We start from the raw sequence: 72,089 nt of genomic DNA, 5'->3' as shown, positions 1-72,089 counted from the left end.
GCATATATGTGGAGGACAGAGGCAGGAACACAGGGCCATATTTGCATTATTGCTGTTACACACCCTGGAAATTGCTGGTGTCACAGGATCTGTTGTGACATACCCTTATGCAGGAATACAACATCGAAATACAAATGGATATAGCCATGTACTGATAGCACTCAACAGACAGAATGCCACTGATATATCTGGGACAAGACCTGTGTGGTGCACAGACAAAACCTAATAGGCAATCCTCTGGCTATCATATGGATAGGCCCACATTTGAGAGCTATGCAGACAGATTACATTCCATGTTAAACTACCATGTACACAGAAATCCTGTAAGACCAGCAAGATACAATGCACATAACAACACTACTCTAGATGTCTGTAGGTCTGGAACCTTACCTAAATGTGTATTTGGCCTGTGTCTGCAGGTTCTGCTGTAAGAGGTATTGCTACCTGCTGTCTGTAACACTGCTGTCCACACACAGGAAGGATGTCCTCCATACTGGAAAGGTGAATGGACAACACCCACATAAGTCAGCAATTTATAGTACTGGGTTGCCATGACAGTGGTTATCTGAAGTACTACCCAGCAGGCTGCATGCAACTAGCAACTGGTGGACACTGAGTGGTGCAGAGCCCATCACCTGATCATGTGCAATACCTACAAAAGCATGCTGCAATCTATTCAAACCAGCTCAATCACTCTACTGGAGAGACAGAAAGAGAGAGAGAAAATTTAAAAAAAAAACAAACCATAACAAATTAAAAAGAAATAAAAAAGCTCAGGGATTTGTTACAATGAAAAAAAACATAAAAGGTATGTGAAACATATATGTCTTTACTTGCATGTAGTATTTGGTATAGAATAATAGGATTTATAATGTAAAATGATTTATATGTGCCATCAGTAGTTGTTGCTATAATGATGTTCTGCTCAACTGCTCTGGACAATACTGTCTGTCCCTGTGGCCAGTAGGACATACCTGTCAACTGTGAAGATCAGCAGTGAATGACAAAGATGTGACCCATGATATCTATGTTCTGTACATTACTGTGGCCAATGGCTGGTGGAGGCACTAATACTGTCATAATAGACACAAGGGTGTCAGAGCACAACACCTGCAGGACAGTCATGTTAATGTGTAGCATAGCATGCACAACTGCCAAAGCTGTATAATATGCTTATCTACAATCTATCACCATAAATACCCCCTAATGTTAGTATGTATTCACATGTGACACCTGTCTGTGTTGCAGCAAGGCAGAACAGTTCAGCTGTGAAGAAAAGAGAGTTACAAGAGTGCGGACCACATGTTTGTATGCACCCCACATATAGATAAATATATGTGTGATATATATTCACAGCTGTGTATGTCTACAGAACCTCAGACAGTTTTATATATATATATATATATATATATATATATATATATATCTACCTACCTGACTGACAAGACAGAAGAAGACCATCCGGGAATGGAGAGAGAGAAGAGAGAAGAAGACCGAAAGGCCTTGAATGGCGGGTGAGAAAGACCGACCACGACGGATGACAACACCACGCCGAGGATGCCGACATGGGAAGCTGTGTGTGAGGTATCTAGTGGTGACGGACGGGTAGTGTGAGAGCAGGTAAGTGTGGATTGGAGCCGATGGTCTGTGGGGATAGGGGTGGGTTAAGTGAGTTAGGGTTAGGGGCGATATAGGGGTGGTTAAGTGAGTTAGGGTTAGGGGGGGGCGGCGGGCGGGTTAAGTGTTATAGGGTTTAGGGGTAGGGGAGTAGTGTGTCTGGTAAGTGATACCTTAGGGTTAGGGTTAGGGTTTAGTGTGGTGTTGGGATTTTGGGTGTGGTTTTGTTTTGTATGGGGTTCGTGTTTGTGTACCGTCGGTTATTTTCGTTGTGTGTTATGTGTGGTTTCGTGTTTATGGACTGTATATATATATATATATATATATATATAAATAAATAAATATACAAACACATGCACACATATACCTAAAACTGACACATATAAGCCCTGATGCACAACCTTCAACGAAGGTACGCCGATTCACGCATGTCTCCACACAAAAGACACTCTAGCTGAGAATTGAACAGGACAATGTCTTACTGTGAGGTGACAATGCTACTGCAGCACCACCACCGTAGTACACACACACACACACACACACACACACACACACATATATATATATATATATATATATATATATATATATATATATATATATATTTATATGTCAATACATGTCCCCTGCCATGACATGTGTGAGAGAACATCACACATCAATACACAACATATCTATATAGCAGTACATGGCTGCAAAATGGACTGTGGAGTGTGGTGTGTAACCCATGTTGGGAACACATTGCAATTGTTTGAGAAGGTGGGATATCTATGTTGGTGAAGGGTAGTAGCCACATATTGGTATGTAGGTTTGGTTGGATGACAAACAAGACAGCATACAGGGCTGGTATATGACACATGTGGTGGGTTAAAACTGTGAATGGGTAGTTTTGTTTGAATGTGGAGGCCATTGAGCCCCCATATGGGAACAAAGGGACCAAGTTGCCCACCCATGGACAGTCACAACAGCATCTACATGGTCATAAAGGTGCCTGGGCAGTGGGCTGAGCAGGAGGAGCAAGCATGTCTAACCTGTGTATGTGTACTGCATGCCTCCAGGTGATGTAGCACATACCCCATGTCTCTGTGGAGCTCCCTATGCACCAGACCCTGGACCTAACTGTGGTTGACAGAAATATGTCTGTGTGAGCACCTGGGGGGAGTACACACCATCCCCTGAGGTGGTTTGATATGAAAGTAGTGCAGGACCATTAGATAATAAGGTCCCATGGTGGGTTGCGATGTGATGTCACCTGGTAACATGTACACATTAGGTGGGAGAGGTGTTCTTGCTGGCAAATATCCCCTACACATACTATTGGTTCACTGTCATGGAACATATGTGGGTTGTAATAGTCCACACAATCCCAGAACATGTCCAACAGCATGCATAGATATCCTCAATAACACAGAATGGCAGATGTGTAGCAATCACATAGCAAGCATACCACATGCATATGTGGAAACATAGTGGCAGTGAAAATGGCATGCAGGTGAAATACTCCATAACAGGCCAGCAATTCTAATGTCTCCACAGGGAGCATGTCTACAAACACATAGCAGAACGTGTGGTACAATACAGTATATGTCCCAATGGTAGATAAACTGGAGCTATACCACTTGCGTTGTGTGAACATTTAGTTGGAGCTGATATGGTGGTGGGAGACTGATATGTGTATTGTATTATGGTAACCATGCCATATGAGTTGCTCAGACATATTTCCATCTTTATGTCATTCAGGGACAATAGTACATCCAAGAAATCCAGTCTACAGTGCCGCTGAGGATGAAATCATAATCAACAGCCTCATCCTACACTATCAGCTGCTCTTCTCCAGGACAAGCCATGATCAGCATGAGCGCACTGCCATGTGGAATGATGTAGTCTGCAGGGTAAATGATGTTGGCATGCACAGCCATACTTATGAGGAGATCCACCATCATTGTAGTGACCTGCTCCGCCATGTATGTCGCCGTGCTGCTGCCATGCAGGGTGACCATCTCGCAACATGGGGGGACCATAACATCTAACCAGAGTTGAGGAGATGCTCATGAGCCTGGTGGCACCTGCCTGCCCACAAGGGCTACAGAGCTATACAATCATGGAGGTGGGTGATACCCACACACCAGACATGGAGCATATAGGTAAGGTCCCAGGGCATATCAGTGGACCACTGTTGCATATGCAACTGCACAGGTAGATCAGGCATAAGTGAGACGTAGAGTCTGTTGCTATGTAGTACTGATAATCAGTTGTGCATAATCTGTAGTATTGTGGACTTCAACTGTAGTTTTACTGTAATATTACACCCACTCTGTAGCAATGCCACAGCTGTAGCCACTGACATCAACTCTATCTCATCCCAATGTAGGTCCCTCTGGGATTCCAGCAGGGTAGCGGCCTGATGCCGGTGAGTATGGTTTAAGGTCATGCTTGGCAATACACTGTGCATGTCATAGCTAGGGTTTAGGCCATGTAAAGATCTAACACACCTACCCATAATGCATGCTGTACATGTTCACTGACAGAGCACACACCTCACTAATGGGATTACCAGCCTGAAACACATGCAATACGCAGACCATCTCAGACAACTGTAGCTACACTCCAGTGCACATTGCCCAGGCACAGGTGACATCTGCCAAACATACACAGCTATGTCATACACAGAACAGTTGAACATGCTGCACATAAGGAAATCCCAATCCCTCTGCAAACACATGCTCCAGGGTCCTAAACCTCATCAGCACATTAAACAGAACATACTGGAGGGATAGGGTCCTGTCCTGGGGAATTTCCACACTCTGGAACAGACTACCCATTCATGTCAGGCAATGCTACCCACTGGCCCTCTTTACAAAAATGCTTGACAACTGGATGGGAAATGGGGAATTCACCCTGGTCAGTATGTCTGTGCCACAGCCTGACAGGGGCACACAGGAATAACATTATTGGGTGGTGCATGCCTGGGAACCCCTGTGGCTAGGCTTATGTAGGCCCCAGGACCAATAGACTAGTACTCACCTATAAATCTATGTGTACCACAGGCAACATCAGCCAGGGTGCACTACAGATATGCCCTGCATAATGGCAAGAAATTGCCAAAGCCATGTGTTGCAATGTGCTCTGTACCAGCACCATGTTGGGGAAGTACAGAAAGTTGCAGTTATGATACATGTGCTGCACAATCCACACCTCACCCCAACCCAGGGATGACATCCCCATCTGTACCTTGCTGGTGCCACTGTACACCTGCATGTTTGCCTTGCATTGGCAGGGAATATGCCAGTACACATGGTGTTCCTAGTTTGGGATACTGCAATATGACACACGTGTAGCCACAGATGTCGAGCATTTCCAATGTGGCAGGAGATGGTGAGGGTGTGTTATCCTGAAGCACAACAGTGCACTGGAGGGGAGAGACAAACCCACTAAGAATGGCTGTATCTACACGCAGTCAAGGTCATGAAGTGTGGCAGCCATAACCCTGATTCAACGGCACTAGTGATGGTCCTGTGTGACCTCCAAAGGCTGTGCACATGTTTAGCATGCAGACATGCAGGTTTGGGGAACATTTGCAGGGCTGACTGACCAACTACTGGCTCATGATGATGGCCCATGCTACTATACCCCTGCCAGGTACTGTGACCACAGTAGGACACATAGCAGTTGTTGCTACACACCATCATGATACATGCATGCACACATATGCACCCACATCCGGTATGCATCCCAATCAGCATCTGCACAACTGACACATATGGCTCATAATGCAACTGACTGCCTAGGTCATATGTCACATATCAGGTATGTGTAGTGTTGGCGTATGCAGTAGTATTGCACCATGGCATGTCAAGGAAGAGGGTGCCATGTCAATAATGGTCTGTACACTCATCATAGGCACAGTGAAGTGTGTTTGTTGTCAGTCTAATGGTATTCTATCACTCATACATGCATCACTGATAATGACATCTGTGAATACACATCAGACATCCACAAACCACATGTGCCCACATATAATCCACAAGCACACAGATGCTGTGAGCAGCAGAGGAAACATAACTGACACACAGGTACACATCCTGCAATGGTGTGTACACCTGTGAGGTATGGTGCACAGGACATGCCAGGGTACTGCACAGATGCACAGCAATGCCGTGGACATGGGTGAGTGTATTCCAGGGGAGGGCCATTACCTACTAACAGAAGCCATGCATCACAGCCATGTATAATGTTGGTAACAGGGATTGACTACAGTTGGACTGCATGCTGTTGAGCACCACATGTCCTGCATACTGACATGTGTGTAATTACAGCTGTGTGTGATAATGTAGTGCACCATCACCTGCTATTGTGTGTGTGTGTGTTAGGGAGGTGCTGGAGTTGTCTGTAGGTGCTTTCTGGTGGAGTGCATGGTTTCTCGTGTATGTTGACTGTGTGTGTGTATGTCTGTGTGTGTATGTGAGTGTGTCCATGTCTGCATATGTGTGTGTGTGTGTGTGTGTGTGTGTGTGTGTGTGTGTGTGTGTGTGTGTGTGTGTGTGTGTCTGTTGTTGTTCATACCTGCCAGCTTCCCTTAGGAGTTGTGCAGTAGATGGAAATGGACAGACATATTAGACACCTGGAATATATGTCTAAACTGCGATTGCAGGACAGCCAATAGTATATGAGTGTCCATAGCCAGAAAGATGCATAGGGAGGTAATACTACACATCAGGGATACTGGTTTAACTGAAAACAGCAGAAATGTGAAGGTAAACCCATGTATGCAGCAGTATGGATGCAGGGGGAAACCATTAGACTACACCAGAGTGTTTCCATATTGTAATGTACTCCACATAGACAGTAGTTAGTGCAACAGATCATGCAGCTACTGATCAACAGTTATGTATGCCACCCCTGTATGTAGCATTATTGACTGACCGCAGTAGCCAATAACAAATGGCAGCCATTTACAACACATGTGGACCACACCGGGGTGTTACCCGGATGATAATAGGGTGTCCTGGACAAAACAGACCCCAAACAAGGGAAAGAGGTAATGGAGTAACAGGTCATGTGTTGCAATCACATGTCTGAGCAATTAGATGAATTATACCCGAGTGACTGGCATCAGTTATTGTAATTACTCAAGTCTGATGCTGGATGGGGGAGTACAGACAATTAAGTAGGGACTATGTCTATACACAGGTAAAGTCCATTATTGTGTTGCAATTCCAGGGTGTGTGCATGTCTGTGCATGTGTGCTCATGTGTGCATGCTTGTGAGTGTGTGTGTGTGTGTGTGTGTGTGTGTGTGTGTGTGTGTGTGTGTGTGTGTGTGTGTGTGTGTAATGTACTGTTAACTGGTGATGTACAGGTCTTACAGTCCATTTCCTGTTTTCCCCCTCACAGGTGGTGAGGTGGGACTGGGTCCCTCCCGCAGGGTATCTGATGTCACTGATACAGCCAGTGACCATGAGGATAGGTGCGTTGAGGCACAGGTGGGGTTGTCAGGGGCTGATGCTGGGCCACCAACTGACATCCCACAAGTATCCACCCAAATCACGCACAAAGTCATACTGCTTCTACATACCTCATCACCGTTGGCCTTAGCTGAGGGACAGCCTATGGTTGGCATTGGCCAGGATAGTGTGGTATCCATGGCATGTGTGTCAGGACACAGCAGCCATAGCCAGATGTCCATCGGGGTACCACATAGGCAGATTTTCAAGGGTGCTCATCGGAGCACTGCTGGTCATCATGCCCCTGGCAGATGTGCCACATGTATATCTATCACATGCATGTTCCAGGCTGTCATGGAGGCACAGGTATGAATGGAACGGTACATAAGACAGGGTCTAAGGGCACAGAGGGCTTATCACACCTCTGTAAATGACAGCATCCATGCCCTAGCAGGTGCCATTCATAATTTCACTGAGGTCATTGACAGACGGTGGGGTGAGACATTGGATCTCATCAACAATGTCATGTCTATGCATCAGGACTGGGTGGGAGGGTTGCGATAGCCATGTGGATGTATGCCAGCAACATCAGAAGCTGGAGGTCACCATGAATGTCCTACCAGTCACAGCCGCTCCCATAGTGGCAGTACCAGCCCCAGCACTGCAGGGGGGTGCTGTCCACAGACCGTCATAGCAGGCCACATGCACGTGGCCCTGGCCAGTCCCAGGATGGACCTGGATTCAGTGGACATTTGTCAACCTCATGGGACAGTACCCTAACTGGTCATGTACCTGATAGTGCCTGTGGCACCCCTACCAGGCACAGTTCCCGTGTCCATGGCCAGAGACAGTGAACTGCAAACCCTGCCAGGTACAGTCTGCAGCTGTCTCACAAATCCCCATATAGGGCAGCCACATAGTGGAACTGTGTGCATGCAGACACACACACATCAACAACAAACCTAGGGCAACCACATACCAGCACACGCAACATCACAATTGGCCCATAACACTACTCAGCCCCCTCACACACACAAACACACATTGTCAGTTGTATGTCTCAGCCTAGGCCTCCAGCAAACCAACAACACATCCTGTGTATATGGTGATACCTGTGCCACATCCTGTCATCCGTAACATCAATGCAAGGACAGGCTAATATGGGTCTGATGCACAGGGTGACTGTACAGCAGTGTAGCAGGGGAATGCTGTGAAGCATGTTGTCAGCAGTAAAGTGAAATGCGAACATCCTGGAATGTGTAGCGGTGCAGACATGATGCATTATAGCTGTTATTAACAATGTTGCATTGTTTTCACCATTATCTATTCTGATCGTGTTATGGTTGTCCATGTGCCACATGGCTGATGGGTGTAGTGGTGTCAGCAGGCCTTCTACAATGGACACCAGTAAGTGTAGTGGGTGGTACACATGACATGGCTGGATACAACAGGCAAAGCCTTTGGTTTGGATGCAGTACAGATACAAGACTGTACACATGGAGGTATGTCCCCATGCAGAAAACACATCTGTTACCCATGTAATCCCACCAACACAGGATAGGCACAACCTCACATTGGTATATATGTGGTCTGCTATTTGAATGACATTGAAAATGCTAACAGCAGGGTGTATGTCCCTTTCCCCACTCTACTGCAATCCTCACCTCAGTAACATGGGTGTGCCACTGCTGGTGGCATAGCCCTACCCTTAGGAGGATGTGAGGTACTCTACTACTGTGAATGGTGTAAACAACAACTAATCAACCTGATAACATACACTGTACAGTATTACAGACAGCTATGTGGGGGGATAGATGCAACAGTAACTGCAATGATGGTGGAAATGTCCACAACAGCCACACCCAGTGAGTTATAGCAACCCCAGTATTACTGCACACCTCTACAGTGTGGAGGAGGGCATTAACACATCTATGACCTGTGAAGGACTGTATGTCTACTGGATTCCACCTGTGGAATGTTGGCATTTGCCAAGCAGTCCTGGCGGAAACATATTCTGTGAATGTAGGTAGATCCCTTAACATTTACACACATTCCTACATGTGGGATGGTGTCGAAAAGCCTGCTATGATCTACATAGGCTGTGTGAACCACCTACTCTCATCTACAACTTTCATGACTGCTTCAAGGAGGTATACCAGGTTTAGGTGGCATTCTCTGCCTTTGACAAACCTAACATTGGTGGGGTCCAGGGTTTTAAGATTTCCAGTGACATTGGCCATGGGTTCAGTGTTTATATGTTCCATGTCCCTGCAGATCAGGCTCATCAGGCTACTGGGTGGTAGTTCCCAGCTGACATGGTGGAACACCCTTTGTGGAGTGGGATGACTGTTGTGTGCCATTCAGTAGGCAGAATCCCTGAGTTGAGTCTATGACTGAACACAGTACTTAGGTAGGGTGCTGGTTTGTTCTGTAGTATGTGTAGAATGCAGCCTGTGTTGGTTTCTAGTTCCATGGATGCTGTGTTACTGGCTTTGGAGAGTGTGGTTCTTACCTGTGCATCCATAATTACAGTAACCTTGCATCAGTCTGGTGTACTATTGGGCCATTTAGAGGGTGAGAGGGGGGTCATGTGTGCAATGAACCCATCTGCCTGGATGTCGGCATTATCCATTGCTTCTAATACTGCCATTGTGCTGAAACTCAGAGCAGATGTGAGTATTGCCATTGAGATCCCTGATTTAGCTATACACTGCTTTGTGGTTGTCCTTGGCAACAGTGGTGAATCCATTGTCAGGTGTAGTCCTGTCGGATCGTATGAGGGATCCCAGCTCTTACTGAGCCTGCCTAGGGAATTCCCCCAAACATGAAACTTCACTTGACTGTACTGCATGATATGTTATTAATGTCAGCCTGACAGCATACAGGTGGGATGGAGTACTATCAACATCTAGTGCCCTTGTTGTGTAAGGTCCTGGTTATGGGATTTGCAACAGTTGGTAGTGTATTGCAGGCCAGACATGTTTGGCTGTGGGGGGGATACCTATTTATGCCAGACGTATGTTGTTTGGGCCTCTCAAACCCATTAATGGTGCATGTGGACATATATGTTTTTGTTATGTTCCCAGTGTTATCTGCAGATGTATTTCCATATATACCTATATAGACACACACACACACACACACACATATATATATATATATATATATATATATATATATATATATACACACACACATATATATATATACATATACACACACACATAAATATATATATATATATATATATATATTGCTGTATATATGTGGACATATGGATGTAGACATATACATCTATAGATTTATGTGTATCTATGTATATATGTTTATACTGAGATATATATGTATACATTTCTATATCTATATTTATATCGACATATATAGATATGTTATAAAGCATTTCCGTGGGTTTGTGCGAATTTGAGTGGAGTTAAGCACTGCTAACTTGCAGTTACAGTGTCTTACACTCAGTTAGCTTCTAAATTGCTTAACCTGTGCAGGCAGTGCTTACCCCAGCGCAAACACACTTACAACTGCTCAAAAGTGCCTTAATCACTCTGTATCTAATGGGCCGTGTTCTGCCCAGCAACAAAATAAACAGCTTCTGCAAGTCTTGAACCCAGGATCCTACACACCATAGACAAAGTGATTTACCACTAAGCCATACCAGATGCAAAAAAATATGATGTTTTCGGAAACATATCATCCAGTCCAGTCATGCAACAGTACAGAGAATGTATACCAACATCTAGATGTATGTGTGTGTAAATATATTAATATCTAAACAGATACAACATATATATATATATATATATATATATATATATATATATATATATATATATATAGGTTCATAGGTTCATAGGTAGGTACTAGGCTATCGGCCCTGGACAAGCCTAGCCACAAAATGTACCCTGGCTTTTGCCACCCAAGAAAATTATTTTCCTATGCCCCTGTCGAGCAGAGCCACAGAAGTGAATTTCCCATTTCCCATCCAATCATCAAGATTTTTCTTGAAGAGTGCTAATGAGGAGCTCTGTTTGACATAGATAGGTAGTCTGTTCCAGAGTATGGGAAGTCTCTGGGACAGTAATCTATCCCTCCAGCATGTTCTGTTTATTGTGGTGACAAGGTTAAGGTCCCTAGAGCGTGTAGCTTGGAGGGATTGGGATTTCTTTAAGTGGAGCATGTCCAACAGCTCTGGGTTTGACATAGCTTTGTATGTTAGGCAGTGATCACCCCTGAGTAGGCGATATGCAATGGAGTAAAGCTGTAGTTTTTTGAGACGGTCTGCATAGGGCATCTGTTTGAGGCCAGTAATCCTCTTTGTGAGGTATTTCTGTGGTCTTTCCAGTTGTTGTAGATGTCTTGTGAGGTACATACCAAAAGGGGCATTGTACTCTATAATGGGTCTAATGAGTGATGAGTAGAGGGGAACAATGACCTCTTTTTTTCTGGATGAGAATCCTTTTGTGATGAGATGAGCCACGTAGAAGGATTTTCTGACCACTGTGGCAATGTGATTATCAAAGGAGAGACTACTGTCCACCTGTGTCCCAAGGTCTCTTATCACATTTTCGGAATTAAGTAGACTATCAGCTATGTGGTAGTTCATGGGTACAGAGTTTTTACCAAAGGGGATAACAATACACTTTTTGGCATTGAGCTTCAGGCCATGGCTTTGACACCAGGAATCTGTCTCAATGAGGCCCTTTTGTAGTTTGTCCACATCATTAGGAGTTTCAATTATGGCTCCTAGTTTGCAGTCATCTGCAAACTTTGTTAGCCAAAGATCTTCTGTGTTGGTCAGCACTTCAGAGAAGTAGATACCAAACAGGAGAGGACCCAGGACTGAACCCTGTGGTACTCCACTTGTCACTGGTCTGACTTCGGATTTGGAATCCGCTACTTTCACAGTGTGGGTTCTGTCCATGAGCCAGTTGGCAACCCATCTTATGACATAGGGATTTATACCTAGTTTAGTGAACTTATCTACAATTCCAGAGTGGGGGATGGTTTGAAAGCCTTGGCGAGATCTAGATAAGCTGTGTGAACCATTTTACCATCATCTATGGCTTTGGTGACTGCTTCAAAGAAGTCAATCAGGTTTAGGACACATGATCTGCCTTTTACAAATCCAAACTGAGTAGGGTCCAGAGTTTGGAGATTACCAATGTCTTTGTTTATGAGTTCCATGATGATACATTCCATGGCCTTGCAGACCAGGCTCATCAGGCTAATGGGGCGGTAGTTCCCGGGGTCCATCGTGGCTCCCCCTTTGTGGAGTGGGATAACTGTCATGGTGCGCCATTCAATGGGTGCAAAGCCTAAGGTGAGGCTATGATTGAACATGGTACTTAGGTAGGGTGCCAGTTCATTCTGTAGTTCGTGTAGAACGCAGCCTGGGATATTGTCAGGTCCCATGGATGCTGTGTTCTTGGCTTTGGAGAGTGTGTTTTTTACCTGTGCAGCCATGATTATAGGAACTTTGCATTCTTCCGGTATAGAGATGGGCCCTCTAGGGGGTGAGAGGGGGTAAAGTTAGCACTGAACCTATCTTCTAGGATGTTGGCAATATCAGTTGGTTCTGTATATTTAGTGCCATTATGCTGTAACTCAGAGCAGATCTGAGTGTTCCCATTTAGATTCTTGACATAGCTATAGAATGCTTTGTGGTTGTCTTTAGAGTCAGTGGCAATTTTGTTTTCGTAACTAGCTTTGGAGGATTTTATGAGGGATCTCAACTTCTTAATGAGGTTGACCAGGGAGTTCCTCCAGTCATGGGATTTTACTTTTTTTGCAACAGTTTCTTTCTTCTGTTGTAGAGTTTGTTTATGGCAGAGGACCACCAGATTGGCTTCCTTTTATTGGAGGATAACATCTTGGTTCTATTAGGGATAGCATGATCCATGCACTCATGTAAGTGCTTATAAAGTGCATTTGTGTAGGATTCGGCAGTCATACCTCTATTGTCCATCTGCATGGGTGTCATGAAGTTTGCCACTTCTGTCTTAAGAAGTGTGAAGTTGGCTTTTGATAAGTTTTTTTACGATGGTTTCCCTAATTGGGACTAGGGGCAGGATGCGGATGTCTAGGCTGATTAGCTTGTGGTCGGATCTGATCAACGTGGAATTGACCTCTGGTGTGGAACACCTGTTTCCCATGTTGGTGATGACCAGGTCTAGGATATTGCTGCCCCTGGTGGGGGTGTGAATAAGTTGATCCAAGGCATTGGAATTTATGAATTCTAGAAAACGTTGAGCAAAAGAGTTGGTACATGAGTAGTTTTCCCAGTTAATGGTGGGGTAGTTGAAATCGCCCATTATTAGGGTGTTGGGTTGTACCCTAATACTTTCCAGTGTATCAAGAAATGAGGAGTGTGAATCCTGGGACATGGTGGGGGTTCTGTAGCAAGCTACAATTTGGATTGCGGTCTTGCCCAGAGTTAGTTGCACTTGGATAATCTCGGATGCATTATGCTGTGCAACTAGCCTGGAGGTGTGGATATCCTTAATGAATATAGACACGCCTCCGCCTTTAGTGCTTCTTTCTGGGTTAGGTGGCCGAAAGGTGTGGTATGAATTGAAGCCTGGTAATGCAGGGGTACTCTCGAGCTTTGAATATAAATATAACTGCAGTGGTGGTGCTGTGGTAGCGTTGTTGCCTCACAGTAAGACGCTGTCCAGTTCGATTCTCAGCTAGAGCGTCTTCTGCGTGGATACATGCATGAATGGGCGTACCTTCATTGAAGGTTGTGCATCAGGGCTGGCAACTTGACACGTGAAAATCTACTGCCAATCATTAGCGGACCGGAGTTCAGCTGTGGCGACCCCTAACCGGGAAAAGCCGAAATACACAACAACTGCACACACACACATATATATATATATATATATATATATATATATATATATATATATATATATATATACATATATATATATAAACATATATACATGCAAATGCCTACATTGACACATATATGTGTCTACACCTATGTCTACATATACACAGCAAGTTACATATGTGTACGCAGATATACATCTATGTAGGTATATACGGACATAGTCATATATATGTAAGCACATATATATATATATATATATATATATATATATATATATATATATATATATATATATATTGGTATATATGGCCATACATCTGTAGATAGCAATGGCAGATTAACAAACACACCTATGGTCTCATGCACTATTAATGGGGTTGAGAGGCCCCACACACTATACGTCTTGTATGAATAGGCATCCCCCAACAGCCAAACACGCCTGCCCTGCAATACACTACCAAGTTTTGCAGATCCCATAACCAGGACCTGATATAACATGAGCACAAGATGTTAACAGTACTACATCCCACCTGTATGATGTCAGGCTGGTATTGGTAACATATCATGCAGTACAGTCTGCCTCCCATAAGAAATGTAAAATGTGGAAGACATCAACATCCCCAGGATACAGATACACCGACACAGATATACCGATACATATATACATGTGTATATATATATATATTTATATATATATATATATATATATATATATATATATATATATATATGGATATATATGTGACTACACAGACACACGCATATATATGTACAGTAAATACATATGTAGAAGGTCCACCCAATATGGAACAGCCACTATGCCTGCAGATAACACCTGAACAACTGGACACTGTATGGGCCAATCATACAAATGAAAATCTTTGCCTGCAACATATATCCAAAGAGATGTCATAGGAAAAATACCACACACAGGTTTGCAAAAATGTAATACCTTTCATTGTATACTACTATAGTTCTATATGCCATGTCATATAGCTGTTCAGACACTGACATCCATATAAACAGAGGAATGCAACTGTGAAACAGTTATACTAATACAGTAGTCTGGAAAGGTTCACAACTGTTGCTGTCCAGGCCAAGCCCTTCAAATTGTGCAATAGTGAGGACAGACTGAGCCACAATATTACCAAATCATCAACAGTATGTAATGCAGGTATATAGTTCAGCAGCCTCTATCTACACTCTGTACAAAATCACTAGGTGGTAAAGACATCATGTGACCAAATGGGTTGTAACTGTTACATAACAAGGCATAACTGACACCATCACATGCACACTGTCAAACAGAACAGTATGTATGGCAGGAGGCAGAAGGCTTGCATTAATCCAAGATATGTAATTACTGTAAATATAGGTGAAGTATACGGTACATCCAGATACCTTAAGGCAGCTCATCCCTGATACCTCCACATATTTTAACAGCCTAGGTCATTTATGGTGCCCCCCCCAGACTCAATAATACAGGGCCATATAGCACTGTTACATACACTGGCTTCTGGAGTGCATAAGAGCACACATGTATTGTGTAGGTGATGCTCACATATATATGGCCCCATCCCCACCGTATATGTGGGGGATACAACAGCAGTGGACTGATGGCAGCAATGGCAGTGTGATTTACTCACAGCCCACTATGGAACAACCCCCAACAGCATGTCATATGTGCAAAGCTTGATATTTTGGTGGAGGACAGAGGCTGGAATACAGGCACAAATGTGGAAAACTGTTGCCATACACTATGCAAGTTGGTGGTGTTACAGGATAGTCTGCAACATACTCTTAGTCAGGGAATTGAGGTTAGTAACAGTAATGTATGTAGCCATGTACTGATAGCACTCAACACACACACTGCCAGTGAAATATCTGACACAGGACCTGTGTGGTGGACAGACAACACATGATAGACACACCTTTGGCCACCAAGAGGATAGGCCCACAGTTGAGAGTTATGCAGACAGACTGCATTCCAAGGTAAAGTAGTATGTACACACACGCCCTGTAACACCAATACTATACAAAGCATAACAAAACTGTACTCACACTCTGTCTGTAGTTCCTGAACCTCCTACAAATATGTAGCTGCCCTGAGTGTGCCGGTTCTCCTGTAAGAGGTATTGCTACCTGCTGTCTGTAACACTGATGCCCACACATAGGAAGGATGTCCATCACACAGGCACTGTACAGGGACCATGCCTACATGATGTAGGGGTTTAGAGTAGGTGGCTGCCATGACAGTGGTGATTGAAAGTACTACACATGTGTAATCATATATATATGGCTATCTGGATGATAATATGTACATATATTTCCACCATATGTCCTGGACATGGAGTGTAGCCCTACCCCAGCCTCTATAGTCTCACCGTGGTAGTGCAAGGAGATGTCAGGTATGTATAGCAGGTATATCAGTAGACTATTGCTACTCTCATTGGGATTGTCTTCACAGACATAGTGTGTGTTGGAGGTCACATCTGCTTATAACATGTGTGCCATTGGCTACTGACAGACATCCTAAGAACATCATAGTACAGTACCGCTGCTAGCACGTAACACCACTGTGGACTGCAGCAGAGATATTGGCCAATACATGTGGACATTCTGACACACTCTTTACAGTTCAGAGGTATGCACATAATCCCTTAGTGCTAAACATGTGTACCATGCCTGACAATATGGATGTGGACAGCCATGTAGATGGGTATAACACATAACAACTGGAATAGATTTGCCACCATAGGTTATGCATTCACACAACCCTGTCTGGCGTGACACATAACTACTGGTACAGGGATGCCATGGCCACATACTACCCACTAGATATCGACATACATCTGTACAGCATCCCACTGCTCTGTCTGACATACATGACTGTTAAGGGAGGCCTGGCAGCAGTACACCTGGCAAGTATCTGCACATGACATCTCACTGGGTAAGTACACTAAGCTGCTAGGTATGTAACAATGCACGGTGCAGACTACAGGCAGACTGGCTCAACACTGACCTACATCTCCTATGGGGGAAATGCACATGTACCTGCATATACAGCAGGCTCTACAGGCATGTCACAGCACAGGGTAAGATACACCTGTGTAAAAGTGCATACCACAAACAATGTGAACATGGCCACATATGTTAAGCTAGCATAATATTATGGTATATGGACTATCTACAGTGCACCTACTCCATGTTCCCCAATGGACACCTAAAACACCTGTATCTGTTCGACACCATCCTCATATGTGCCACTCACAGACTGACCCTACATATCCTGGGCTGCTACGCAGTTTGGTCTGTGGTATGGGACATGTGTGTGTATGACCCTACAAACATGTACGCCAATATGGTACCATACAGCGGAGCATCATGTAACATCAGATAGGATGGGACCTAGAACAATTACGTCTACCACAGTCTGTACACAGGCTAAAGTACATATTAACAATACACACACTGCCGACATTCACCATAAGTACATGGACCTCAGTACTGTACAAACATCCATAGAATGTCCATGTTATGTCATCAAATATAACCCCTATTGTAAATAACATGTGCAGCAGTCTATTTCACTGGCTTGTTATCAGATATGATGACAGTAATTATCTCATTCCCTCTGGTACAGCTCTTTTGAGTGTGTGCATTTAACTCCCAGTGGGCATGGCTTAAGCCTTTAAAAAATGAAGTTATCACCTTACATTTCTAGAAAATACTCATTGAGAGAGGTCAAATATCAATACAGTTGTGTTTGCCATCACATGTTCTTCAAGACAAAACATCCTGGTACCTTGTATGTAACATGGTTTTGGAATTATTAATGCAAATATGAACAATCAATATTTGACATCTAGAGGAGCAGTAGGAGTTAACTGCAGAAGATGCCTGGAGGAGCACTCGGCTGTAATGAGTTATGGTGTACCGCACATATGCACCACTTCATGCACGACATATGTACATAGGTTGACAGAGCTATGGCTGGAAGCACATACACAGGGGCAATAATGACATGTTGCTGTGATAATCTCATACATTTACTGTTGTAACAGGGTTTGTTGCAACATATGTCCTATGAGGGATAAGAATCCAGTAACTGTCAAGTCTTTCACCATCTACAGACTGCAGTTCTCACACTACCTTCTGCAGTCCACAGAGAGATGCTCCATTGGTAACACATGAAACCAAAGGCAAAACATGCTGCCTTGTCTGCAGATGACCCTACAGATGGGGATTCCACATAAATATGGAACTGACATGGCAGGTATGGAGACATGTAGGACAGTCACATCCACACACACACACACACACACACTGCTAAACCAACAGTACTCCAAATGCAGTATAGCAGCACTTACAGTCTGTAGTCAGGTCAGACACATCCCCCTCCTTTGTGTTGCCCTGTTTCCACAGTGTTTATTGTTAGAGGTAAATCCACAATCCATCTGAGATGCTGTTTGTCAAACAACAGATCTAGTTCCTGCTCACAGTGAATAAAAATGGCCAACACCAACATGATGTTCCTAGACATTGGAGTGTGTTTCCAGGCAATTGGCTATGGGAATGTTATCACAGCTTTTCCACATGCAATCAACTAGGGGTGAGCTGCAATTCATGCAGAGGCCATCAGCTGATGATGAGCATCACTTAAAATAAACATGCTGCTGCCAAGCAAAGCAGTTGTAGGTCTCCACATCCACCAGAGAGGGAGTGGGAGAGGCAGACAGAGGCAAAGACAAGGCAGGGAGTGGGGGGAGAGTAAAAACTAAAGATGTTTGTGTCACACATCTACAAGCACAGGGTATCAGACCCCTGATGACTATGTAGTGCTATCACAGTTCTATGCAGCTATTGGAGGTGCTACATTGGTCACCTGTTGTGGAACCCTCAGTACACATGCCTGTCCACATGTACAGGTGTCAGCATTAACACAGCCACACTCTCACAGGGATGCACGCACATTGACACACTTGCCAGGGCCTGGATTACAACTCATTAGTAATGGGATTGCCACAACACATCACTGTGCAGGTATCACATGCACCACAGGTCATGCAGGGGTTGCATGGGCAAAGGGTATGTGGAGGTGTCTGACATCAGACAGCATGCTTCAGTATGCCCATGGGGGTTGTAGGGAGTGTGGATGTGAACATGCCCACTATGCAGCACACACACAAACACACAGAGTGCCAGTACTGACATGCATGGGTACATGTCTGCACGAATGTGTGGTGGTTGACTGTACCAGACAGCTGATCAAGGCTAGGTGATGGGTATAGCTTGGCATCAGGCCACATGACGATGGTCTGCATTGTGGCTCAGGGCTGTAGTGTCTGCATTTGCCCACACAGGTAGGTATTGTATCCCCCATCCAGTCACCTGGGTGACTATTGTGTGTGGCCAATGCTGTGCATTGCTTGCCATGTATGAGTTCCTTAGTGCATGACATGGGTGGTGTCTGGGATGTGCACACCTCCCACATGCATGTACAGTGACATGCGGAACTGTACCTGGGGTGTCTGGCCTATGTTGTGAACACAGTTTATCATCAGATGTGCCAGTCTTGCCCACCTGTGGTGAGAACTGGTAATGGGCAGCAGGTTTAACCTGCACCTACATTGATAGCATGCTAACGGCATTCCTTGGTGTCAGTGGCATTTGTCAATACAGGGTATGTTGTCAGGCATGGTATGTCCTTTGTGGGTCACATGTGATGGCACCACAGGTGTTTTAGGTGTCCATTGGGGAACATGGAGTAGGTGCACTGTCTGCATGTACGTGCATATCGGACAGATGGACAGGGTGCCATATCCTCTGCAGCCCACAGCTATCATCCCACAGTTACTATCTGTATCCAATATGCAGTTTACTACCCACATATTGGCTGTTGCCTAAGCATGTGTGTGTGTGTGTATGAGACATGGGTTGTGAGTGTACTCTGGGGTTGCTAACTGTGATTGCCTGACCTTGATGTCACATGTATGGGTATGGCTTTGCACCACAGCCTCTCAGCTATTTCACATCTGTTATCCCTGTATAGTGGACATTGTGATATATCGTAGGGCCACCATATAAGAAATATGCAAAACCCTCTACAGATTGGCCAGAGATGCCACACACTCACATCCACCTCCACACAGGATACGTGTTACAAACACACATACACCTGTCATGTCTGGGAACCCCTACCTAACTAGTTTATTACACTACAACACTACGCAGTTATAGTACACACCACGGAGATTTCTGGAGTGCTCCTTCCCCAAAGGTGTATATCACATTGGATGACATCAGCAGGTTTGTCAATGTAGGCCATTTGAAATATACTGTGTGTGACTAGCCTAAAATGCATTGCTCCCTACACAGACAGTGACAAACACACAAAATATCTACCACTGACATGTGTGGGTATAAAACCCCTAACAGAGGTCTATATCACACTACAGCAAGGTGTATATCACATTGGATGACATCAGCAGGATTGACAATGTAGGCCATTTGAAATATACTGAGTGCGACTAGCCTATTATGCATTTCTCCCTACACATACATTGAAACACACACAAAACATCCAAAACTGCCATGGGTGGGAATGGAACCCTACTACAGTTCTACATCACACTAAAGCAGTACGCAGTTACTGGACATGCTACAGAGATTACGGGGCTGCAACCTTCCAGGAGGTGTATTTCTAGGTGGGTGACATCAGCAGCCTTGCCAAAGTTGAGTATATGAATTGTAAGGATTGTGAGTACCCTAAAAAGCATTGCTGTCAACACAGTCAGAGACAGACATGCACACACAGTTGCTAAGTCTGGGGTTTGAACTCCTACCTAATTACTTTATTACACTACAGCAGTATGCAGTCACAGGATGCACTATGGAGCTTACTGGGCTACAACCTTCCCAGAGGTATATGTCTAGGTGGGTGACATAAACAACCTTACCAAAGTTGAGTATATGAATTGTAAGGAGTGTGAGTACTCTAAAAAGTATTGCTCTCTACACAGTCAGAGACAGACAGACACACAAAAGCAAACACAGTCTCACACTCAGGCAGCTGCCAAGTCTGGGGATAAAACACCTATCTAACTACTTTATCACACTATAGCGGTACACAGTTACAGGACACGCTATGAAGATTACTAGGCTACAAGCTTCCCAGAGGTATATTTCTAGGTAGGTGATATTTGCAGCCTTGCCAAATTTGAGTATATGAATTGTAAGGAGTGTGATTACCCTAAAAAGCATTTTCTCTCTACACAGTCAGACAGACATGCACACAAACACACACTTGCCCAGTCTGGGGTTAGAACTCTTACCTAACTAGTTTATCACACTATAGCAGTATGCAGTTACGGGACGCGCCATGGACATCACTGGGCTACAACTCTCCCAAAGGTGTATTTCTAGGTGGGTGACATCAGCAGCCTTGCCAAAGTTGAGTATATGAATTGTAAGGAGTGTGAGTACCCTAAAAAGCATTGCTGTCCACACAGTCAGACATGCACACAAACACACACACACACACTCGCCAAGTCTGGGGTCAGAACTCCTACCTAACTAGTTTATCACACTACAGCAGTACATAGTTATGGGACGTGCCACAGAGATTAATGGGCTGCAGTTCTCCCAAAGGTGTATTTCTAGGTGGGTGACATCAGCAGCCTTGTCAAAGTTGAATATATGAATTGTAAGGAGTGTGAGTACCCCAAAATCATTGCTCTCCACACAGTTAGCCATGCACACAAACACACACATGCACACACAGTTGCTAAGTCTGGGGTTAGAACCCCATACCTAATTACTTTATCACACTACAGCAGTACACAGTTACAGGATGCACTATGAAGATTACTAGGCTACAAGCTTCCCAGAGGTATATTTCTAGATGGGTGACATCAGCAGTCTTGCCAAAGTTGAGTATATGAATTGCAAGGAGTGTGAGTACCCTAAAAAGCATTGCTCTCTACACAGTCAGACAGACAGACACACACACACTTGCCCAGTCTGGGGTTATAATTCTTACCTAACTAGTTTATCACACTATAGTAGTATGCAGTTACGGGATGTGCCATGGAGATTACTGGGCTACAACTCTTCCAAAGGTGCATTTCTAGGTGGGTGACATCAGCGGCCTTGCCAAAGTTGAGTATATGAATTGTAAGGAGTGTGAGTAACCTAAAAAGCATTACTCTCTACACAGTCAAACATGCACACAAACACACACACACTCACCAAGTCTGGGGTTAGAACTCCTACCTAACTAGTTTATCACACTACAGTAGTACATATGGGACATGCCACGGAGATTACTGGGCTACAGTTCTTCCAAAGGTGTATTTCTAGGTGGGTGACATCAGCAGCCTTGCCAAAGTTGAGTATATGAATTGTAAGGAGTGTGAGTACCCTAAAAGCATTGCTTTCTACACAATCAGACATGCACACAAACACACACCCTGACACACAGTTGCTAAGTCTGGGGTTTGAACTCCTACCTAACTAGTTCATCACACTACAGCAGTACGAAATTATTGGACATGTCACGGAGATTGCTGGCCTACAATTCTCCCAAAGGTGTATTCCTAGGTGGGTGACATCAACAGCCTTGCCAAAGTTGAGTATATGAATTGTCAGGAGTGTGAGTACCCTAAAAGGTATTGCTCTCTACACAATCAGAGACAGACAGACACGTGCACAAACACAAACACACAGTTGCCAAGTCTGGGATTATAACTCTCATCTAACTATTTTTTCACACTACAGCAGTACGCAGTTTTGGGACGCGCCACAGAGAATACTGGACTACAACTCTCCCAAAGGTGTATTTCACATTTGATGACCTCAGCAGGCTTGTCATAGTAGGGCTATGGCGGGGGGGGGGTGTATGCATGGGCCATAATCCATTCATGTACAGGTTGACACGCCACATGCAGGCACACACAGGGTCATATGTCACAGGTATGTGTACCCAGCTGCTAGATGACTACTTCCTTGTAAAGTCATGTTGCACAGCTGGCACATGCACCACATAGTCTGTAATGCTGACAGATACTGGTGGGTAGTATCTACAGTGAGTGACATCTGCACCTCATGTGTTTGGGGCCCCTTGGCTGTGTGCTGGGTGGGACAGGCCTGGATGGCTCCTTGTCACAGTCACTCTCCTCCACACATCTATGTATGTCTACCTTTGGCTTATTATAGTGTGTCGTCCTGACATATATGTCTGTATTCCTATCCACTGTATGTGCAAGGCATGAGTGGTGCATACTGACAAGTGTCTGCACTAACAACTGCGACTGCCAGATATGTTTGGTCCACTGGTGTTTGCAGTCATGGCCTTCATGTGTTTAAGTGTGTGAGCATGCCTGGTATGGCCATCTGTATTGAATGTGTAGATCATGTCCAGGTATTTTGTGCTGCAGTGCTGACCTTTATGTTGAACACCAACAGGTAGCATACTGTCTCTGCAGGGTATCCATTGATCATTTGGTTTTGACTGTTACTACATTTCTGCATAGCAGGGGGAGCACACCTGACTGTTTCTACATTTCTAAACAGGTGTGGGGGGGCACACCTGACTGTTATTACATTACTATGTAGGATGGGGGGGCACACCTGACTGTTTCTACATTTCTACACAGGGTTGGGTGGGCACACCTGACTGTTATTACATTAATATGTAGGATGGGGGGCACACCCGACTATTTCCACATTTCTACACAGGGTTGGGGGGCACACCTGACTGTTATTACATTTCTATGTAGGATGTGGGAGGGCACATGTGACACCTGTACACTTTTGCTATGACTGTACTGGTATGTCAGGTACTCCATTTCATTCTGTATTGCTAACTATCATGCTGACTAGCGGCATACCAGTGTACTACAGATCATGGCTTTGGTTGCCCTACATATTATTGTCTGACTTCCTACTCTTCAGAACTAACATCCAACTGCCTGCCCTGCTGTGGTCTGTCTGTGTAGGCCTGGGGGGGGGGTGTTAACCATAGCCATCATTCTGGGGACATGGCACAGGCTCTGTTTGGGTTTGTTTACACCTGTCCTGCTGGCTGAGACTGTTGTTGGGTATGTGAACCATCCTGACTGGCATGTGTGGGTCATATGGACACCCATGTTGCTCAGCACATTTCCTGCAGTGGGTTATGTCACCCTGTGTAGTACTGGCTACTATGGTGAGACAGTATGTGTTACAGATGTCATGGTGCCACTATGGTTGTCTACTGTCTGCTGTCATAATATTCAGCCACCCAATTCCCTTTCATGCTCATCCATACCATAGCTGCAGGTAACAACACATTCTACTCCATTTGGCAATTGGTGGGTTGATTGACTTACCTTGAGGGTGTGCTAGACTTGTGGCTGGTACTGGAGAGCTGCCTATGTTGGATGCACATAGTACACTCCCTATATATGGTTGAGCTCAGGTAGTATCATGTTTGGCATCCCTTTTACTGTATGTGCGAGTCAGAGAGAGGTGTCATTCCCTGGATCCCTACTGTGTCAGTGTATGTGCTATGCATTGCCTCTTTGCCAAGGCCAGGGCATACTGGGCATGCCTTCTTCTGCCTACTGGGGCAGGCTCAGGTGTTCCTCCTCTGGGTCACTCTGGCCTTGGCATTGGTGGGGGGCTGTGTGGCCCTGCCCCATGCTGTTCCTGCTGCAGCTGTTTCCACAGGATCATATTGTGTAGCATAGTACATACCATAACAATTTGGGTACATGTAGCTGGTGAATACTGCAAGGCTCCACCAGATGTATCCAGACACCGGAACCATGACCTGAGCATCCCGAACACATGCTCTATTATATGTCTGGCCTGTGCATGTGTCTCATTATGGCATTCTTGTTCAGGTGTGTGTGCAGTTCTGATGGGTGTCATCAGCCATGGCTCAAGTGTGTATCCAGCATCCCCCACTAGGTGACTGTAGGGGATGTCCCCATTGGCAAATCTCTGGTACAGTTGCGTCAGATGCTATATGTGGGAATCGTCTTAGCTTCCAGGGCAGCCAGCACACACATTCATTATAATGCCCTGGGCATTACATACAGTTGATGGAAGGGATGCCCCTGCAGTTGATGTAGGCCCTATGCTGCTCACTGGGTGGTGCTTTGATGCATATGTGCGTGCAGTCTATAGCATCCACTACCCTGGGTATTCTACTATTTGGTGGAAGAGATGCATATTGCTGGTTAACACCTCATGGGTGTTGAGGAAATATACGTGCTCACTGGCATGTGCAGACATGGCATCCAGGAGTTGGTGGAATACTCTGTATGCTGATGCCTGTGAGATCCCCATGATATCCCCAGTTGTGCTTTGGGAGGTACCTCTTCTTCTTCTTCTTCTTCTTCTTCTTCTTTCAGCTGCTCCCGTTAGGGGTCGCCACAGCAGATCTACTGTTTCTCTTTCTTTCTGTCCTCTGCATCTTGCTCTGTCACACCAACCACCTGCATGTCCTCTCTCACCACATCCATAAACCTTATCTTAGGCCTCCCTCTTTTCCTGTTACCTGGCAGCTTCATCCTTAGCATCGTTTTCCCAATATACTCTGCATCCCTCCTCAGCACATGTCCAAACCAATGTAATCTTGCCTCTCTGGCTTTGTCTCCAAACCTTACAACCTGGGCTGACCCTCTAATATACTTATTCCTAATCCTGTCCATCCTTGTCACACCCAATGCAAATCTTAACATCTTCAACTCTGCCATGTCAAGCTCTGATGCCTGCCTTTTTGTCAATGCCACTGTCTCCAACTCATATAACATAGCTGGTCTCACTACCCTCTTGTAGACCTTCCCTTTCACTCTTACTGGTACTCGTCTGTCACAAATCACCTCTGACACTCTTCTCCACCCACTCCATCCTGCCTGTACTCTCTTCTTCACCTCTCTTCCACACTCACCATTACTCTGAACTGTTGATCCCAAGTACTTAAACTCATCCACCTTCGCCACCTCTACTCCCTGCATCCTCACCATTCCTCTATCCTCCCTCTCATTCACACACATATATTCTGTCTTAGTCCTGCTGACCTTCATTCCTCTTCTCTCTAGAGCATATCTCCACCTCTGCAGGGTCTCCTCCACCTGTTCCCTACTCTCACTACAGATCACAATGTCATCTGCAAACATCATAGTCCACAGGGACTACTGTCTGATCTCGTCTGTCAACCTGTCCATCACCATTGCAAATGAGAAAGGTCTCAGAGTGATCTTTGATGTAATCCCACCTCCACCTTAAATGTATCCGTGACTCCCACCGCAGACCTCACCGCTGTCACACTACCCTCGTACATATCCTGTACCACTCTTACATACTTCTCTGACACTCCCAACTTCCTCATACAATACCACAACTACTCACTAGTCACCCTGTCATATATTTTCTCTAAATCCACAAAGACACAATGCAACTCCTTCTGACCTTCTCTGTACTTCTCCATCAACACTCTCAGAGCAAGCATTGCATCTGTAGTGCTCTTTCCAGGCATGAAACCATACTGCTGATCACTAATCATCACCTCCCTTCTTAACCTAGCTTCCACTACTCTTTCCCATAACTTCATGCTGTGACTGATCAGTTTAATCCCCCTGTAGTTACTACAGCTCTGCAGGTACCTGTGGCTAGTATACCTAGGCCTACACATACCTTGATATCCACTGCGATGGGTTCCCCTCGGTCAGTTTGGTGTGTCAGATGTGGCCGGCACAGCTCAACAATTTGCTGTAGGAGGTCTCTGTCCACCCTATAGCACTCCACTATCTCTAGCTCATGTAGCCCCCTGTAGGTTAGCCTGGGTCTGTACACTCTTCTCCTTCTCCTCACTGTGGGTTGTTTGGCAGCATTCTCATCCTCACCACCCTCACCTTCTTGCACATGTTGTTCTATGTTGCCTGCTGCAGCCCTTCTCATTTTGTAGGTTTGTTTGTTAAAATTTCCCCACTTGTATATATCGGTGGTGTAGAGTGTGGGAAAAAAACAGAGGGGAAGGTGTTTGCTTAGTTTATTGCAGTGTTCTGGGCTGGGCTAGTCTGCTGCCTGTGTAATTGGCTGATTCTGATACATTTCACGTTCCAGCTAAGCTAGTTCTCCTTGATTACCTTCCTACTGCTGTTTTCCCTTTCTGTTTAAGCCCATGTGTGTGCCGTGCAAACACAGTGCTCAAATGTGCACAGAGCTGCTATTTCCTGGTTTAAATTCTTTTTCTTCCTGTAAAACCCGGTGCGCGGCGCTCACACCCACTTACACTTTGTAAAGACTGTTAGGTTTAGACACACCCCTTAGCTTAGCTGTGCTAAGCTAGGAGCAAACCTGAGCCACAGGCCTCCAATCTGCTTACAGGATGACTGACACACACCCCATGATGTCACCTACCTCCTAGTCTTGCACTCAGCTATCCATATTCTTACACTGTTGGGACCTGCCTCACATGCTGGGGAAAAATGGGATTCACTATCTTTCCCCTCATTTGCATAGGCTTGCCTGCTAATGCATAGTTACATATCTCACACTGAGCCTCCCCCTTAGCAGCTACTACTCACTGGCCAGGTTGTCGTCTGCCTGCCATTGACTTGCATGGCAGAATACTGGTTTTAATTAGAATGCTTATTTTAGGTTTATTTTCTTATCCCCCACCGATCCTGTTTGCACGCCGCTGCCCTATGCTTAAACAGCAGAGATCAGTGAAAAAATAATAAAAGTTTTTATTTTTTTATTTTTTGTGTTGTTTGCAATGTAGTAAGCCAAAAATAGAAGCCAGCAACTGTGAGCTGTGTAAATAATTTATTGGAAAACAAGAGATAACAGACTGGTTTCGGCTATGGATTTAACCTAGCCTTTATCATTGTTAGTTTGCCAAAACATCTTGTAGTCCTTATATACAATTACAGATAATTAATCATAAGATTTCATTGGTGAGCTCATAAATATTCATAAATGTTCTTTATCATAAATATTCATTTAGACCAGGCTGGAACAGTCCAACTAACTTTACAATCTATGTTTTTCTCTTTGGCATTTAATTTACTGTGCCATCCAGATTTATTAGTTCTGTCACCTACTATTTTATCAATAATAGTGAAATGAAATGTTACTGTGGTGTGTTTTAAAGTGTGTTTATAAAGGGCATTGCTCAACCTTTTGCATTTAACATCACTAAGGTGCTCAGAAATGCGTAATCTGAGGGGTCTAGATGTCTGTCCTATATAAAATGCATGGCAGCTACAGGAAGCCAAATATATGATTCAATCTGTACTGCAATTTGCAAAAAACTTTATGTCAAATATGATCTCACAATTACTACTGGAAATTTGTTTAGTCTTCAACACATGTTTACAATGGCTGCAGTGGCCACATGACACACAGCCAACTAACTTGTCTCCAGAAATGGAAGTTTGGATCATATTGTGATATATTGATTCATGTTGATGTTTGTAATGGTTGAAGTAAGAGCCAAGATTCTTCCCTTTTCTGAATGAGAACTTGCAGGTGTCGGATAAATGTTGTGACAAAAAATTATCAGCTAAGAGAATGTCCCAATGTTGTCTGATGGCATCAATATCTCTGTTGATGTTCCTACCATATGTGGTGATAAACCGTAAGGTGTTATTTTTGTGTTGCGATTTCTGTTTGTATTTCAGAAGGTCCTCTCTGTCTAGATTGACAGCATGATTGCTTGCCATGTGTACATAGCCCATGCTGTAACCTCTTTCCTGAAATCTATGAGCCAAATCTTTACGAAAAAATTCAAAGGTATGTTCGTCTGAACAGATACGTCTCATCCTGGTGAATTGAGACTTGGGAATATTTTTGGTAATATGGGCTGGATGAAAGCTGGATGTGTGGAGTAAGGTGTTATATTCTGGGTATTTTCGAAATACTTCAGTATGAAGAATGTTGTCATCATTCCTGCTGATCAGTACATCCAAATATGTGATTTTGCATGAATGATAGATGATGGTGAATTGTAAACCCCACTTATTATCATTGAGATACTCCACAAATTCCATCAAGTATTCAACATCAGACCTCCACACCATTCAGCAATCATCCAGATATCCACACCATATATCAATTTCCCCCAAGTAAATGTTTTATGTAACATCATAGATAATTTGTTCTTCTGTGTAGGCCATATACAGATCTGCATATATGGGAGCAAATGATGCATCTATTGCAGTGCCCTGTATTTGGAGATGTGTTGACTACAGAAGAAAACATTCTTGGTGAGAACGTGTTCAGTCAAACAAATGAGGAAAGTGTTAAAGCCGGGTTTTTATAACTCAGATTTTTGTAGCCAGTATTCAACAGCATCAAGCCCAGCCCAGTGTGGTATATTTGTATATAGTGCACAGACATCTAATGTACATAGCAACCAATGATCCTCGATTTGCATTTAATTTATAATCCCTAAGAATTCTGTAGTGTCCTGAATTCTGGATCTTACTCATCTCAATAATGGTTTTAGATGTTGGGTTACAAATTCTGACAATGGTTCAGTCAAAGAACCATTGCCTGACACAATCGGTCAACCAGGGAGATTCTGAGGGTCTTTATCAATCTTTGGTAAGAAATAAATGTATTGACTATTCGGATCTGACAATGTGAGATTATTTTTAATGTTTTGTGTGATGATGTCATTTTCTACTGCTGAATCCAAAAATTCTTCAATTTGATGTTTAAACATAGGTGATGGATCAAGAGGCATTTTGGTGTAGTATCTGGCATCATCCAGTTGTCTCAGAACCCAGCATCGTATTGTGCCCAGTTCATAACAACCACAGCACCACCTTTGTCCGCAAAAATGATTACCAAATTCTTGTTGTTGGAAAGTTCCTGTAAAGTTAACATATCAGACTTTGAGAGATTATTAGACCTGGGGTGAGTCATACTAGATGTAAAGTGTAAATCTTTGAGAACACTGTTTGGAAACAACTCACACAAGGATGCATTGGTGGGACAAAGGTGAATTTGTGGTGTTTAAATGTATCAGCAGTTAAACCATCAGAGATATTATCATGGAAATACAATTTGAGATTGAGCAATCTACAAAATGCTATCACATCATGTGCAAATGTATTTTCTGGAACAAAAAAACAGGTATAAAAGAAAGACCTTTATTCAACATAGTTGTTTGTGAGTCAGATAATGTTACATCAGAAATGTTTAATACATTTCTACTAGGACCAGTATTTATTTGTTTGTCAAAAGTTCCATCAAACCCTCCAAACTTTTTATTTTTCCGATGTTTACTGCCTCCCCTCTTGTAAGGCCTAAAGGGACCGTACTGTTGTTATGTTTGGGGGTGGGAGAGTCCGGGGTCTGCTGTGTGTCCAAATCTATACCAGAAGAAAAATTTCCCCCAGAAGAATCCATATATGTACTACGTTTTCTAAGAATGGACTTGGGACGTTTGTGTTTGGGGTTGGTATTGGTTTTGTTATAGCCTCCTTCAAACCTAACATGTCTGGTGTGTTGAAAGTAATGACCTTTGTCATAATCAGTTTGATCTCTTTGAAATTTTTTGAGTTTTCTATCTTTAAGCTGTTGTTCAAAGGTTAATAAATCTGAAATAATTTCGGTCAATTGGGTAGAATAAAAAGGTTGATCCATGTACTAATTGCTTTCATCACATAATTTACTGACATTAGTAATTTCCCTATCAATGATTTACTCATAGTATCTAGATAATGTTTCCACAAATCTCATAGAACAATTTTGTTGTCTTGTTGACCATTCACTGGTTAGTTGCTCATCCAATTCAGTGACTAATGGCTGAATTGTGACTCTGAGTCCTCTAGGGGTTATCCCTTTGGCCATGTACGCTTTAAATAATTTGAGGTGCCATACATTAGATCTTAGCATTTTCATGTTTCTATTCAGTTGTTGAAATAGCCTGTCACATGGGTTTGTAGGTTTTCAGTAGTATTTGTACTGTTGTCATTATGCTGTTCCCCTCTCCCAAAAATACCCAAATCTTCTTTATCAGAAGAAAGCCCGGCCAAGATCCGATTAAGATCCATTATATTGGATTGGTAATAGATGAAAAAAGATAGAATATAAGAAAAAATATATAAGAAAACAGAGTCAGCTGTAGCTAAAGAACAACGTAAGGTATAGAAACTTAACAAATTTTTGAAAAGAAGGATATCACCCAAAGTCCAAAGACTAATTACACATGTATGCAAGCCAAAAACAGACTTAAATTGTAAGGAATATATATAAAAAAGGTAAATGCAATACCATGTCCTAATAACAAACAAATCCAATCTAAGATCTGGGCAACAGTGGCCACTGTAAAGAACAAGTTATTGAATTGATCACTAAATTGACAAAACAAAAGTTTTGATCAATGTGAGATTCTGGTGTCTCAGTGCCTGAATAGACCCAGACTAAAGTTCACATGAATGAACCTCCTCATCTGGCCTTGACTGTAATATTTAAATATATACTGAGACCTTTCAAATAGGTAACAAGAACTGTGCCACATCGAGATCCACTTATGACTGAATACAAAATCCTGGACAATAATGGTCCCTGTGTATCAATTGAATGTCAACTGCTATTAGCAAATAGCAATAGGTTTATGAAAAGTATATAGAACCAAAATTTGGCCTGATAAAAATGTGTGAATGGGTGGTAAATGTTGATCAATAGTCATAAAATAGTATACAGAAACTACAGTTGAATCTGTGAGCAAAGCCCAATCTATGTAGATTACGATAGGATCTTTGTATGTTTAGCTATATACCACCAAAAGACAGGGTAAAAAAGAAAGAAGGGGGGGTAAAAAGGTTGAGTGAAGCCTGTTATATGTCCCACTGATGGTTCCTGGAGTTCATAAACTCAAATGCTATGGAACAACTAGTCACCATCCCCACAAGAGGAGAAAATATACTAGACCTGATCATCACAAACATGGGGACAAAATGCTCCACACCGGAAGTATATCCCTCATTGGTGAGATCAGACCATAAATTAATCTCATTGGAGATCCACATCCCACCCCCACCCCCAGCAAAAAAGACCACAGTGAAGAACTTCTCAAAAGCAAACTTCACACTTCTTAAGACTGGAGTGGTATCCTTCAAGGCCCCCGAGCCAGTGGAAACCACAACCCACGCTGCTGAAACCCTTACAAATGCCTTCTACGAGCACCTCCAGGAATGTATGGATCAAGCAATCCCTAATAAAATCAAGACCCTTTCCACCAAAGGCAGGCGCCCGGTCTGGTGGACCCCAGCCATAAACAAACTCTACAACAAGAGGAGAAAGCTACTACATGACAGAGCAAAATCCCTAAAGGGGAAGGCATCTCTGATCAATACTAGCAAAAAACTACGATCACTCATAAAATCATCCAAGGCCAACTTTGAGAAAAATAGCTAATGACACAAAAGACAATCATAAGGCCTTCTTTAGCTATGTTAGAAACCTGGGTGGAAACTCCCAGATATGCTCAGAATTAGTCCAAAATGATAAAAATCACTGAACCCACAGACATTGCCAACATACTGGCAGACAGGTTCAGTGCAAATCCCAAAGGAGAAATATCTATCCCACCAGAGTCTAGCCTCCCAAACATCTCAGATGCCCAGGTGAGAGCTGCTCTCTCTAAAGCAAAAACACAGCATCAATGGGACTGCGGTGTCCCCGGCTGTGTGCTACATGAACTCAATGAGGAACTAAACCCACACATAAGGCTGCTGTTTAATCTTAGCCTTACTACAGGATACGCACTCCAAAGAATGGCGTCGGCAACTGTGGTCCCACTCCACAAAGGCGGTGCTTCTCGGACCCTGGAAATTACCGCCCCATAAGCTTGACGAGCCTTGTCTGCAAAGCTATGAAGAGGATCATAATGGAACTCATAAATAAAGACATTGGGGACCTACAGACACTGGATCCTACCCAATTTGGCTTTGTCAAGGGCAGATCCTGCCTCTTGAACTTGGTCGACTTTTTGAAACAGTCACTAAGGCCATTGATGAGGGTAAGGCAGTTCACACAGCCTACCTTGACCTAGCAAAAGCGTTCGACACAATACCCCACTCGGGCATCATAGAAAAGCTCACCAGCTTAGATGTAAACCCATATGTCACAAGATGGGTTGCAAACTGGCTCAAGGACAGAACACACAGGGTTAGAGTTGCTGGTGCCATGTCAGACTCTAAGCGGTCACGGCGTGTCCCACAGGGCTCAGTCCTGGGCCCCTCTTGTTCGGCATTTATTTTTCTGAAGTGCAGGCAAACATAGGGGATTGTGGCTGACAAAATTTGCAGATGACTGCAAACTGGGCACCATAATTGACACTCCATCAGACACAGACATCCTCCAGAGAGGTCTCATAGAAATGGATAACTGGTGCCAGAGCCATGGCCTTAAGCTAAATGCCAAAAATGTATAGTCATACCCTTTGGGAAAAACAAGGTAACCCCTAATTACCACATAGGTGGTAATCCATTAAACACGGAAGAAGTTATCAGGGACCTGGGGACCCAAGTTGACAGTAACCTCTCTTTTGACACTCACATTGCCAAAGTGGTTAGGAAGACCTTCTACATTGCCCACCTGATCATGAAGGGATTCACATCCAGATCAGGAGAGGTCATTGTACCCTGTACTCTTCACTTATCAGACCAATGATTGAGTACAACGCCCCATTCGAATGTACCTTACCCGACACCTGCAGCAGTTGGAAAGACCCCAAAAGTTCCTCACCAAAAGGATAAAGGGGCTCAAACATATGTCATACGATGCCCGACTGAAGAAACACCAGCTCTATTCAGTCGCATACCGTCTGCTCAGAGGTGATCTGTGCCTGACATACAAGGCCATGTCCAACCTGGAATTAATGGACATGCTCCACCTCAAAAAATCCACATCCACCAGAGCCACGAGAGCAAGAGAATTAAACCTCAACACGGATATAAATAGGACATGCTGGAGGGACAGATTCATCACCCAGAGACTCCCTACACTATGGAACAGAATCCCAGTCCATGTGAGGCAGAGCCCCTCACTGACTGTTCAAGAGAAATCTTGACGAGTGGATGGGAGATCGTAGGTTTACCCCGGGAATCATCTCTGTGTCACTGCTGGACAGAGGCACAGCAAACTAATGGGTATAGTATTCTCATCCTAAGGGGTCGTGAAAGCCACACACACTCTGGCTAGGCTTATAAATGCCCTAGGGCAGATAGCCTAGTATGAACCTATGAACCTATGAACCTATAAAGCCAACTCATAAATAAAAGTCAGCCTAATGCAATGTATTTAGTATAAGAAGTCAAAACTGGTACTGTAGTAATATCTATGCTATGTGAAAGGGTCCTGGTATAAGTTCAAAATGCTGGGATGTGATACCCATTTATGAGTCCCAATACACACCGGACCAGATTCCAAAATTATGCAAGTTAAACAATCTTAAACTGTTGACAATATTACTTGTTAGATACACATTGTAATACATTAGTTCCCAATATAACCCATCTGAAAATAACCGACATATGACAAAGTGAATATCCAAAGTATTACTTGATGTTTAGTGAAACATTATTAATATTAAGCAAAAACCCTTTTTCAATTTCCAAAGAGTCCAATAAATCTTATCATTGAAAAGAGTGCCCAAAAAAAGGCCTAGCTATGTTGCAGGCCCGTTGGAAAATGGCACCTGAATATATCTTAAATAGTGAAGCAAAAATGGCTCCACGGTTCATGTAAAAATGACCCTTGCCATAAATTATCCGATATCTAATAGTCCAGATGAACTTGTTGCTGTTGTATCAACAAAATCGCACATAGCTGTTATTGTCCAATTTGAGTTTGCAAAAACAGTCACTACACCTTTATGTTCTTTAAATAAGAAAGTTGCACTCAGGCATGCTCTCACATAATACAGCTTGTTGTATAGTTGAGCCACTTCGCCCCGCAATGTTAAATATTCTTTGTCCCAGAGACTGTAGCAAAAAACACGTGCGTGCATTCTATAGTCCCGAAGTCAAAATGCACAGTAGAAAGATAAATAGTGGAAAAATAAAGCCTTTATAATTAGATAATATGTCTGAGTTACTGTTATGTTCCAGATCCATAAGAAGTGCTAACTGTTTGCAATGCCAATGGCCTTATACTTGGCCATTGGCATGCTTCCTCAATGATATGCAGCCTTTATTTAGAGCTGTCATAGCTCCATTTTGGATTTTGCAGAAATGTATTCGGTTACTAACCGAGTACATTTCTGCAGATAGCACTAGTCTTGCACGGACTGTTGCAAGCTTCCTGGATTGCAAAATCACCTCATTTGCATGGATTTCACCTGCAAATGGGGTGATTTGCATACCAGGGCTTAGTCCATGCAAGATTAGTGCAGGAGTGCTTGTGCATGCCCCTGAAGGCTGTCCCTGGATCGCACGGCAGACATATTGCCTGCGTGGGCTCCTGCACCAATCTTGCACTCCGTGAAAACTTTTGCGAATCCAGAGGCATATCTGTCCAGTCAGCATTGGGGTCTCCACATCTCCAACATTTAATTTCATCTTGCTAGTTTATGTGGAGTGAAAAACTCATCTATGTAAAAATGTCCATGTGTATAAATACCAGAACAGGGAAGATGTAGATTCCTTCACCAACTGTAAACAAAGTTTTTTTTATCTTTTTCTGAGAATACTTGTCTATTAACTTCACTTGAATAATTCCAAAAAGAAACATCTGTTTGTTAAAATCATTTCTGAGAATTTTATAAATATCAGATATGTATGAAGTATTCTTAGGTGAACTATTAATAATTGTTGAGATAAAAATCCAAGATTTTTAAGTTACTCTTATTGTACGCCTCTAATGAGGGTACGAGCTTAGTATGTATAAAATCCTTACAAGTATGGATGTCCAGCCAGTTGCAATTTTGCTAACTATATTTGCTGATCAAATAGTCTGCAGAACTTATTTTATTAGCTGAGAGAAACTGATTCTAATATAATAGGTCACCTTTCTTAAATTCTGACATTTTCTGAGTATTAAAAGATATCAAACATTCATTTGTATAAGCAATATGAAACATAATTATTAATAAATTCTTAATTAATTGATTAGAAAACATAAGCTTTTTTAAACAGCAACAATATTTGGTATATAATATAATATATAGTGCAATCTGCAGAAATGTACATGGTTAGTAATTGAGTACATTTCTGCAAAATCAAAACCGGAGCTATGACAGCTCCAAATAAAGGTTGCATATCATTGAGCAAGCTTACCAATAGCCAGGTATAAGGCCATTGGTATTGCAAACAATAAAAAAAAAAAGAAAAAAAAATGTATTTTTTTTTCACCGATCTCGGCTGTTTAAGCATAGGGCAGCAGCACGCAAATGTTATCGGCGAAAAATAAGAACATAAAATTGAAATGGGCATTCTAACTAAAATCAGTATTCTGCCATGCAAGTCGATGGCAGGTAGAAGACAACTTGACCAGTGAGTAGTGGTTGCTAAGGGGGGAGGCTCAGTGTGAGACATGTAACTATGCATTAGCAGGCAATCCTTTGCATATGAGGGGAAGGATAGTGAATCCCAGTTTTCCCCAGCATGCGAGGCAGGTCCCATCAATGTGAGAGTATGAATAGCTCTGTGCAAGACTAGGATATAGTTGACATTATGGGTGTGTGTGTCAGACATACTGTAAGTGGATTGGAGTCTTGTGGCTCAGGATTGCTCCTAGCTTAGCACAGCTAAGCTAGGGGTGTGTCTAAACCTGCCTAGCACTCTTTACAAAGTATAAGCGGGTGTGCGCGCCCGCACCGGGTGTTACAGGAAGAAAAAAGAAGATAAGCCAGGAAATAGCAGTTCTGTGCACATTTGATCACTCCAGTTGCGTGGCGCACACACAGGCTTAAACAGGAAGGCAATGGGAGGGGAGAACAGCAGTAGGAAGGTAACCAAGGAGAACTAGCTTAGCTGACAGGTGAAATGTATCAGAATCAGCCAATCACACAGGCAGAAGACCAGCTCAGCCCACCACTATAAATTATGCAAACACCCATCCCCCTTGTTTTTCCTAAAAACTCTGCACCATCGGTGTATACAAACGGGGAAATTTTACAAAAGGAAAGCAAGAGAAAAAATGTTAGGGGCTGCTTTTGCTATTATAAACCAGCATGTGCAAGAGGCTGATGGTGGTGAGGATGTGAATGCTGCTGAGCAACCCACAGTAAAGAGACAGAGAAGAGTGTACCCAGGGTAACCTACCAAGGGCTACATGAGCTGGAGCTAGTGGAGCGCTATAGGGTGGACAGGGACCTCCTACAGCAAATTGTTGAGCTATGGCGGCCATGCCTCACACACAGAACTAACAAAGGGGAACCCATCCCAGTGGATACCAAGATATGTATAGGCCTATGAATACTAGCTACAGGTACCTTCCAAAGGCCAACTGGGGATATGATGGGGATATCACAGGCATCAGCATCCAGGGTACTCCACCAGTTCCTGGATGCCATGTCAGCAGATGTCGGTGAGCACGTATATTTCCCCATCACCCTTGAGGTGTTGGCCAGCAATATGCATCTCTTCCACCAAATAGCAGAATACCCTGAGGTAGTGGGTGCAATAGACTGCACACACATATTCATCAAAGCACCACCCAGTGAGCGGGGTAGGGACTACATCAACCACAACGGCTTCCCCCTCATCAACTGCCAGGTCATGTGCGATGCCTAGGGCATAATAATGAATGTGTGTGCTGGCTGCCCTGGAAGCTACCATGATTCCCAAATCTGGCATCTGACGCAGCTGTACCAGAGATTTGCCAATGGGGACAACCCACACTGTCACCTAGTGAGGGATGCTGGATATGCACTGGAGCCATTGCTGATGACACCCATTAGAAATGCGAACACCTGAACAAGAACTCCATAATGAGGCACACGCACAAACATGAATCTTAATAGAGCGTGTGTTTTGGATGCTCAAGTCACGGTTCCAGTGTCTGGACACATCTGGTGGAGCCTTGCAGTACTCACCAAGTACATGTACCCAAATTGTCCTTGTATGTGCCATGCTACACAATATGATCCTGCGGAAACAGCTGCAGCAGGAACAGCATGGGGCAGGGCCACACAGCCCCCTACCATTGCCAAGGCCTACACAGGCACAGAGTGACTCGGAGGAGGAACAACCTGAGACTGACCCAGTAGGCAAAAGGAGGCCTGCCCAGTATGCCCTGGCCTTGGCAAAGAGGCAATGCATAGCACATGCAATGACACAATAGGGACCCAGGGAATGACACCTCTCTCCAACTCGCACATACAGTAAAAGGGATGCCAAACATGACACTACCTGCACTTAACCATGTATAGGGAGTGTACTATGTGCATCTGACATAGGCAACCTTGCAGCACCACCCTAAATACTGGGACACCCACAAGGTAAGTGACTCACACATGCCAGTTGGGGGGGGGGGTCACATACTCAACAACAGTTACAGCCAGCAGGATAGGTGTAGACAAACACAAACAAATGCTGTACAATGGCCACTGAATGAGCCCTATGTGTAACCCTCCCCCCAGCCTACACAGACGGACTACAGCAGGCCAGGTAGTTGGATATAAGATGTGAAGGCTAGGAAGTCAGAAACTAATATGTAGGTAGTTAAAGCTAAGATCTGTAGTACACTGGTATGCCTCTAGCCAGCACTATAGGTAAGACTACAGACTAAAATGGAGTACCCGACATACCAGTACAGTCCTAGCAAATGTGTAAAAGTGTCAGGTGTGCCCCCCCATCCTATGTACACTTATAACAGTCAGGTGTGCCCCCCACTCCTGTGTAGAAATGTAGAAACAGTCAGGTGTCCCCCCCGCTATGCAGAAATGTAGCAACTGTAAATGCTAAATGACCGATGGATACCCTGCAGACACAGCATGCTACCTGTCGGTGTACAACACAAAGGTCAGCACTGCAGTACAAACTACCTGGATTTGATCCACACATGCAATCAAGATGGCCATATTGGGCATGCTCACACACACAGAGGAATGAAGGCAGTATCAGTCAACAACATACTGAAAGGTCATACTGGGCATGCTCACACAGCACATGAAGGCCATGTCTGCAAACACCAGTGGACCACACATATCTGGCAGTTGCAGTTCTTAGTGCAGGCGCATGTCAGTATGCACCACTCCTACCTTGTACACACAGTGGATAGGAATACAGACATATATGTAAGGACAACACACTATAATAAGCCAAAGGTAGATGGACATAGATGTGTGGAAGAGGGTGACCATGACAAGGAGCCATCTGGGCCCTTCCCATCCAGCACACAGCCAAAGGGCCCCAAACACATATGGTGTAGATGTCACTCACTGCAGATACTACCCACTAGTATCTCTCAGCATGACAGACTATGTGGTGCTCGTGCCAGCTGTGCAACATGACTGTACAAGGAAGTAGTCATCTAGTAGCTGTATACACATACCTGTGACATAAGACCCCGTGTGTGCCCCCATGTGGCATGTCAACCCCTACATAAATGGGTAATGGCCCATGCACCCACCACCCACCCCATAGTAGTATTATGATAAGCCTGCTGAGGTCATCCAATGTGAAATACACCTTTGTGAGAGCTGTAGCTCAGTAATTTCCATGGTGCATCCCATAACTGCGTACTGCTGTAGTGTGATAAACTAGTTAGGTAGTAGTTCTAACCACAGACTTAGCAAGTGTGTGTCTGACTGTGTAGAGTGCAATGCTTTTTAGGCTACTCATGCTCCATACAATTCATATACTCAACTTTGGCAAGGCTGCAGATGCCACTCACCTAGAAATACACCTCTGGGAAAGTCATAGCCCAGTAATCTTTGTAGTGTGTCCTATAACTGCATACTGTTGTACTGGGATAAAGTAGTGAGGTAGGTGTTCTAACCCCAGACCTGGCAACTGTGTGCATGTGGGTCTGACTGAATAGTGATCAATGCTTTTTAGGTTACTCACACTTCATACAATTCATATACTCAACTTTGGCAAGGCTGCTGATGTCACTCACCTAGAAATAAACCTCTGGGAAAATCACAACCCAGTAATCTCTGTAGCGTGTCCTGTAACTGTGTGCTGCTGTAGTGTTATAAACTAGTTAGATAAGTGCTCTATCCCCAGACTTGGTAACTGTGTGTGCCTGACTAAGTAAAACGCAATGATTTTTAGGCTACTTCCACTCTGTACAATTCATATAGTCAACCTAGACATACACCTTTGTGAAGAGTGTAGCCCAGTAATCTCCATAGCGTGTCCTGTAACTGTGTACTGCTGTAATGTGATAATCTAGTTAGATAGATGTTCCAAACTCAGACTTGGCAACTGTGTGAGTCTCTGACTGAGTAGAGAACAATTCTTTTTAGGGTAGTATCACTCCTTAGAATTCAAATACTCAACTTTGGCAAGGCTGCCAATGTCACCCACCTAGAAATACACCTCTGGGAAGGTTGTAGCTCAGTAATCTCTGTAGTGTGTCCTGTAACTGCATACTGCTGTAGTGTGATTTAGAACTGTGGTAGGGTTCCACCTCCACCCATGGCAGTTCTGGATTCTTTGTGTGTGTTTCAATGTCTGTGTATGGAGCAATGCATTATAGGCCACTCACTCACAGTACATTTCAAAATACTGCGGCAATCTTGCTGATGTCATTCATTGTGAAATACAACTTTGGGGAGACAGCTCTTCAGTAATCCCTGTGGTGCGACCTTTAACTGCTCCATGCTGTAGTCTGATATAGGCCTTGGTCAGGGGTTCTATAACCTTACATGTCAGTTGTGGATGCTTTGTGTGTGTCTCTCTGCCTGTGTAGGGAGCAATGCATTTTAGGCTAGTCACTCACAGTACAGTTAAAGTGCCCTACTTTGGTAATCCTGCTGATGTCATTCATTGTGAATTACACCTTTGGGGAAGAAGTACTCCAGTAATGTCCATGGTGCGTACTATAACTGTGTAGTGCTGTAATGTAATAAACTAATTAGGTAAGGGTTTTACTCCCAAACATGACAGGTGTGTGTGTAACTCATATCCTGTGTAGAGGTGAGTGTGTGACACCTGTGGGCAATGTGGAGGGGGTTTTGCCCAGTTCTTTTATGGTGTCCCTACTATATATCACCATGCCAACCATACAGAGATAACAGATGTAAATTAGCTGAGATGCTGGGGTGCAAAGCCATACCAAGACATGGACATCAAGGCCAGCCAATCACAGTTAGAAACCCCGCTATTAACCAGAGCACACACACAACCCATGTGTCATATGCATACACATGCCTAGGCAACAGCCAATATGTGGGTAGTACACTGCATACTGGTCACTGATAGTAACTATGCAGTGAAAGCAGTGAGCTACAGAGGGCATGTTACCCTGCCCATCTGTCCAGTATGCATGTACATGCAGACAGTGCACCTCCACAATGTCCCCAAGTGCACACCTGCACCACCCATGGTGCCTTCACATGTGACTCCCAATGGACATACCATGCCTGACAACATGCCCTGTATGAACAGATGACACTGACATCAGGGAATGCTGTTAGCATGCTATCAATGTAGGTGCAGGGTAAACCTGCTGCCCATTACCAGTTCCTGCCACAGGTGGGCAAGATTGGCACATCCAATGATAATCTGTGTTCACAACATGGGCCAAACACCCCAGGTACAGTTTCACATGCCACTGTACATGCATGCGGGAGGTGTGCGCATCCCAGACACCATCAGTATTATGGAGTGAGAAACATATACATGGCAAGTGATGCACAGTATTGGCCACACACAATAGTCACCCAGGTGACTGGATGGGGGATGCAATAACCTCCTGTGTGGGCAAATGTAGAAAGTACAGGCCTGAGACACAATGCAGACCATTGTCATGTGGCCTAATGGCAAGGTATACCCATCCCCTACCCTTGTACAGCCTGCTGGCACAGTTGACCACCACACACCTGTGCAGACATGCACCCATGCATATCAGAACTGGCACCCTGTGTTTTCATGTGTGTGTTGTATGGTGTGTATGATCACATCCACACTCACTACAACCCCCAGGTCATACTGAAGCATGCTGTATGATGTCTGACACCTCATTATACTCTTTGCCCATACGACCTCCTTATGACCTGTGTGGTGCATGTGATACTGGTACATCAGTGTGTTGTGGCAATCCTACTAGTGATGATTTGCACTCCTGGCCCTGCCAAGTGTTTCAATGTCTGTGTGTCCCTGTGTGAGTGTGCCTGTGTTGACGCTGGCAGCTGTTCTTGCAGACAGGCATGTGTACGTCACCTACCATATATCTACCATATCCCTGTTGCAGATGTCACTCACCATCGCATAAATGTTTTGAGTGCTCCCCAACAGGTAACCCATGTGGCACATCCAATAACTTCATCGAACTGTGATAACACTACATAGTTGTTGGGGGTTTGATACCCTGTGCTGGTAGGTGTATGACACAAACATGCTTCTGTTTTACTCTCCCACCCATCCCTGACATGTATTTGCCTCTGCTGCCTGCCCCGCTCCTTCTCTGGTGGATGTAGAGACCCACACTTACTATGCTTAGGCAGCAGCATGTATATTTTAAGTGATGCTCAGGATCAGCTGATGGCCTCTGCATGAATTGCAGCCCTCCCCTAGTTGATTGCATGTGGAACAGCTGTGGTAACATTCCCATAGCCAATTGCATGGAAACACACTCCAATACCTAGAAACAACATGGTGGTGTTGGCCCTTTTCAGTCACTGTGAGCAGGAACTAGATCTGTTGTTTGGCAAACAGCATCTCAGATGGATTGGGGATTTACCTCTAATAAAATACACTGTGGAAAGAGGGCAACAAACAGGAGGGGGATTTTCCTGACCTGACTACAGACTGTAAGTGCTGCTCTACTGCATGTGGAATAATGTTGGTTTAACAATGTTTGTTTGGATATGCCTGTCGTACATGTCACAATATTTGCCATGTCAGTTCCATGTATATGAGGGATCCCCATCTGCAGGGTCATCTGCAGACGGGTAGTGTTCTGCCTTTGGTTTCATGTGTTAGCCATGGTGCATCTATCTGTGGAATGCAGAAGGTAGTGTGAGGATTACAGTCTGTAGATGGTGAAGGCTGTGACAGTTACTGAATTCATATCCCACACAGGACATATGTTGCAACAAACCCCGTTACAATGCTAAATTTATGAGGTTATCACAGCGACATGTCTATACTGGCCCTGTGTATGTGCTGTCAGACACACCTCTGTCAACCTTTGTGCATATGTTGTGCATGAAGTGGTGCATATGTGCTGTACACCAGAAATAGTGTCATCATATCTGATAACAAGCCAGTGCTATTTCAGATTGCTACACATGTCATGTACAATACGGGTTATATTTCATGACATAACCTGGACATTCTGTGGATGATTGTACAGTATTGAGGTCTGTGTAGTGATGGTGAATGTTGGCAGTGTGCGTATTGTTAATATGTACTTTAGTCTGTGTACAGACTGTGGTAGATGTCATTGTTCTAGCTCCCCTTCTATCTGATGTTACATACTGCCCCACTGTATGGTACCATTTTGCCATACATGTTTGTAGGGCCATACACACACATGTCTCATACCACAGGCAGCCATCAGACCAAACTGTGTAGCAGCCCAGTATATGTAGGGTCATTCTGTGACTGGCACATATGAGGATGGTGTAGAACAGATAGTCCATATACTGAAATATTATGCTAGTTTACTATATGTGGCTGTGTTTACATTGGTTGTGGTTATGCACTGTCACACAGGTGTATCTCACCCTGTGCTGTGACATGGTCACTGAGCCTGCTATATATATGCAGGTACATGTGCATTCCCCCATATGAGATATAGGCCAGTGTTAAGCCAGACTGCCTCTAGCCTGCACAGTGCATTGTTATATGCCTAGCAGCTTAGTGTACTTATCCAGTGAGATGTCATGTGCAGATACTTGCCAGATGTACTGCTGCCGGGCCTCCCTTAAATGTAATGTATGTCAGACAGAGCAGTGGGATGCTGTAAAGATGTATGTCAATATCTAGTGGGTAGTATGTGTCCATGGCACCCCTGTACCAGCAGTCATTATGTGTCAGGCCAGACAGAAGTGTGTGAATCCAAAACCGATAGTGGCAAATGTATAGCAGTCTTTATGTGTTATACACATCTACATGGCTGTCTACATCCATATTGTCAGGCCTGGTACACATGTTGTGCACTAAGGGATTATGTGTATACCTCTGGACTGTACAGGGTGAGTCCGGAATTCCATATATATTGGCCAATATCTCTGCGTGCCCGTATGCACTCCAGAGGCCAGTGTATGTAACAGTCATATATGGGCCTGTATTATTGAGTCTTGGTGGGGAGCACTATAAATGACCTAGGCTGTTACAAAATGTGGGGGTATCAGGGGTGAGCTGCCACAAGGTATCTGGATTACAGTACCGTATACTTCAGCTATACTGACATTACTTGGGCTACTGCAAGCCTAATTCCCCCTGCCATACAGACTGTTCTGTTTGTTGGTGTGCTTGTGATGGTGTCAGGTATGCCTTGATATGTACCAGTTACAACCCACTTGACCACAAAATGTCTTTATTTCCTACTGTTTGTACAGAGTGTGGATAGAGGCTGCTGAACTACACACCCGCAATACATACTGTTGATTGTTTGGTATCTGGTGGCACAGTCTGTCTCCACTATTGTACAATTTGAAGGGCTTGGTCTGGACAGCAACAGTTGTGAAGCTTTCCAGACTATTGTATCAGTATAACTGTTTCACAGCTACAGTACTCTGTTTATATGGTTGTCAGTATCTGAACAGCTATATGACATGGTAGGTCTATATTATATCATCGAACGCTTAAAAAAGCGAACGCTGATTGATCGACCTAATTTAAGAGAAAGCTTACAATCTCAAACTGTCAGATCAGTGATTTTTTTCCCAGGGACAAATATCGCTAATCCTAAACACTTATACAAAACACAAGCACACCAAACAAACAGAAATCCACACACATACACCTAAAATCTGATACCTAACCCTACACTAAACTATGCACACACCACTAACTACCCATTTACCTTTACCAAAACCCTAACCCTAAGATCCGTCACTATCGCACACTCACCTCACTCGCTCTCTAAACCTAACTCACTTAAATCCGCCCTAACCCTCATGTCCCCTCAATCGCATACACACCTAACCCGAGCCCTAACCCTAACTCACCTAAATCACCCTAACACTCACATCCACACAATCGCACACTTACCTGAATCCGACCGGTAACTTTCCACCATAACACTGAAAATACTGAAGCAACAGAAACTGACAACCAAATTCTTTCCCTAGGACAAAATTCGAGTTTCTGCTGATTCGATATTTTGCAGTTTCGCGAAAATAAGTTGGATCAATCAGCGTTCGCTTTTTTAAGCGTTCGAGGATATAATATAGACCCGACATGGCATATAGAACTGTTATAGTACACAATTAATGGATTCCCATTTCTGCAAACCTGTGTGTGGTGCCTTTCCTATGACCTTTCTATGGGCATAGGTTGCAGGCATCGATTGACATTTGTATTGGTGGCCCATACAGTGTCCAGTTGTTCAGGTGTTAACTGTAGGCATAGTGGCTGTTCCATATTGTGGGCACCTCCTACGTTATGTATCTTACTGTACATATGTCTGCATGTGTATGTGTAGTCACATGTATATGTATATATATATATATATATATATATATATATATATATATATATATATATATATATATATATATATATATACATACACACACACACGCTGCACACACACACACACACACACACACACACACACACACACACACATATATATATATATATATATACATATATATATATATATACATATATATATATATATATATATATATATATATATGTATACATATCTGTATCTGCATATCTGTGTCTGTGTAGCTATATCCTGGGGATGTTGATGGCTTCCACATATTGCATGTCCTATGGGAGGCAGACTGTACTTGGTAGTGTATTGCAGGGCACTTGTGGTTGGGTGTGGGGGGGATGCCTATTTGTACAACACATATAGTGTGTGGGGCCTCTCAACCCCATTAACGGTGCATGTGGACATATGTGTATTTGTTAATCTGCCATTGCTATATAAGGACGTATGGTTTTATATATATATATATATATATATATATATATATATCTGCTAACATATATATAACTATTTGCGTACACATATGTTACATGCTGTGTATATGTAGACATATAGGGGTAGGCACATATATTTGTTGAATTAGGCATATGCATGTATATAAGTGCATATATAGTGATATATATGTATATAGAGTTAGAAGAACAAAATGTGTGTGTGTGTGTGTATGTCTGTGTCTATATATACATATATGTGTGTGTGTGTGTGTGTGTGTGTGTGTGTGTATATATATATATATATATATATATATATATATATATGTACATATGTTGTATCTGTTCAGATTTTAATATAGTTACACACACAGACATCTAGGTGTTGGTATACATTCTTTGTACTGTTGCATGACAGGGCTGGATGATATGTTTCTGACAACAGTGAATTTCTGTGTATCTGTCATGGCTTAGTGGTACATTACTTTGTCTAGGGTGTGCATGGTCTTTGGTGTGAGCCTTGCAAGAGCTGTTTATTTTGTTGCTGGTCAGAACACGGCCCGTTGGATGCAGAGTGATTAAGGCACTTTAAAGCAGTTGGAAGCAGGTTTGCATGGGTTTGCGCGAAGCTAAGCATTGCCTACACAGGTTAAGTAATTAAGAAACTAACTGAGTGTATGAAAACATAACCGGAGGTTAGCACTGCTTACCTTTGTGCAAACCTGTGCAAACCCGCTTAGAACTGCTTTAAAGTGCCTTAATCATTCTGTATCCATCGGCCGTCATACTCCCTGGCAACAAAATAAACAACCTCTGCTAGGCTCGATCCCAGGCCCATGCACACCATAGCCAAAGTGATTTACCTCTAAGCCATCTCAGATATACATCACCCTGCTGTATTCACATACATATCATCCAGTCCAGTCATTCAACAGTACAGAGAATGTATTCCAGCATGTAGATGTATGTGTGTGTCAAAATATATTAATATCTAAACAAATACAACATATTGATACATGTATATATATATATATATATATATATATATATATATATATATATATAGATATATCAATATATATATATATATATATATATATATATATATATATATATATATATATATATGTATTGATACAGGTATGTATGGACATACATCTGTAGATAAAGTGGGAACATAGCAGAAACATATATATCCACATGCACCATTAATGAGGTTGACAGGCACGAACAACATACGTCATGCATGAATAGGTATCCCCCCCCCACAGCCAAACACATCTGCCCTGCAATACACTACCAACTGTTGCAGATCCCATAACCAGGACCTTACATGACAAGGGCACAAGATGTTAACAGTACTCCATCCCACCTATATGATGTCAGGCTGGTATCAGTAACATATCATGCAGTACAGTCAGGCTCATAATGACTCGCATTTTGCAGTCATCTATTACCTTTGTTAGCCAGAGTCCCATACTGTTGGCCTGTACTTCAGAGATGTAGATGCCAAACAACAGCGGTCCCAGGACTGGACCCTGAGGTACTCCACTTGTCACCTGTTTGGAGCTGGATTTGGAGTCAGTTACATCTGCAGTTTGGGTTCTTTCAGTAAGCCATGTGGCAAACCATCGAGTTGCATAGGGATGTATGGCAGGATTAGTATTTTAATCTATGTTTCCATACTGGGTGATGCTGTTGAAGTGCTTGGCAAGGTCCACAAAGGCTTTGTGGACTGCCTTACCCTCTTCAACAGTTATGCAGACTGAGTCAAAGCAGTCAATCAGGTTCAGGAGAGAAGACTGGCCCTCCATGAGCCCAATCTGTGTGGGGTTCAGTGTTTGCGGGTTGCAATGTCTGTGTTCAAAGATTCCATGATAATGCATTCCATAGCCATGCAGATCATGCTCATCAGACTGGTGCAACGGTAGTTCCCGGGATCCAAGCTGGGTCCCCCCTTGTGTAGTGGGATAACTGCAGCTGTGCGCCACTCAGTGGGCACCAGGCCTGATGTGAGGCTATGATTACACATGACAGTTAGGTGAGTTGCCATTTCATTGTAGTTCATGTTGTACACAGCTCAGGATGTCTTCTGGCCTGATGGATGCTGTATTCTTAGCTGTGGATAATGCTGTTTCTACCTGTGTGGCCATGATTACTGGGCATTGGAACTCATTTCATATTGACATGGGCCCTTTTGGGGGTGAGATGGGGTTGAATGTCACACTAAATCAATCTGCCAGGATATTGGCAAATTCCGTGGCAGCAGTCTATGTAATGCCATTCTGTTGTAGCCCAGAGCACTTCTGAGCATTGCCAGTTAGATTCAGGACATAACTATAGAATGCTGTGTGGTTGTCTGTGGAATCTTTGGTAATTTTAGTTACATAACCAGCTTTGGAAGATTCCATGCGGGATCTCAACTTCCTACTGGGGCTGGTAAGGGAGTTGTTTGCAGCCTTAGAATATCCATTTTCCTTCAACAATGTCTACCTTCTGTTGTATACTCTGTTCATGGCAGGAGACCTCCAGACTGTCATGTTTATTTGGGAGGAGAGCGTCATGGCTCTATGTGGGATGTCAGGAATCATGCACAAGTAGATGTGCTCATACAGTGCCTTAGTGCAGGATTCATCAGTTGAACTGTCAGCTCCTGTCTCCATGGGTGTCACAAACATTGTCACTTCTGCCTTGAGTAGCATGACGTTGGCTTTGGAGAGGTCTTTTACGGACAACTGTATATACATTCCTTTTACATGTTCGGTTTGATTAGCCTATGGTGAGATTACTTTGGTGAAACCACAGTCACGTGTATTGCTGTGATAGCTTAGTGGTTAGCTACTATGACTGTAGTGTACAGGCTCCTAGGTTCATGACCTGCAACAACAGGTTATTTTTGTTCTGGCCAGAACAGCAGTTAATGCATGCAGACTACTTAGGGCAATTTAGGTTAGTCACACTCAATACAATTCAAATGCCCTACTTTGGCAATCCTGCTGATGTCAATCACTGTGAAGTACACCTTTGGGGAAAGAGTACTCTAGCAATCTCTGTGGTGCATGCTATAACAGCGTAATGCTGTAGTATGATACAGAGCTCTGGTAGGGGTGCTAGTCTCACACATGGGGGTTGTGGATGCTTTTGTGTCTGTTCCTATGCCTGTGTAGGGAGCAATGCATGTTTGGCTAGTCACACTCACTACAACTCATTTGCCCTGCTTGGCACTCCTGCTGATGTCACTCACCGTGAAATAAACCTTTGGGGAAAGAGTACTCCAGTAATCTTTGTGGCATGTTCTATAATTGCATAGTGCTGTCGTGTAATAACTAGTTAGGTAGGAGGTCTAATGAGAGGTGTGTGTGTCTTAATGTGTCGATGTTTGTCATTTGTGGAGATGGTTGTGAGTGTGTAACAACTGGACTCAATGTTGAGTGAGTTTTGTAAATCTCTTGTATGGCACCCCTAGTATATATCACAATATCTACCATGCAGGGATGACAAATGTGATATCAGTACATAATCAGTCAGGGGTTCGATACCCTGGACTGGTAGGTGTGTGACACAAACAAGCTTAGCTTTTACTCTCCCAACCCACCCTGACTTACCTTTGCCTCTGTCTCTGGTGGATGTGGAGACTTACACCTGCTTGGCATAGGCAGCGGCATGTGTATTGTCAGTGATGCTCATAATCAGCTGATGGCCTCTGCACGAATTTCAGCCTTCCTCTACCTGATTGCATGTGGAACAGCTGTGGTAACATTCCCATAGCCAATTGCATGGAAACACACCCCAATTTCTAGGATCATCATGTTGGTGTTGGGCCATTTCATTCACTGTGAGCAGGAACTAGACCTGTTGTTTGGCAAACAGTATCACAGATGGATTGGTGACTTACCTCTGAAAACATACACTATGGAAACAGGCCAACACACAGGAGGGGGATGTGCTTGTCCTGACTACAGACTGTAAGTGCTGCTATACTGCAGTTGGGGTAATATTGGTTTAACAGGGTGTGTGTGGATATGGCTGTCCTACATGTTTTCATACTTGTCATCTCAGTGCAATGTTTATGGGGAATCCCCATCTGTAAGGTCATCTTCAGACTGGATGGGTGTGTGGTGTCTTGTGTTCCTTGTGTTACCCACAGAGCACCTACCTCTCAACTGCAGAAGATAGTGTGAGGATTGAAGTCAGTAGATGGTGACAGCCGGGAGAGTTACTGACGTCATATCCCTCATAGGACATATGGTTCAACAAACCCTGTTACGACAGTAAATGTATGAGGATATCACAGTGACATATCAATATTGGCCCTGTGTTTGTGCCTCCAGCCACAACTCTGTCAACCTTTGTACATATGTCATGCAGTAGGGGGTGCATATGTTCTGTACACCATATTCATTGACAGCATATCTGATAACAAGCCAGTGAGATATCAGGGGTAGGGGTTATAGTTGAGGACATAGCCTGGACATTCTGTGGTTGTGTGTACAGTACTGATGTATGTGTACATCTGGTAATTGTTGACAGTGTGTGTATAGTGAATATGTACCTTGGCCTGTATAGAGGCTGTGGTAGATGTCATTGTTCTTGGTCCTGTTCTATCTGATGTTACATGCTGCTCCACTGTATGTCACCCTATCAGCTTACATGTTTGTAGAGGTGAACACACACATGTCCCATACCACAGACAGGCATCAGGCCACACTGTCTGGTGGCCCAGTATATGTAGGGTTGTTGTATGAGTGGCTCATATAAGGATGGTGTAGGTCAGAGAGTCCATATGCTGTAATACTACGCTAGCTTACCATATGTGGCTGTGGCTGTGTTCACATTGGTTGTGGTTATGCACTTTCACACAGGTGTCTGTTACTCTGTAATGTGACATGCCTGTAGAGCCTGCTATCTATGCAGGTACATGTGTATTCCCACATGGGAGATGTAACCCAGTGTTGAGTCAGTCTGCCTGTAGCTTGCACTGTGCTTTGTTACATGCCTAGCAGCTTACAGTATCCAGTGAGATGTCATGTCCAGATACTTGCCAGATGTACTTCTGCTGGGCCACCATGAAAGTCATGTATGTCAGACAAAGCAGTGGGATGCTGTTTAGATGTATGTCACTAACTAGTGGGTAGTATGTGGCCATGGCACCTCTGTACCAGCGGTTATTATATGTCAGGGCAGAGAGGGGTGTATGAATGTATAACCTATGGGGGCAAATGTATACCAGTATTTAAGTGTTATAGTTTCATAGTTTCATAGTTTGGTACTAGGCTATCTGCCCTGGAGCATTTATAAGCCTAGCCATAGTGATGTGGCTTTCGCCACCCCATGTAATGGTACAAAAGTGTACAGAATAGATTTAGAATACTGTACCTCTGTCTAGTAGTGACACAGTGAAGACCCCCTTACATAATAGAATTAGTTTACTGTGCCTCTGTCTAGTAGTGACACAGAGATGACCCCTGGGGTAAACCTACGATCTCCCATCCACTCATCAAGATTTTTCTTGAAGAGAGTCAGTGAGAGGCTCTGCCTAACATGAACTGGGATTCTGTTCCAGAGTATGGGAAGCCTCTGAGTTATGAATCTGTCCCTCCAGCATGTCCTATTCATATTTGTGCTGAGGTTCAAATCTTTAGCTCTCGTAGTTCTGATGGATTTGGATTTTTTGAGGTGGAGCATGTCCATCAATTCCTGATTGGACATGGCCTTGTACGTCAGGCACAGATCACCTCTGAGTAGGTGGTATGCTACTGAAATGAGTTGGAGTTTCTTTAGTCTGGCAGCATATGACATATGTTGGAGACCCTTGATCCTCTTGGTGAGGTACTTTTGGGGTCTCTCTAGCTGTTGCAAGTGCCGGGTGAGGTACATACCAAATGGGGTATTGTACTCAATCATGGGTCTGATAAGGGAGGAGTACAGGGGCACAATGACCTCCTTTGATCTGGATGTGAATCCCTTCATGATAAGGTGGGCAAGGTAGAAAGTCTTTCTAACCACTTTGGCAATGTGGGTGTCAAATGAGAGGTCACTATCGACTTGGGTCCCCAGGTCTCTGATTACTTTTTTCGTACTCAGTGGGTTACCGCCTATGTGATAATTTGCGGGCACTTTGTTTTTCCCAAAGGGGACGACTATACATTTTTTGGCATTTAGTTTAAGGCCATGACTCCGGCACCAGTTGTCTGTTTCAGTGAGGCCTTTCTGTAGGATGTATGTGTCAGCTGGTGTATCGACTATGGCGCCTAGTTTGCAGTCATCTGCGAACTTTGTCAGCCACAACCCTCCCATGTTTGCTTTCACATCTGAAAAATAAATGCCGAACAAGAGGGGTCCCAGGACAGAGCTCTGTGGGACACCACTTGTCACTGGCTTTGAGTCTGACATGGCTCAAGCAATTTTGACTTTATGGGTTCTATCCTTTAGCCAGTTTGCCACCCATCTTGTGACATATGGATTTACATTTAAGCTGTTGAGCTTGTCTATGATGCCAGAGTGGGGTATTGTGTCAAAAGCTTTATCCAAGTCCAGGTAGGCTGTATGGACTGCTTTGCCCTCATCAATGGCTCTAGTGACTGTTTCGAAAAAGTCAACCAGGTTCAAAAGGCAGGATCTGCCCTTTACAAAGCCAAACAGGGTGGGATCAAGTGTCTGTAAGTCCCCAATGTCTCTGTTTATGAGTTCCATAATGATTCTTTCCATAGCTTTGCAGACCAGGCTGGTTAAGCTTATGGGGCGGTAGTTACCAGGGTCAGTAGAGGTGCCTCCTTTGTGGAGTGGGACTACTGTTGCTGTACGCCAGTTTTCAGGTAAATATCCTGTAGTAAGGCTAAGGTTAAATAGCATTTTTATGTGCGGGTTTAGCTCCTCTTGGAGTTCACGTAGCACGCAACCCGGGATACCATCAGGTCCCATTGATGCTGTGTTTTTAGCTTTGCTGAGGGCGGTTCTCACCTGGATATCTGAGATGACAGGGAGGTTACATTCAGCTGGGATAAGTATTTCTTCTTTTGGGGGTGAGGGAGGGGAGAAATTTGCACTGAACCTGTCTGCCAGAATGTTGGCAATATCTGTGGGTTCAGTGTATTTTTTGTCATTGTGAACTAACTCTGAACATATCTGAGGGTTTCTGCCCAGGTTTCTAACATAGCTGAAGAAGGCCTTGTGGTTATCTTTAGTGTCCATAGCGATTTTTCTCTCAAAGTTGCCCTTGGATGTTTTTATGAGAGAACGTAGCTTTCTACTAGTGCTGATCAGAGATGCCTTCTCTTTATGGGATTTTGCTCTGTCGTGCAGTAGCTTCCTTCTTTTGTTATACAACTTGTTTATGGCTGGGGTCCACCAGACAGGATGCCTGCCCTTGGTGGAGAGGGTCTTGGTTTTATTTGGGATTGCATGATCCATGCATTCTTGGAGATGTCCGTAGAAAGCATTTGTGAAGGATTCTGCATTGTGGGATGTGGTTTCCACTGTCCCAGTGGGCTTAAAGGATACCATCTCAGTTTTAAGAAGTGTAAAGTTGGCTTTTGAGAAGTTTTTCACTGTAGTCTTTTGTGTTGGGGGTGGAGGTGGGATATGTATATCCAGGGTGATTAGTTTGTGGTCAGATCTCACTAGTGAGGGGTATACGTCCGGTGTGGAGCACTTTGTTCCCATGTTTGTGATGATCAGGTCTAGTATATTATCTCCCCTTGTGGGAGAGGTGACTAGCTGTTCCATTGCGTTTGAATTTATGAATTCCAGGAACCTTTGGGCTAGGGTGTTTGGGCTAGAATAATGCACCCAGTCTATGTTAGGGTAGTTGAAGTCTCCCAATATGATGGTGTTTGGTGAGACATTCATATCCTCCAATGTCTTCAGAAAGGCTGAGTGGGGTTCCTGAGATTGGGAGGGTGTTCTGTAACATGCTACCAGTTGTATAGCAGTTTTGCCTACGGTTAGTTGCACCTGGATGGTCTCTGATGTTTCATGTGTTGCCACTAACCTGGAGGTGTGGGTGTCCTTGATGAATATGGACACCTCCCTCCCTTTTTGGTTTGGCCCGAGTTTTGGGGCCGAAAAGCATGATACGAGGTATAGCTTGGTAGTGCTGGGGTGCTCTCAGGAGCCTTGAGCCAGGTTTCAGTTACTGCACAGACATCAATGTCCTCCATACTGAGGAGTGCTTCAAGAGCCTGCATCTTGAGATTTGGACTTCTGGTGTTGAGCGGCATTACCCTTAATTTTTTTCCATTTTTGTTTTCTAAGAAGGTGGGTTTGTCTTTTGAGCCTTGCCTAAAAAAGGCAATATGGGGGAGGCAAGAGCCTTAGCCAATATCCGGAAGCCCAGTGGTGACAGATGGTAGCTGTCCCTTGCGAAGCAGCATGGCTTGTCCAGCATGTCATCCCAAGCAGACAGACATTGGATCCCCCTAGAATGACACCAGTATTTGAGCCAATTATTAAAGCCGATCATCTTGTCTTTGTATTGTGGTATCATTCTTGGTGAGGGCAAGATGCTGCTCGGGGTCAGGGTCATACCAGCCTGGGCTACATAATCAGAGAGCTCCTCTATGTCTCTTTTCATGTAGTCCAGGGAGGTACGTCTCAGGTCATTCACGCCAGCATGGACAATGACGGAGTCATATTTGTACTTGCTTTGGAGTGACCTGAGTGCGTGTGTTATGTGGCGGATCCTAGCTCCCGATAAGCAGCTCACCATTACCCTCTCCTTGTTCAATCTGGTAAGCAGAACGTCAGTGTGTCTGACTATAGAGTCACCTATTACTAGTGTATCTGGCATGGTGTTTGGCTTTAAGGGCTGTGATTGTTTGGCACACTGATTTATTGAAGTATGTGATGCATGTGTTATGTTTTGAGGTGGTGGATTTTTGGGTGTCTGCTTTGGGAGCCTCTGCTGTTTTGGTAAGTTTTTTGTTAGAGCCTCCGAGTATGTCTTTGTGTTATTATGTGTTTGGTTTGCAGTTGTGGTAGGTCTATGTGGGACTGGGTTTGGTGTGTGTGTGGTTACCTTCTCCTCCTGTCTGGTCTTGCCAGTCCTGAGTTGAGAGAGTTCAGCTTCCAGTTTGGCTATATAGTTGCATCTCTCACATGTATTTGTGTTTGTTGGGAGGAGGAGAGGGTTGTCTGTGTACATGAGACAATTGTAGCATTGTCTCAAGATTCCCAGATTAACCAGCTGAACCGGAGAGGATGCCAGCAATCTACCACTCGACATGCTAGAATGTTATAAGGGAGTGCTGTGCCTTTAAGGGAAGTGGGTACTCACAGGGAAGGTAGGTGGATGTAGTGCTTACTTTAGTTAGCGAGTGCTTACTTAGAAGAGAGGTTTTCAGAACAAGTGCTAGGCTTATAATAAAGCGATTAAACTAGATTATTATAAGAGTAGAGCTTTCTTAAGGGAAAATTTGAAGAGCAGACTTGGCGGAGCCAGAAAAAGTTTAACCTTGTTTAACTGGTGCTGAGCTATGCGCACAAATGCGCAAAGCCGTCCAAATGCGGATTTTAAACAGGGAACTTCAAAAGAGCTAGAAATGGTCCAAAACAACCAAATACTACAAGCTCTTGTGCTGAGGTCACTTCTTCAGGGACACATAAGCTGCTCAAGGCTCCCCACTCCCACTGGTGAGCAAAGAAACTTCCTTCTATCCAAGTAAGGCAATGGACACCACATGAACTACACCACAGCCCAGAATACAGCAAAGCCTGTATACTGGTCTAAACTAGTCGAGGAGAGGCGAGAAAACAAGGATTTTTTTTTGTTTTTTTTGTTTTTGAGATAGAAAGCACACAGAAATGCAGGAAACAGTAATAAATCAGTTACACAGGCTAGCACGCTTTAGTGGGCAGCCTCAACAGTTAAATTTAACAAACAAACAAACAACTTTCGACCAATTTTCGACTAAATGAAACTTTAAGTGTAGATAATATATAATGCAACAAACAGTTAAAAAAACAGTTTAAGCTTGTTCAAGGTAAGCAAGAGAAGGTATTTCAGGTAAAAAACAGCAAAAAATACTTAAATCAGGAAAGTAGTCGCTTTTCTCAGTTCTCTGCTGCTAGGACCACTCTGCATGACCACGAGGAGCTGCTGCTGAGTAGTATAGCCAGAAAAAAATGCTCAGAGGCGGATTTTAAATAGGGAACTTCAAAATAGCTAGAAATGGTCCAAAACAACGAATTACTACAAGCTCTTGTGCTGAGGTCACTCCTTCAGGGACAGATAGGCTGCTCAAGGCTCCCCACTCCCACTGGTGAGCAAAGAAACTTCCTTCTACCCAAGTAAGGCAATAATCACCACAGGAACTATACCACAGCCCAGAATACAGCAAAGCCTGTATACTGGCTTAAACTAGTCGAGGAGAGGCGGGGAAACAAGGATTTTTTTTTTTTTTTTTTTTTGATTTTGAGATAGAGAGCACACAGAAATGCAGGAAACAGTAATAAATCAGTTACACAGGCTAGCACACTTTAGTGGGCAGCCTCAATAGTTAAATTTATTAACAAACAAACAAACAACTTTCGACCAATTTTCGACTAAATGAAACTTTAAGTGCAGATAATATATAATGCAACAAACAGTTAAAAAAAAGTTTAAGCTTGTTCAAGGTAAGCAAGAGAAGGTATTTCAGGTAAAAAAGAGCAAAAAATACTTAAATCAGGAAAGTAGTCGCTTTTCTCAGTTCTCTGCTGCTAGGACCACTCTGCAGGACCACGAGGAGCTGTTGCTGAGTAGTATAGCCAGAAAAAACGGTCAGAGGCAGATTTTAAACAGGGAACTTCAAAAGAGCTAGAAATGGTCCAGAACAACCAATTACTACAAGCTCTTGTGCTGAGGTCACTCCTGCAGGGACAGATAGGCTGCTCAAGGCTCCCCACTCCCACTGGTGAGCAAAGAAACTTTCTTCTATCCAAGTAAGGCAATGGACACCACAGGAACTACACCACAGCCCAGAATACAGCAAAGCCTGTATACTGGTCTAAACTAGTCGAGGAGAGGTAGGAAAACAAGGATTTTTTTTTTTTTTGTTTTTGAGATAGAGAGCACACAGAAATGCAGGAAACAGTAATAAATCAGTTACACAGGCTAGCACACTTTAGTTGGCAGCCTCAACAGTTAAATTTAACAAACAAACAAACAACTTTCGACCAATTTTCGACTAAATGAAACTTTAAGTGCAGGTAATATATAATGCAACAAACAGTTAAAAAAACAGTTTAAGCTTGTTCAAGGTAAGCAAGAGAAGGTATTTCAGGTAAAAAACAACAAAAAATACTTAAATCAGGAAAGTAGTCATTTTTCTCAGTTCTCTGCTGCTAGGACCACTTTGCAGGACCACGAGGAGCTGTTGCTGAGTAGTATAGCCAGAAAAAAAATGCTTAGAGGCGAATTTTAATCAGGGAACTTCAAAAGAGCTAGAAATGGGCCAAAACAACCAATTACTACAAGCTCTTGTGCTGAGGTCACTCCTTCAGGGACAGATAGGCTGCTCAAGGCTCCCCACTCCCACTGGTGAGCAAAGAAACTTCCTTCTATCCAAGTAAGGCAATGGACACCACAGGAACTACACCACAGCCCAGAATACAGCAAAGCCTGTATAATGGTCTAAACTAGTCGAGGAGAGGCGGTAAAACAAGGATATTTTTTTGTTTTTGAGATAGAGAGCACACAGAAATGCAGGAAACAGTAATAAATCAGTTACACAGGCTAGCACACTTTAGTGGGCAGCCTCAACAGTTAAATTTAACAAACAAACAAACAACCTTCGACCAATTTTCGACTAAATGAAACTTTAAGTGCAGATAATATATAATGCAACAAACAGTTAAAAAACAGTTTAAGCTTGTTCAAGGTAAGCAAGAGAAGGTATTTCAGGTAAAAAGAGCAAAAAATACTTAAATCAGGAAAGTAGTCACTTTTCTCAGTTCTCTGCTGCTAGGACCACTCTGCAGGACCACGAGGAGCTGTTGCTGAGTAGTATAGCCAGAAAAAACGGTCAGAGGCAGATTTTAAACAGGGAACTTCAAAAGAGCTAGAAATGGGCCAAAACAACCAATTACTACAAGCTCTTGTGCTGAGGTCACTCCTTCAGGGACAGATAGGCTGCTCAAGGCTCCCCACTCCCACTGGTGAGCAAAGAAACTTCCTTCTATCCAAGTAAGGCAATGGACACCACAGGAACTACACCACAGCCCAGAATACAGCAAAGCCTGTATAATGGTCTAAACTAGTCAAGGAGAGGCGGTAAAACAAGGATATTTTTTTGTTTTTGAGATAGAGAGCACACAGAAATGCAGGAAACAGTAATAAATCAGTTACACAGGCTAGCACACTTTAGTGGGCAGCCTCAACAGTTAAATTTAACAAACAAACAAACAACCTTCGACCAATTTTCGACTAAATGAAACTTTAAGTGCAGATAATATATAATGCAACAAACAGTTAAAAAACAGTTTAAGCTTGTTCAAGGTAAGCAAGAGAAGGTATTTCAGGTAAAAAGAGCAAAAAATACTTAAATCAGGAAAGTAGTCGCTTTTCTCAGTTCTCTGCTGCTAGGACCACTCTGCAGGACCACGAGGAGCTGTTGCTGAGTAGTATAGCCAGAAAAAACGGTCAGAGGCAGATTTTAAACAGGGAACTTCAAAAGAGCTAGAAATGGTCCAAAACAACCAATTAATACAAGCTCTTGTGCTGAGGTCACTCCTGCAGGGACAGATAGGCTGCTCAAAGCTCCCCACTCCCACTGGTGAGCAAAGAAACTTTCTTCTATCCAAGTAAGGCAATAATCACCACAGGAACTATACCACAGCCCAGAATACAGCAAAGCCTGTATACTGGCTTAAACTAGTCGAGGAGAGGCGGGAAAACAAGGATTTTTTTTGTTTTTTTTTTGTTTTTGAGATAGAGAGCACACAGAAATGCAGGAAACAGTAATAAATCAGTTACACAGGCTAGCACACTTTAGTGGGCAGCCTCAATAGTTAAATTTAACAAACAACTTTCAACCAATTTTCGACTAAATGAAACTTTAAGTGCAGATAATATATAATGCAACAAACAGTTAAAAAAACAGTTTAAGCTTGTTCAAGGTAAGCAAGAGAAGGTATTTCAGGTAAAAACAGCAAAAAAATGCTTAAATCAGGAAAGTAGTCGCTTTTCTTAGTTCTCTGCTGCTAGGACCACTCTGCAGGACCACGAGGAGCTGTTGCTGAGTAGTATAGCCCATATTCATCTACATGGCTGTTAACATCAACAGTGACAGGCCTGGTCCACATGTTTTGCATGAAAGAGTTATGTGCATTCCACTGGACTGACCAGCATGTGTCAGACTGTCCACATATATTGGCTATATCACAGCTGTAGTCCACAGGGGTGTTACTGTGCTAGCGGTGATACTGTACTATGATGACCTTAGGATGTCAGTCAGTAGCCAATGGTGCACATGTTAACAGCAGATGTGGCCTTCCACACACACCATTTCTGTGAAGACGATCCCTATTACAGTAGCAATCGTCTACAAATATACCTGCAATACATACATGACATCCCCTTGCACTGAGATGTTGGGAATATTGGGGCTGAGGTAGGGCTCCACTCCATGTACAGGACATATGGAGAACATATATGTATATATAATTATACATATATCCATATAGATAATTACACATATACATATTTTGCTTACTGTATGACAACAGTTTTATACATATGTGCCTGTGTTCCCGCCTCTGTCCTCCACCTACATACCAGGCTTTGCACATGTGACATGCTGTTGGGGTTGTTATGTAGTGGGCTGTGTGGATGTCATGCTGTCATTCCTGCCATCCCTCCACTGCTGCTGTATCCCCCACACATACTGAGGGGTTGGGGCCATATATGTGTGGGCTTCACTGCAGAGGCCAGTGTACATAACCGTGATATATGGCCCAGTAGGAGTGAGTGTAGGGGGGTACACCATGACTAACCTAGGCTGTTACAACATGTGTGGGCATCTGGGGTAAGCTGCCTTAAGGTATCTGGATGTACATTACCATACAATCCACCGTGGGTAAATGCAGGCCTACTGCCTCCTGCCATATGGAATGTTCTGTTTGTCAGTGTGATTGTGATGGTGTCAGTTATACCTTGTTATGTAACAGATACATCCTATTGTGTCAGCTGGGGTGTGTACCCCCTAGGGAGTGTGTACAGAGTGTATATAGAGGCTGCTGACCTATACATCTGCATTACATACTGTTGATTGTCTGATATGCTGTGGGCCAGTCTGTCATTACTATTGTACTACTTGAAGGCCTCGGCCTGGACAGCAACATATTTCAACCTTTCCAGACTACTGTCTCAGTATAACTGTTTCACAGTTGCATTACACTGTTCATATGGATGTCAGTGTCTAAACTGCTTTATGACATGGCATATACAACTGTCATAGTACACAAATATAACTTTCACATTCATTTATGCACACCTGTGTGTGGTGTTATACTCTTTAATATCTCTGTGGGTATATGTTACAGGCTATGAATGTCATTCGTATGGGTGGCTCATACAGTCTCCAGTTGGTATTAGGTGGTGACTGTAGGAATACTGGCTGCTCAATATTGTGTGCACGTGCTACATATGTATCTTACTGTACATATCTCTGTGTGTGTATGTGTAGTTACATATATATTTATATGTATATTATATATATATATATATATATATATATATATATATATATACTTGTATCTGCATATATGTGTCTGCGTATATGTATCCTTGGGATGGCCATGTCATGTGTGGTCCTGGTTATGGGATCTGCAACACTTGGTACTGTATTACAGGGGGGACGTGCTTTGCTGGGGGGGAGGTTATACCTATTCGTACCAGACATATATTGTGTGGAGCCTCTCAACCCCATTAACGTTGCATGAGGACATATATGTTTTTGTTATTTCCCCATTGTTATCTCCAGATGTCTGTCCTTATACACCTATATATGTATATGTATATATCTGCTGACATATATATGACCTGCTGTATATATTTACACATGTAGATGTAGACATATATATCCATAGATGTAGGCATTTGCATGTATATATGTATATATATATATATATATATATATATATATATATATATATATATACATATACATATACATATATCTACTTATATCAATATGTTGTACCTGTTTAGACAGTAATATATTTACTCACACACATACATCTATATGTTGGAATACATTCTCTGTACAGATGAATGACTGGGCTGGATGATATGTATGTGAAAACATCAGGGTTATGTGTATCTGTCATGGTTTAGTGATAAATCACTTTGTGTATGGTGTGCAGGGTTCTGGGTATGAGCCTTGCAGAGGCAGTTTATTTTGTTGCTGGCCAGAACACGGCCTGTTCCATACAGAGTGATTAAGGCACTTTAAAGCAGTGGTAAGCTGGATTGCGCAGGTTTTCATGGAGGTAAGCACTGCTAAATCCTGGTTACAGTTTCTTATACTCAGCTTCTAAATTGTTTAACCTGTGTAGGCAATGTTTAGCTCCGCTCATACCCACGCAAACCTGCTTACAACTGCTTTAATGTGCCTACTCCTGCTTACCCCCATGCTAACCTCTTTAAAAGAAAAGAAAAAAAGGGTTGATAGGAAAGTGGTGCAAAAGGGGCACAAAGAGGGTAAGACAGTAGGGAAAATAGCTAGGCATGTGCAGGAAGGGTGTAGGAAAGGTCCATAGCTGCCCATTTCTTCTGCACCAACAGCTGTGCATATACACTCAATTTGGAGGTAGATTTGGACCCTCAAATCCCTGGGAGAGTGGTGAGGACATCATAAATTCATTGTGATGCCAATTAGACCAGATTACATGTGTCCAGTGGACACTTGTGTGAAATGGACAGCCATGTATGGGGCAAGATTGTTTTGTGGGAACAGATTGCCCTTCATTTTCTTTTCAGGTGGGAATGGGATGTTGGGGAGGGGTTGTAGGTATATTTGGGGAGGTAGGTTGGGTAGGTTAACAGACATGACGCACAAGACGCATAGAGGGGCGGTATATGACACATGTGGGGGGTAAACACCTTGATGGGGGGTGTTGGGATATCAGAAACCCACAAGTCCCCTAGTGGTAACAGTGGGACTGAGATCCCCACCCTTAGGCAGTCACAATGGTGTCACACAGTGCCATACCCTTGTGAAATATGACTGCAGACAAGCCTCCTGCTGACACATGTACACCTGCAATACAAATGGATAACATTATGGAGATAACAATCAGTGTATATATGTGTATATATATCTATCTATATATATGTGTATATATATATATATATATATATATATATATATATGTATATATATATATATATATATATATATATATATATCTACCTGATTTAACTGAAAGCTTCAAACGCCAACAACGAGAACACCGACATCAGAAGCTCAACAACAGAAAAGACTGAAAGTTGAAAATCCCGATGCTGAGAACACCGGCATGTTAAGGTAAGTGTGCAGTAGGGACGGACGTTAGGTTCAGGGTGTGGGTAAGGTAAGTGTGTGATATTGACAGAAGTTAGGGTTAGGGTGCGGGTCAGGTAAGTGTGCGATAGTGATGGACTTTAGGTTTAGGGGCGGGTTAAGTGAGTTAGGGTTAGGGTGCGAGTAAGGTAAGTGTGCGATAGTGACGGACTTTAGGGTTAGGGGAGGATTAAGTGAGTTAGAGTGCGGGTAAAGTAAGTGTGTGATAGGGACAAACTTAAGGGTTAAGGGCGGATTAAGTGAGTTAGGGTTAGGGTGCGGGTAAGGTAAGTGCGATAGTGACGGACCTTAGGGTTAGGGTTTGGGTTGAGGTTAGTGCATAGATAGTTGTGTATGTAAGGTTTAGTGTAGGTTAGTAAAGTGTTTGGTGTGCTTGTGTTGTGTGTGTGTTTTTCGGAAAAGGTATTTGTTTTGTTGATTGTCAGGATTGTGGTTTGTCGGGCATGTGAAGTTTCGTGTTTTTGAACTTTCGGTTTTGTGGTGCAGGTAGACCTATATATATATATATATATATATATATATATATATATATATATATATATAGATATATAGATATATATATATATATATATATAGATATATATATAGATATATATATAGATATATATATAGATATATATATATTTATATGTGTAGATATATCTTGTGGGTTGTTTATATACCTATATCTATATGAGTGTCTGTATATCTGTAGACATACTTGTCTAATTATATATCACACAGATATTTATTTATATGTGGGGTGCATACAGACATCTGGTCCACATTCTGTAACTGTCTTTCATTCACAGCTGTACTGTTATGCCTTACTGCAACACAGCCAAGTGTCACATATGAACACAGACTAACATTAGGGTGGTATATATGGTGAGAGATTGCTGGTAAGCCTATTATACACCTATGGCATTTGTGCATCCTGCATTAGACATTAACATGACTGCCCTATGAGTGGTGTGCTCTGACACCCATGTGTCTATCATGACTGCAGTACTTCCACCACCAGCTATTGCCCACACTAACATACCAAACACACATATTATGGCTTAAATCTTTTGTCATTCATTGCTGATCTGAAACAGTTGGCGGGTGTGTCCCACTACCTACAGGGACAGACAGTATTGTCCAGAGCAGTTGTTCAGCAGAACTCCATTACAGGGATAACTACAGATGGCACATATAAATCATTCTACATCATATATCCTATTATTCTATACCACATACTACATTGAATTACATGCATATATGTTTTACATACCTGTCATTTTTTTCTGACAAATGTGACAGCTTGTTGTTTAAGTTTTTTTGTTTTTTTTATTTTTCTGTGTGTCTCTCGCTCTCTCTCTCTCCACTAGAGTGATTGAGCAGGTTTGAATGGATTGCAGCATGGCTTTTGTAAGTGATGCACATGATCAGGTTATGGGCCCTGCACCAATCAGTGTGCAACAGTTGCTAACTGCATGCAGCCTGCTGTGTGGTACTTCAAATAACTACTGTCATGGCAACCCAGTACTATAAAATACTGGCTCATGTGAGCATTGTCCCTTCACCTTTCCAATATGTAGGACATCCTTCCTGTATATGAGCAGCAGTGTTACAGACAGCAGGTTGCAATACCTCTTACAGCAGGAATTGCAGACTCAGGCTAATTACACATTTGTATGAGGTTCCAGACCTACAGACAAAGTGAGTAGTGTTGTTATGTGCATTGTATATTGCTGGTCTTGCAGTGTTTGTTTGTACATAGCAGTTTAGGATGGAATGCAGTCTGTCTGCCTAGCTCTCAACTGTGGCCTATCCACATGATGGCCAGTGGATTGTCTGTCTGGTTTGGTCTGGGCACTACACAGGTCTTGTCCTAGATATATCACTGGCAGTCTGTATGTTGCATGCTATCAGTACATGGCTACATCCATTTGTGTTTCTGATGTCTTATTCCTGCATAAGGGTATGTTGTAACAAATTCTGTAACACCAGCAATTTCCAAGATGTGTAACAGCAATATTGCAAGTATGGCCCTGTGTTCCTGCCTCTGTCTTCCACATATATGGTAGGCTTTTTTCTGCTGTGATACAGTTAGGGGTTGTTGGGTAATGGTCTACCATTATTTACTGCTAGCATTCCTGCTACCATCCCAGTCGTATTGTGGACTCCCACAAAATATATTGGTCAGGGTCCATACATGTGACCAATACATTGACATTACCATAACTATTACATTCCCCCCCTGGGGCTTGACTACAGGGTGTAATTGGAGGCTGCTGAACTACATCAATAATTGTTGATTGTTACCTATCTTGAAGGCAAATCCTTTGTCTACTGTTGTACTAATTGAAGGCCTTGGCCTAGACCACATAGCATGTTATATATCCACATTGCTTGCATCTATTGTTTTGTGTGGGCCTTGCATTCATTACTGATTACATATTTCAGACTTTATATGCTGTAAGTAATGGCATACATTATTGTATAGTACACAGATAAGGTTTTCTGTGTATGCATACCTGTGTGTCATGTCATGTCCTTTGAATTGTGAGTGGGTATATGTTTAATGTAAGTATTCTCATTTGTGGGAATGGTTGCCACACTACACATTTCACAGGTACCAGTTACAGGGCTTGTCCCTGAGGGATATACTTTCCACCCAGTACTTCCACACTACTAATACATATGTAAGGCTACTAATACCTCTTGTCTGTGTATATGTGTATGTATGTATGTATCTATCTATATATATATATATATATATATATATATATATATATATATATATAGTCCCAATATATGGTCCCACTCCACAAAGGTGGTGCCACAACGGACCCCGGAAACTATCGCCCCATAAGCCTGACTAGTCTGGTCTGTAAAGCTATGGAGCATATTATCATGGAACTCATAAACAAAGACATTGGGAGCCTCCAGACACTGGACCCTACCCAATTCGGCTTTGTTAAGGGCAGATCTTGCCTCTTAAACCTAGTTGATTTCTTTTAAACAGTTACCAAAGCTATAGATGAGGGCAAGGTAGTCCACACAGCCTACCTGGACCTTACAAAAGCCTTCGACACAATACCCCACTCGGGCATCATAAATAAGCTTACCAGCTTAAATATCAACCCCTATATCACAAGATGGGTTGCAAACTGGCTCAGAGATAGAACCCACATGGTCAGAATCACAGGTGCCATGTCCGAATCCAAACCAGTTCCAAGTGGCGTCCCACAGGGCTCAGTTCTGGGACCTCTCTTGTTCGGTATATACTTCTCTGAGGTTCAGGCTAACACAGGGGGATTATGGCTGACAAAGTTTGTAGATGACTGCAAACTGGGGGCCATAATTGAATCTCCAGCTGACACAAGCATCCTCCAAAAGGGTCTCACAGAGACGGATGCTTGGTGCCAGAGCCACGGCCTCAAGCTAAATGCTAAAAAGTGCATAGTTATCCCCTTTGGGAAAAACAAGGTGCCCACAAATGACCACATAGGTGGTAATCCATTAAGTATGGAAGAAGTAATTAGAGATTTGGGGACCAATGTAGATAGTAATCTCTCCTTTGATAATCACGTTGCCAAAGTGGTTAGAAAGACCTTCTATATAGCCCACCTTATCACAAAAGTGTTCACATCTAGATCAAGAGAGGTCATTGTGCCCCTCTACTTGTCACTCATCAGGCCCATAATTGAATACAATGCCCCTTTTGGGATGTACCTTACCCGACACCTGCAGCAACTGGAGAGACCCCAAAAGTACCTCACCAAGAAGATCATGGGCTACAAACAGATGTCCTATGCAGCTCAACTAAAGAAACTCCAGCTCTACTCAGTTACTTACTGCCTACTCTGAGGCGATCTATGCCTGACGTACAAAGCCATGTCAAACCCAGAATTAATGGACATGCTCCACCTCAAAATATCCAAGTCCCTTAGAGCTACACACTCCAGGGACCTAAACATCAGCACAAAAATAAATAGGACATGCTGGAGGGACAGATTCATTTCCCAGAGGTTCCCCTCAGTCTGGAATAGAATCCCAATTCATGTTAGACATAGCCCCTCGCTGACCCTCTTCAAGCGAAATTTGGACGTGTGAATGGGATATCGCAAATTCACCCCTGGGATCTCTCCTGTGTCCCTGCTAGACAGAGGCACAGTAAACTAATCTTAAAAGGGTACCTTCTGTGACCTACTTTACAGTGGCACAGTAGGCTAATCTAATAGGGGGGCGGAAGCCAAATACACTCTGGCTAGGCTTATAAATGCCCTAGGGCAGATAGCCTAGTATCGACCTATGAACCTATGAACATATATATATATATATATATATATATATATATATATATATATATATATATATGCATATATATACACACCTGAACATATTTGTCAATGTATAGATGTGTGTGCATATCTGAACCATTGTAATATGTACTACTTCCACATTCTACATTCCCTACGGTAGAATGACTTTTCTGCATGAAATGTTACAGATATTGCCCTGACATTTACAGGTGAATTGGCTTACTGTTAAAGCATTGTGGCTGTGTTGTGGAGGGTCCTGTAGTCAAGAACCACATGTGCTGGATATTGGATTGCACAGCGTATCTGTTAGGGCTGTGGTGGGAGGGGTAACATAGCATTAATTACCAGGTATCCCTCATTTGAGCCCCCACCCCCATTAACAGTGCATATGGTCTGTTATGTTGTAGTGACTGGTTCAGGATTTTGTTCCCATGTGGTAATGCTATACACATTTCTATTTATATATATCTGGAAATGTAGACAGATAGCTATATATATATATATATATATATATATATATATATATATATGTATATTGTTTGGCTCATATTTTTGGCCTGTACCTCATTCTCTTGGCAATTGACATGGATGATCTCAGGACTGTAGTCAGTAACTAGTGCCAACACTTTTGTGTTTCAGACTTCATCTCCTTCAAAATATGTGTTCTAATACATATAACTGTGTAACTACCAACATTTTAGGTGTATTAGAGCAGTATTTGACATATATCCCTGCTTTTACCCACATTTTGGCACACATTGTCCAGACATCTTGCATTAAGAGGTTGTGTGGCATGATATTACTACATTTCCTGTATTGTTGACTGATTGTGCTGGATGATATGTTTGCGAAAACATCAGTTTATGTACATCTGCCATGGTTTAGTGGTAACTCACTTTGTGTATGGAATGCAGGCTCCTGGGTTTGAGCCTTGGAGAGGCAGCTCATTTTGTTGCCGGGCAGAACAAGGGACCTTGGCTTCAGAGTGATTAAGGCACTTTTAAGCAATTGTAAGTGGGTTTGCGCAACGGTAAGCATTGCTAACCTCCGCTTATGTTTTCTTGCAGTCAGTTAGCTTTGAATTTCTCAACCTGTATAGGCATAGCTTACCTCGGCGCAAACCCGCTTACCGCTGCTTAGAAGTTCTTACTGCCGCTTACCCCGTGCTAATTTCTTTAAAAGAAAAGAAAAAGGGGTTAATAAGAAAGTGGTGAAAAACAGGGCACAAAGAGGGAAAGACAGTAGGGAAAATAGCTAGGCATGTGCAGGAAGGGTATAGGAAAGGTCCATAGCTGCCCATTTCTTCTACAGCAACAGCTGTGCATATACACTAAATTTGCAGGGACATTTGGACCCTCAAACCCCTGGGAGAGGGGTGAGTACAACATATATTCATTGTGATGCCAATTAGATCAGATAACATGTGTCTAGTGGACACGTATGCAAAATGGACAGCTATGTATGGGGCGTGATTTTTTTGTGGTAACAGATTGCCCTTTTTTTCTTTTTTCAGGTGAGAGTGGGATGTTGGGGAGGGGTAGTGGGTATATTTGGTGAGGTAGGTTAACAGACAAGACACACAAGATGCATACAGGACCAGTGTATGACACATGTGGGGGAAAACACCTTGGATGGGGAGGGGTGTTTGGAAGTCACAAGCCCATGAGCCCCAGACTGGAAACAGTGGGACTGAGGTCCCCACCCCTGGGTTGTCACCACTACACCTTCATGGCCCCAAAGGTGGCTGTGTTGGGGGTTGTGTAGGAAGGTCAGGCTTACCCTCTAATAGTGCCACTTGGCCCTCAAGCTAGCGTAGCCACTCTCAATACTCCAGATGGAGCTCCCTACACACCACGGCCCAGACCTGTTGATGGGTGACAGGTTCCCCTCCATGCCCGCTCCGAGGGGGGGCAAGCCCCACCCCCTGCAGTGGTTCCTCTCGAAGGTGGCACAGGGCCCATGGAGGAGGAGGTCCCAGGCTGGGCCCCAGATGTGCTGGTGCCCAGTGCCATGGCCAGCTGATGTGGGACAGGTGGGTCCGCTGGGACCAGCCTTCCTATATGAGCTGTGTTGTCGCAGGTTTATGACAGGTATGGGTTAGTAACAGTCAACAGCATTCAGGATTAGTTATAACAGCATGCATAGGTATTCCCATTAACCTGACACACCAGATTTAACACAGTTGCAAAGCAAGCATAACACATGCATATATGGAACAACAGTGGCCATTACAGGAGCATGCAGGTTTCATTGATGGCAACAGGCCACCAATATGAGTGTATTTTAACATGGCACATGCATAGAAACAAATGTGAATATTTATAAACCATTAGGACATATGTCCCAACAAAAGTTTGGAGTGTACACATACCAGTTGAGGAGTGTCATTGGGTTATTATGCACATATGGTAGGGGTGAGAGAGAGGGTTCAATTAACAACTAATATATCCTTGTAGTTTTCACAACATTCTTAGTCACTGCAGTGATCTTTCCCTTACATGTATTATTACACTACATAATGGCCTTATATTGTACACTGATATGTTTATGGATTACTATATATGTGACCTGTGTCTTACATACAGGCATGACAGGCTGCAGGTGTTAATGCAACATATGTTGAGTATTGCTGTCATACACTTTAGGTGAGGTGCTAGAATGACAGGTTTGTTTTCATATATATTCTCTGACAATGTACATGTTTGATTATCAGTTATGTGTCATTGACAGCTGCCTACATTTCTTGGATCATCACACTGAATTTTCAGGGGAACAGGGTACCAAGCTGGTGATATGGGCCATTTATCTGGACATGCTGGACAGATTGGAACAGTTGTGGGGTATGAATATGCATACAACTTACAATTTGAACATTCTAGCAAATTCTGTACAGTTGTTGGGTGTAATTATGCATACAGCTTTCTATCTGAACATTGTATCAAAACCTGTACAGTTGTGGGGTATGATTACACATACAACTTAGTAGCACTCCAGGGATTCAAACCTTTACTGTGTGTGACAAAACATTATAGCTAACATCACAGTACACTGTGCTATCAGGGAACTGATGTAAAGCTTTTGACTGTTTTCTCTCTAAGTCGCCCTAACTTGTATGATATGACTGACCTCTTGGCACCTCCAACATTGTTATGCAGGACTTCATACCCGTTTTATCTGCATACCAAGGTGTGGGTGACACTGCTTAAGATACAACAGTACTATTTATAGTATGGAGCAGATCACCAACATATGAGAGAAGAGTAAACAGAAGCACTCCAGCGGTTGTACCTTTATTCACAGACTATTACATATTTATTTCTACTGGTACAACACTTTCTAAGACTCTTATATTTTTTGTTATGACAGTACATGCAGACTGATTACTAACATGCCTCGCAATGCAGCCTTTGCAGCCTAGCATCATGGGCTTGCTGGTTCGCAGCCTGCTCATCTGCAGCTGTCAGAAATGCATTGATATTTAGCCATACCTATCCATAGTATACACAAGCTAGACAATTATTTACTACTTAGTAGAATGAGTACTTACTCAGTACTGGGGCATTGGGCATCTGCCAAGACTCCTAGATCCACTGTTCCAATACATCCCCCCTCCACAGCTTCAGGTCAGCATGGTGGTACCTGACCTGCTCACCAGTCCGGGGGACACCTGTGGCACTGGTGAGGTCATGGGCGAGACTGTCCCAGGCCACCGTTTTATACTGCGAGCCCTGGTACTGGCCTTGCAGTAGTCTCTGATCATGGTGTTTTACCAGGATCCATACCATGATTTTTGATTCCTGGATGCCCCAGTGCTGCACTTTAAATTGATTGTCTTCACGCACACCAGCCATTCTGCCTGCAATAGGAAGCTACAACCAGTTATGAGAAGTATTCCTGCCTGTGAGGTTTAAATATGGCCATTTTCCCACACTTTCCCGTGATTGGCCAGTTTTGAAAAGGCTATGCTATGTGCACATCTGCTTACATAAGGTTAGCACTGCTTAAAGAGGTATACCACTAGGCAGATTGAATTGGCTCCTCTGCACATTGCTTAGACTTACTAACTTGAGCTGTGCTGCGGTTAGCATTGCTTAATAGTTGATTATCACTATATTTGCCATTTGGCAATGATTTATTCTTCATTACAGGTTATATATGTGTCTGGTATCCATGATTCATGTGTACATACACTGTACGGGACCTGGGGACTTCTACACTTTATTACAATCACACCTCAGCTCTATGCTTACTGCAGTATTCCAGTTCACATATTTATCTTATGTAGAAGGTTATACCACTTCACCCTGTACATAGATTCAGTTCACATTTGGTTTGGTTTTCCTGTGGTGAGGATTAGTTTGTTGATACCTCATTAATGTCTGTTGCTGTGATGGCTTAGTGGTTAACTACTGTAGCTATAGTGTACAGGGTCCTGAGTTGAGCCTTGCAGAGGAAGTTGATTTTGTTGCTGGGCAGAACATGGGCCATTGGATACAGAGTGATTAAGGCACCTTAAAGCAGTTGTAAGCGGGTTTGCTCAGGTTTGTGTAATGGTAAGCAATGCTAACCTCTGGTTACAGTTTCTTACACTCAGTTAGCTTCTACTTTGTTTAATCTGTGTAGGCAATGCTTACCTTCGTGCATATGCACTTAAACACATTTACTACTGCTTATTTTTTCTTAAACCTGCTTACTAGTGCCTTATTCATTATGACAGTGACACTTCATGTGTGCATTTAATGCAGTACTCCAGTTCACATTTAAATGTTATTATGTAGGTTATACAGCAAAAAGTTGTGAGAATATGTTCATATACAGGTTTCACATGGAAAATTACATGTGCTGTAGTGGGACTTGAACCAGGAATGTCTGTTTATTAGGCAGATGCTCTAACCACTACACTATTGCTGTGCTATTTTATTTGCATATATATTCTTTGTTATCCTATTCAGCCTTTTCAGCTGCTATACCTGTGCACCTATGGTTAGCTGTACTCCGGGTTTTAAAAAAAATTACTGCAAGGGTTCCTTCATTTTATTTAAGTGTACTGTTGCTGTTGAACACATGGGGACTGTTGGTGGGGATATGCAGACACTTATGAGCAGTCTCGCTCATTTATTT

This window comes from Protopterus annectens, chromosome 3.part1, assembly GCF_019279795.1.
Source record: "Protopterus annectens isolate FY-2018-M chromosome 3.part1, PAN1.0, whole genome shotgun sequence".
NCBI lineage: Eukaryota > Metazoa > Chordata > Ceratodontiformes > Protopteridae > Protopterus > Protopterus annectens.
Note: the sequence above shows the minus strand (reverse complement) of the source record.